This window comes from Gossypium arboreum, chromosome 5 (genome assembly GCF_025698485.1).
Source record: "Gossypium arboreum isolate Shixiya-1 chromosome 5, ASM2569848v2, whole genome shotgun sequence".
Taxonomy (NCBI): Eukaryota; Viridiplantae; Streptophyta; class Magnoliopsida; order Malvales; family Malvaceae; genus Gossypium; species Gossypium arboreum.
In genome coordinates, this window is record NC_069074.1 from 26,314,128 (window position 1) to 26,386,216 (window position 72,089).

The 72,089-nt window shown below is 33.3% G+C and overlaps 4 protein-coding genes across 5 annotated transcripts; 2 read left to right on the forward strand and 2 right to left on the reverse strand.

Moving 5' to 3' along the window:
* Positions 1–14,261: 14,261 nt before the first annotated feature.
* Positions 14,262–16,228, forward strand: LOC108470799 (serine/threonine-protein kinase-like protein At1g28390). Its single transcript, XM_053028691.1, has 2 exons — positions 14,262–16,056; positions 16,136–16,228. Exon 1 carries the CDS (start codon positions 14,538–14,540, stop codon positions 15,993–15,995), a length of 1,458 nt encoding a protein of 485 aa, XP_052884651.1. The 5' UTR covers positions 14,262–14,537; the 3' UTR covers positions 15,996–16,056; positions 16,136–16,228.
* Positions 16,229–17,254: 1,026 nt separating this feature from the next.
* LOC108450545 (pyridoxine/pyridoxamine 5'-phosphate oxidase 1, chloroplastic-like) lies at positions 17,255–29,262 on the reverse strand. Of its 2 annotated transcripts, none has more exons than XM_017748232.2 (14): positions 29,075–29,262; positions 28,801–28,986; positions 28,647–28,685; positions 28,027–28,194; positions 27,822–27,927; positions 27,168–27,334; positions 26,817–27,059; positions 26,601–26,689; positions 25,394–25,444; positions 25,224–25,314; positions 18,922–19,026; positions 18,712–18,782; positions 18,326–18,421; positions 17,255–17,676 (listed from the first exon to the last, which is right to left on the reverse strand). In XM_017748232.2, the coding sequence occupies exons 1-14, from the start codon at positions 29,204–29,206 to the stop codon at positions 17,610–17,612; spliced, it is 1,611 nt and encodes a 536-aa protein (XP_017603721.1). In that variant the 5' UTR covers positions 29,207–29,262; the 3' UTR covers positions 17,255–17,609. The 2 variants fall into 2 exon arrangements, with proteins under 2 accessions (XP_017603721.1, XP_052884628.1); XM_053028668.1 differs by having other exon boundaries at positions 29,065–29,192.
* Positions 29,263–31,045: 1,783 nt separating this feature from the next.
* LOC108471689 (uncharacterized) lies at positions 31,046–33,562 on the reverse strand. The gene is made up of 6 exons (XM_017773271.2): positions 33,109–33,562; positions 32,879–32,977; positions 32,723–32,764; positions 32,496–32,625; positions 31,505–31,606; positions 31,046–31,284 (listed from the first exon to the last, which is right to left on the reverse strand). Exons 1-6 carry the CDS (start codon positions 33,331–33,333, stop codon positions 31,169–31,171), a joined length of 714 nt encoding a protein of 237 aa, XP_017628760.1. The 5' UTR covers positions 33,334–33,562; the 3' UTR covers positions 31,046–31,168.
* A 26,016-nt stretch (positions 33,563–59,578) lies between these two features.
* On the forward strand, positions 59,579–60,940 carry LOC108485878 (blue copper protein-like). Its single transcript, XM_017789727.2, has 2 exons — positions 59,579–59,826; positions 60,310–60,940. The coding sequence occupies exons 1-2, from the start codon at positions 59,661–59,663 to the stop codon at positions 60,660–60,662; spliced, it is 519 nt and encodes a 172-aa protein (XP_017645216.1). The 5' UTR covers positions 59,579–59,660; the 3' UTR covers positions 60,663–60,940.
* Positions 60,941–72,089: the final 11,149 nt, after the last annotated feature.

Genomic DNA, 72,089 nt, shown 5'->3' on the forward strand with positions numbered 1-72,089 from the left:
AATAGGACCAAAATGTGATATGTTTGGATTTTTGGCAAAAAGTATTGATACTATAAGTTGAAGTATTGGTACTTTACCAAATGGATAGTATTTTAAAATGACAGAATGTTAATTTAGTATTAATACCAATATACATTATCGATACTTATCTTCAAAGATCGATACTTTATACAGGTATCGATACGATTGACTTATGTCCAAAATTTTGAAAATGGCAAAATGCCAAAATGGTATCAATACATCCTATCAGAAGCATCAATACCTTATTCCAAATATCGATACTTATAATTTTTTTAACCTGATTTTGGAAACATTGAAATTATGGATGGTATCGGTACCTGACTTGGGTATTGATACCTATGCTCACAGTTTGAAAAGTTTGCAGTTTGGTCCTCATTCATGCTCGGGTCAACTTTAGAGCTTTTGTAAGCTCGATTGAGTTTGGTTTTGCTTGTATACTATGATGTGCATGCAATTATGATAAGAATTGATGATTGAATGAATTATTGTTGAGATTTGAATATGAATTGGTCAGGTAACAGTACTAGCATCCCGTAGCTTAGGCCCGACGATTGGGCCGGGTGAGGGGTGTTACATATTGCACGTGTTATTATTAATTAGTTTCAAATCACACGTTTGATTATTTATTGTACATTATTTTTAAGCACGCTCTTATATTCTAAATATGTAGTTTTCACACATGTATGCGTATGATAGAATTTTAGTAATTATATTATGGGTGTAACATTGTAGGTCAAAGTTAAAGGTAGGCAGAGAGAGACAAAAGTCAAAATTGAAGAAAGCTCCTAGGGGTGTAATCAAGTTGAGTCGAGCACGAATACTACTATGCTTGACTAGAAATTTGGAGTTCAATACTCAACTCGAGCTTAACACAAGATATAATTGAGCTACAGTGCTTGAGCTCAACTTAATAATTAAGTTTAGGGTTAATATATATTAAAGGCAATAATATAATTTAGTAATATAAAAATATGAAAAGCTCGATAAGGTTCGTAAGCCGTTCGAGTTAAGATTACTAAACTCAAATTTTAACTCAATAATTACTGAATCAAATTTAAAAATTCAAATAATTTACAAACACCAATATTTTACTTACATCCTTAAAATCTCTCACATCACACACACAGTCTGTCATGTTGATTACGAAAGTGAAGCAACACCCACAACCATCTGAAGTATGGTTAAAGCGAACTTAGATACTGACTGGTCAGGCCGGCCTGTCGTGCTCACCGGCCCATCTTATATTCTCTATTTGTCTTTGCTTTTGTGTAGGCGGTGGCCTATCACTTCAAATTAAAACCCACCTTAATCCTCTGAATTCTTTATAGTTCACACCATACCATTGCATTACATAAATTTTATACCAAATAATAATTAAAACATAATAAATTTGATGTAAATATGTAAATATTTAAATTTTTTATAAATATAATTATGTTAAATATGGTTTCAAATTTGTCAATGCATTAATAAAATAAGGGAAGGTTTTCTAAAATTTTATATAAATATAAGTATCTTAAATACGATAATCTTGTGACAAAATAAAATTCAAATGTCAAATTAATTAATGTATAAATAAAATAAGGGAAATTTTTCTAAAATTTATATAAATATAAGTATCTTAAATACGATGATCTTGTTACAAAATAAAACTTAAATGTAAAATTTATCGATATATAAATAAAATAAAGGAATTTTTTAAAATTTTATATAAATATAAATATTTTAAATACAATAATCTTGTTACAAAATGTCTGTGATGCATAAATAAAATAAGGAAAGGTTTTCTAAAATTTTAGGCCATTTCTTTTATCTCTTGAACCAATCCTATAGCTTACTTCGTGCAAGAAAAGGACACACACCAAATCATTCATATATTTTCATCCTTTTTATTGCTCTAATTAAGTTCAATGTCTATTTATTTATATGAATTTTGGGAGATTTTTTAATTTTCAAATTTTATAAAAAAAATTTGATTCGTTAAATTTTAAAATATATTTTATTATTTTGCCATGTGTTTTAAAATTTTTTTTATAAAAGATGGTTAATTTTTTTAAAAAAATTTATCACGTGTCAAACTGCTTAATGGTCAAAGAGTGCGACATCAACATTCTATAATGAAGGTGTAAAGTGCTGGACCGCATAAAACCATAATTATCCAATTGAGAAAAAAAATATAAGTACCAAATTGTAGAATTAAGTATACTTCAGGGCTGAAGTCATATATTAACCCAATAAGCTTTCATGGAGATACCGTCACTTAAAATAATTTTTTTTAACTTTGATAAAATAATAGTAATAAATTACATTTATTATTAATATTTTGATATATATAATATAATTTTAAATATTTTAAAGCTATTAATATTAATTAATTGTAAATTTTAATTTAAAATATATAAAACATATTTTAAATATTAAAATAAAATCATTTGTAGATTTTAATATATAATGTTATACTTTTGAAATAAATTTTAATAAAGAAATAATTATATACTTAATATAAATATTACATAAAATATATTGAAATATAAATAGGAGTTTAAAAGATTATTTGACTCAAAATTACTTCTTCAAATACAAGAGTTAAATATTATAGCTTTAAAAGTTGTTTTTAAAAACATTTTAACTTAGAAAACTGTGTTTAGCATTATTTATGACTCAAAAATATAAAATCGTAATATTTTGGATAAATATAAATTGTAATTTTGAATACAATACAAATATTATATGTTAAAATAATTAAAATAGAATGCATGTAAAGTGATATTAACACAATTTGATGTATAACATTATACTAAAAATTATAAAAATATGAATTGTTGATTAAAAAAACACATGAATAATTAACCTGCCAAGTGCCAACATACAAGTGCATGATATTATAAATTATTTAATTATAAAATTCAGATAGATTATAAACCATTTTTATTTGCAATAGGTGAGTTGTATGTTTTAATTAAAATACTTTTAGTTTCTTTAAAAATACAACATTGAAAAATTAAAATATATGTTTAATCTTAAAATTTTGATATGGATATTAGAATGATTTTCATTTTATGAGAATTTAAAATTTTAAATAAATAACAAAAAGCAGATGACAATACAAAATGATACATCACATATTCAAAACCTAAAAATATAAAATAGTCAATAAAACTGATACATAAATTATAATAATGTAAAGAAAAACACCTAATATTATTGATTTCAGATTTGAAAAATAATGAAATATGATTGATTTTAACATTAAACCACAAAATTAAATTAATTTCAAATTTAGATTAAATATTATTTATTGCGTTTAATAGTAAATCTTATTATTATTATTTTTATTTCTAATAGTAAAATCCAGTCTAAGATTGTTTCCTACCATCATTGCATTTTGACTTTAGATTTGCACTAAAATAATTTAGATTGTAGAAGGAAAATTCAAGATCTGGGATTTGAAATTCTTGATCAAGTTTACCTAAACCATGGAAATCTTTTTGCCAATTAATCCTTAATCAATGGAAGATTTTAATCCTTTTACCGAATTTCAGTTAATTATAGAAAATTATATCTTTTTACTTACCATCGGTCATGTATATTAATTTTTTTTTTGGTAATAAAAAAAGATACAAAGTAAAAGCTTAGATCCCCAAAGGAGGATCTACAAACAATCTTAAGCCTAATCTCCTAGTATGAACAAACTTAGCCAAAGTATCAGCAATTAAATTTTTTTTCTGGGAATGTATTGAATTTTCCACTGCTCCATCTCCCTCAAGATGAGATGAATTTTTCAAACTAAGGCAGAATTTGAGCTCCCGGAAGAGTTGTCCAAAATTAAATTAATAGCTTCAATGCTATCCGTTTGGATAAGGATTCGCTGAAGGCGTCTATCTAAGATAAGATTCAGCCCATCAAGAATTCCCCAAAGCTCTACCTTCAAAATAGTGCAATTTCTCAAATATTTAGCGAACTCGATGATCCACTCGCCATTATGATCTCTCAAACATCCACCACTTGCAGCGAAGCCTTCATCAAATCTAACTGAACTATCAGTGTTTAAACTCACCCAACTGTTAGGTAAAGGCCAACTGTGAAGGTGACCTCGTGCTCTATGGAAAGAGAACTTTAAAGTGGATGACTATTGTTTTGCCCAGCTGTTGGAGATTTTAATAATTTCATCAACACTCCATGTAATACCTTGGAAGATGAATAGGTTTCGATTTTTCCAAATACGACACATAGTGATCCTGAAGAGACAGGACCAATCTATTCCATCTAGAGGAGTAAAATGGCTCCGAAGATTACTCGTCATCCAATCAGAAAGAGATCTAGAGTAGAAAGCAGAAAGGTTTTGTTGTGGAATGAGTTTGTCCCAAATGCGTTTGGCAGCATCACAATCTCTGAGTATGTGCACAACATCTTCATAATCATGACCGCAAAGGCTGCAAGCACTACTACTCCCAAAGCTACACCTTACCCTCTCAGAATTTGTTAAAAGACGGTGCTTTAGAGCCAACCAAATGAAAAAGTGAATCTGATAGGGACCTTGAAACTTTCAAGGTAATTCCTAGATCTAGTCTTTTGCATTGAAAGTGTCTTCACAAACTTTCACGTAGGCGCTTTTGAGAGAGAATGAACCAGCCGAGGAAGCTCTCCAAATAATTCGGTCAGAGCCTGATGAAGGGTGCGGAGGTGGGATACTTGTAATTTTGTTGATAATCTCCTCCGGAACCCAAGGTCTAAAAAGATCTAACTGCCATGAGCCATCACCCGCAACCATACTATTAAGGGAACAATCTAAAAAAGGGTTAGCAGAACAAGGGATGAACTTAAATAAGAGGCCACAATTAGGAATCCAAGGGTCTTGCCAGCATTTGATGCTACTTTCGCCTCTGACTGACCATATTAGGTTTTCACGAATGAGGGGCCATACCTTAGAGATGGATCTCCATAAGAAGGAACACCCACTCTTAGACAAGTCATCAGGTAAACCACTAGAAACTCTGTATTTAGAACGAAGAACGAAGCACCTGAATCCAGAGGGCATTAGTATTAGAAATAATATTAAAACCAACCTTCATCATAAATGAGGTATTATGGTCTTTTACCTGTCTAAGGCCAAGACCTCCATTAGACTTGGGCTGGCACACTGAATCTCAACTAACCAAGGCCGTCTTTAAGCTACCATTATGAGTTCCCCAGACTAATTTTCGAACAATGCGTTCAATTTCATCACAGATACCTTTTCGAACCATCATTGTCTGCATGAAGTAGCTAGGAATCGAGAGAATAACAGATTGAGCCAAAGTAACCCTTCCAGCTAAAGAGAGCTGTCTGGCATCCCAACTAGATAATTTATTACGAACCCTTTCCACTACAAAATTTAGAGTGCTATTAGTGACTTTGTCGTGTAGGAGTGGAACTCCAAGGTAGTGACCCAAATTAGTAACTTTTTAGAAACCAAAGAAACCACTTAACGATCCCCAAGTTATCATTAACACATTTTGAGAAGAAAATATTAGTCTTTCGTGAATTAATCCGATGTCCCGAATAACCGCAAAATTCATCTAAAATATTTTTGATGACTCGAGCTTGGTTTTCTTCCGCATGACCGAAGAGAATCAAGTTATCTGTAAAGAAAAGGTGAGATAACGGTGGGCCACCGTGGGATAGCCTAATAGGAGACCAATTACCAACATCAATGGCCTTGCGGATACTAAGACCTAACCAGTCCATACAAAGAATAAACAAATAAGGAGATAAAGGACATCCCTGACGCACTCCTCTAGCTGGTCAAAATTTCTGGGTCGAAACGCCATTCCACAAGACCTGCATAGTAGAGCTAGAAATTGCAGGCATAATAACATTACGTAAAAAAATAGGAATACCTACAGCTTGGAGTGACGCCTCAATGAAATCCCAACATACTCTGTCAAAGGCCTTCTCCAGGTCAATTTTGATAGCTATCCACTTCTTGTTTTTCTGCGTACCCCTCATCGAGTGAATGACTTCTTGGGCAATGATGATGTTATCAGTGATGTTCCTTCCTACGACAAAACCAGTTTACTCTGGAGCGATAAGCCTCGGAAAGACCACTTTGAATCTGTTGGCAATAATCTTCATGACTAGCTTATAAAGGACCGAACATAAGCTAATTGGTCAGAACTGAGAGCACTCCACAGGATTTTGAATTTTGGGAATAAGCACAATAAGAGAATTATTCAAATCTGAATCAATGTTTTTCCCTTTGAAGACCTCCTTAACCCATGTGCAAACCGAAATGCCAACATGATCTCACTGACTCTGATAGAACAAGGCATGGAAACCGTCACTCCTTGGAGCCTTTAAGGGTGCCATATCAAAAAGAGCTGCTTTAATTTCCTCATCCAAAACTGGTCTGTTAAGAAAATTAAAATCTTCATCTTTAAGGCACGGAAAGGTAACAGGTGGAAAAACTCTCTTAGGCCCAGGATGCTCGCCGTATAATTTGGAGAAGAAGTTAACTGCTTCAAGCTTCAATTGATCATCTTCCATGACCCATTCTCCCTTGCTATTCTTCAAAGCAGTAATTCTATTTTGTTTGCGTCTCCTCAGTGTACGTGAGTGGAAGAATTTTGTGTTGCAGTCACCCAAAACTAACCAGTCACAATGCGCTTTTTGCCTCCAAAGAATTTCTTCATGATGAAGCACATTTTCTAATTCCTCTCTCACATCCATCTCTCTTTGCTTAAGAGACTTTGAGTTAGATCTATCCCGTTCAGACTAAATAAGTTCTAGTTTACGAATCAAGAGCTTTTTACAAGTGAAGATGTGACCATAAACCTCTTTGTTCCAAATCTTAACCTGATCAGTGAATTTGGAATGAATGGATGACATGCTCGCAGGCGTCTTCCAATTCTCTTTGCCAAAATTCGAAAATGATGAATGTTCAATCCAACTAGCTAAAAATATGAATAGACGTCCTTTCAAAGAATGAACTTCAGGTAAAAGAGATCATTTAAGAGGCCTGTGATCAGATTTAAGTCGATGTAAGTGTGTCACCATTGAGTTCAAAAATTTCGCATTCCAAGCAGTATTACAAATAGCTCTGTCGAATCTCTCAACAATCCCTCCTTTTTGCCAAGTGAACTGGGACCCCCGAAAACCCAAATCATTGATTTGGACAGAATCCATGAAATTACCAAAGAAAGGACACCTTTTGCCTATAACACGTCCACCCTTTTTTCTCACTAGGGGAAAGGATGGTATTAAAGTCACCTATCGCCACCCACGGTGACCCATTCATAGGAATAAAATTTTGCAAAATCTCCAATAAATGCCTCTTCTTCTGTAACACCCCCTAACCCCAAACCGTTACCGGAACGAGGTTATGAGGCATTACCGGACTTATCAGACAACTTACGAATAATTTACAATTAATATAACTTTCATAGTATAATATAATAATTAAGTCCCTATCTTGAACTCTCGAAGTTCAAACACGTATTAAAAGTAGAACGGGACTTGTTCGAGTATTCCAAATTTTTTATAAAATTTTAGTGACATTTCGCTTATTTTTACCTAAACCTCCCGCAAATTCAAACCAAAACAACCAACACCAATATTTCACATTCATATACTAATATTTATATTATTAACAAAATTTTAATTTAATAACTATTATAGCATCATTCAAAATTGATTAAAACTTCATTCATTTAACAACTTGATGTTCATGTATCAAAATATCATGTACTTTCCTTACCATTTCATTTAACCATCTAAATTTTATAATTCATCCTTCACTACCCAAAGTAATATACATATTCAAGTGACTAAATAACACCTATGTACATGCCACCTTTACCCAAAAGAAAAATATACATCACCAAGCTTGTGTTGGAGTCGGGATTGTTCGGATCTTTGAGGGACACTTGACTTCTACTAACCTACGCATACGAAACAACTGCATGCGAGTATGGATATACTCAGTGGTATTACTATAATCCAAGACTATTTAACATTAATAAATTACAAACATCAATTATTTACCCTATTAACAAATAATCTCATTTTCAAAATTTCATTTCAATTATTTACCCTATTAACAAAGCTCGGACTATGACAGATACGCGGATTTCCACCCAAACACACCAGAATATCCAACCCAAACACACCCGGAATATTGTAAATCCTCCATAACACACCGGTATAATATATCCTCCCAAACACACCAATAAAGCATTAAATGCCTATTCGGATAAACCAAGTATATAATAACGAAACATCTTCTCGGTAGAACTACAATCTCTTCATCACATCACAAATCCAATGGCATGCCATTTGTATCGAATCTAGTCCGACGAGTTAATAGGGTATTATTTTACTTTTTCTAATTTCAATTTCACATACTTACCTCAAGTCTTATTTACCATACATAACAATTAAAATTTCAGCAATCAATAATAATTAAAATTCGAATTATAGTAATACACACCGTAATTCTCCTGTTTTAGTCCTCGATGACTTTCTCCTTTCCTTTCGATGCTGATGCTTCAGGTTCTTTCTTAGCTACGAAAATAATAATTTATAATCATCAATACAACATGATTCAATTTAATTCATGAGCCTAAACATGCAAATTTAACCATTTTTAATGTATATATATATAATTTCACCATTAAGCTGTCTACTTGAGTCATTGTTACTAAATTATTTATATCTTGAGCTACGAAACTCCAAATTAATATTCGTAAATTTTTCTTAAAACTAGACTCATATATCTTCTAACCATAAAATTTCCAGAATTTTTGGTCTAGCCATTTAGTACAGTTTATTCGTTAAATACTCCCCTGTTATTTCATTTGACAGTTCTGACCTCTCTCTACTAAAAATAAATTATCTCATTGTACAGAACTCGAATAAGGTTCTTGTTTATTTATTTTGAAACTAGATTCATTAAGGAGTTCACATATATAAATTACACTCCATAATAATTTTTGTACAATTTTAATGATTTTCAAAGTTAAAACAGGACATCTCGAAATCACCCCGAACCAGTATTACAAAATTTCAAATATCTCTTGATTCATCAATTAATTGCTTACACTGTTTCTACTATAAGAAACTAGACTCAATAAGCTTTAATTCCATATTTTGTTCATCCTCTAGTTCAATTTATAAAATTTTAGTGAATTTTCAAAGTCAGACCATTGCTACTTCCCAAAACTGTTTTGATGTAAAATGTTAATAACCAAATTTATAACACCAATTCACACCTTATTCCTATTCAAATTTCATTTAAACTCAAATTTAACTATTAAATTTTCAACATATTTTATTAATTCCGAATTTTCCTCAATTTAGTCCCTAAAACACAAAACTTATAACTTACTTTGCAATTCAATCCTTATATCTATTCTAACTTGAATTTCATTCAATTAAACCCCTATTTCATCATTTTATTCAACATGAACTTTGTTTAAAAACCTAAGAACTTCCAAACTAACAACTTAATTTCATCAAAAACTTGTTTTAAGACTTCTAAAATATCAAAATTATGAGAAAAGGACTTGATTGAGCTTACCAATTAACTCCAAACTTCATAAACCCTATTTCCCCTTTTCTTTCTTCTTTCTCCCCTGTTTCTTCTCTGTTTTCGTTTTCATTTCCTTTTCTTTTAACTTATTTGTTTCTTTTAATATATATAATATAATATAATATACTTAATTATTAAATAAATATATATATTTTTTAATCAATAAAATCTTTGATATTTTCCACGTTAAACCGCCTCAGCTATAGGAAATGGTTTAATTTCCTCTTAAGTCCTTCTAATTTTTCTTTAATTATAATTAAACTTTTACCCTTATTCAATTTAATCCTTTTTACTAATTACTCTAAATAAGCTAAATTTACTTAATTAAAACCTAATTAAACACACTACTAGACTCATAAATATTTTTAATAATTATTTTCGAACTTATTTCACTAAGACAGAGGCCCGATAACATACTTTTCTAGTGCCCACGGATTTTGGGTCGTTATATCTTCTGACTATTAGGACTGCCAAACATGAAGAAGGTAAGAAAAGGCTGCTGAAGGGAGCTATCAGAAACTTTGGCTAAAACAAATTGGGGTTGGCTTTGGAGCACCTCCACATTTACCAAATCCTTCCAACCAATCCAAATGCCTCCAGAAAAACCGACCGCTTCCACACGGTGAGAATTATTAATGCCAAGCTTAGCAATAACCAAATTCGCTTTCTCACCGCTAACCCGAGTTTCCAGAAGACTTATCAAATCTAGTTTATGCTGTCGATTATATTCCCAGAAGACTCTAATAAATTTAGAACTCGCACAACCCTAATAATTCCAAGAAAAAAATAGAAAAATTCATAAAAAATAAAAAAGGAGAAAGAGCTAACCTTTTAAGAGCAACCAGTAGCTTAGAGATTGTCAGATTTAACTTCTGGATTATCTGAAGAAATTCCAGCTTGCACACTAATAAGCTCTGCCATAGAACCCATAGCTTCAGGGAGAGAGACTCGTGGATTACTGGTAGGTTTAAATTTCCCTCCAAGTCCACGAATGGATTTAATAAGAGATTTCCCACTATGACTATTTCCTTTCCTACTTCACCAACATGTCCTTTAGGAATAATTGGAAGATTCACATGCGCCTTTGGTTTAGATATAATATTTAATTTCTTTTGAAAAATGACAGCAGTGTGCTTTTTAGAATCAAGTGCATTAGAAATAGGCCCCAATTTTGCCTCAAGATGATTATCGAAAGTGGGATTTACGTGAAGAGAGGTGCCTAAGTCCTTAGAAAAGGAAATAGAAGCCATTAGGTCTTTAAGCACAAAACCCGCTGCACCTTCCAAGCCCAAATTATTAGAAATTAAAGTCTGGCCCGAAGTCAGCTGCTGTCCAAAGCACTCCAACGAAAGCCCAGATTCTCTATGTGAATGGCCCAGAGCCAGATTAGGCTCAAAGCTGCTAGGCGCCCGACTGCTATCCTTATGTGTATGGCCTAATGCCGAACCAGGCCCAACGCTACCAAACGCCTAGTCTACAGCCCGCGGTGAAGCGTAAGCCCCCACTCCTAACTTCTGACCCGTGCTACTATATTTAATAAGCATGGATGTTAGACGTGGCCCAAAATTACCCATATGGCCCCACAGGCCTTCACTCAAATTATCCGCAGCCACCTGTCCAGACCCAAGCTCCGTTTCTTTTCCTTTTAATTTTTTAAGGAAGTCCCCTTTTGAAAACCTAACTGTTCCTAGTTCCTTAGATGGCTCCCTTAAATTAGGAAAAATGGACTCAGAATCCATGGAAGATAAAGCTTCAAATCTGGTACTTTCCAAATTTCCTTCCGTGATTTTTGATTTTTGCCCACGAATCTTGTCTTGTTTGCGCTTTAACTTGCGTTCAACCACCATCCATGGGCCAAAGGGATCACCCACCGTCGGTAGAGCATCACCAGTCTTTGCCGGAGCAGATTTGTTATTCAGAGAGTCCTTGTGATTTCCTTCTCCGTCATGACTGTTAGTACCTGTCAAAGAAGAAGGGCATAAATTTGTAGGGTGTCCATATTTACCACACGAGAAGCATACCTCAGGTAAAGCTTCGAATTCCACACGTTACAGTCGTCCATTAATAAAAACTTGGGAAGTGAGGGGTTTTCCTAAATCAACAAAGACAGCCTTTCTGGCAAATTGTCCTCTTTCGCGGTTGTTGGTTTTGATGTCAAGTTTCACAACTCTTCCGACCAAGCTACCAATCTCCTCTAAGATCTTCTTTTGATACAGGAATCTCGGTAAGCCTGAGAATCAGATCCAAGCAAGCACACTGCAGGGAAAGGGTCTTGATAGGTCAAAATCCACTGTCCATGATTGAACAGTGAGATAGTGTCCAAACACTATCCAAGGGCCTTGGGTTAGTGCCACACCATAATCACCCTTACACTGAAATCGAACGAGGTAGTATCCGTTTGCAACATCCATTAGACAAAAGGGTTGTGCAGGCTTCCAGAAGCTAGTTATACGATTAAGCAGAGCCCCATAACCTATGTTGCGCCCAAGCAACTTGACCACTACAGTAAGTTCTATTGCTTTGATCAAAATTTTGTTGATGCGTTCCGAGAAGTCAATGGCAGGTATACTGTTGAGATTAGATCTACGAATATCACCATTGACATACTCTAAATCCAAATTAGCGTCCCCATCAAAAGTGTTTGAGGTCGCCCCAAGTAAGAGTTTGTCCTTCCATGAAACTCCGTTCGTTGGAGACAAGTCAACCATCATATTAGTCACAGAGTCATCACTTCCATCTTTGAAACGGACCTTTTTGGTAGTACAATCAGCGAAAGAGTCATCCCCTACGCTAGTCCGGACATTAGACAGAGATTCAACGTCATTCATCCTATTTTTTTTAAATTATATAATTTTTGTGACTATATAAAACTCTGTATATTTATTTTTCAATAATAACAATGAATATTGGTAAGATTCTATACTTGACACAAATGTATATTTGATCATAAAAAAATTATATTTAGATTTGATTTTAAAATTATTTTAAATTTTAATGGATAAATCTCAAAATTACACATGAAATTTAGTTTAATATGTAACGTTATAGTGAACTTTTGATTTTCTGTATTTTTATACATGAAATTTTGATTTAATTCAATTTTCACAAATAATTAAATTTGTCCAATATCAATGCAATTGTTTCTTTAAATGTGTAAAACTGAATTAAAATTAAACTTTCACGTATACATTTGAACCATGATTAAAATTTCATGTGTATAATTGTACTAAATCAAAATCAAGTATCAAATTGCACATTTAATTAAAGTTTATGTGTACCTTTGATATTCATCCCGATTTAATTAGATCAAAGTGTCTGGTTAAAATTCAATACATTAGTTTTATTTCGGGTAGACTACACTTGGGGTTGCTAAACTATTAGTAAGTTTGCGCTTTTATCACTCAACTTAAAAAAGTTACAAAATGGTCATTGAACTATTCAAAAGTTTTCATTTAAGTCACTAAATTATTCAAAGCTTTTATTTAAGTTAATGGGTTATTAATTTTTTTTTAAAGTCTAGCTAGTGAGCTTTAAGCGACAATTTGACAACTGATACAATGAATCAATACCCCTCGACGAGTAGAACAAACTTTAGATTCAAGTCAATTTGATTGTCAGTGTCAAAAATCAAAGAAGAAAGTTGTTTGGATTTTTATTTGTATATTCATGACGTTCAAAGTTGTTTCATAAAAAAAAAAAGAATTGTAGAAGAGAAAGGCTTTCTATTCTATGGTGTGAACAGAGAAGGTCATATAGCTAAGGGTGTAGCTAGGCGGGCCCCTTAAAATGGAAAAATTTTCTTTTAAACCCTTTAAAATTTATAAAATTTTAAATTAGTAATAGTAATATTACATTTTAGCCCTAAAAATGATAAAAAATTGATTTAATCTTTTAAAATTTAAAGATATAAGTTATTAAAACAGTAAAATTACATTTTTACTATTATAAAAATATATAACTTAATTCTACTTACCCCAAAATTTTTTTTAACTTCACCATGCATACAATAAGTTTAACAATCTAGTGACTTAAATAAAATTTCTAAATAATTAAATAATTATTTTGTAATCTTTTGAAGTTGATTGACTAAAACGTAAACTTTTAATAGTTTAATGATCTTGGATAAAATTTATCCTTCTATTTTTTATTGCTAATTTATGTAACAATAATTTATTAATTATAAAAGAACATACCTATAAGAAAACAAACATGAACCTATCTTTAAATTTCAAAACTAAAACAAAATGTTTATAAAAACAAGCACAAAACGAAATCGTATCAATCGCCAAATGTTGGAGAGAGAATCGATTTTAGTATGATAGCAGACACTAAAACAACCTCTAAATTGGCTGCCTTCAAAGGTTTCAAATCTCAACTTTATTGTTTTGTGTTAATTTCACAAAATATCCTTAAATTATTATTTTATTTTAAATTAATCTTTAAATTTTAAAATATTCTAATTACATGAATCATTGATATTATATTAATAAAAAATTTTATTACTAAAATTATTAATTTAATCATTAAACGAAACATTAAATTTTATTTAATATAATTTAAAATAAAAATAAATCCAGTGTTAGTAATATTTTTATTTTTCTTAAAAACTTTTAAATCGATTTTGAAATTCTTATTTTGAATAATTTAAGTAAATGTGCTTCGGCTTGGAACCCACTTTACCCCACCTCTGTAAACCTTCCCCCGAGAAATTCCTCTCAAAGTCTCTTACTTTTTTTACTTTTTGCATGGCAAGATCAATAATCAATTCAAATAAATATTACTAATTTTTTCTAAAGTTTCAAACTTTGATCGCTTTTGCTTCTCAAAAAGCTGCAAATGAGTACACACTTTAAACCCACACTCTTCTTTCTTCCCAACTAATGGCCTTTTCGATCTCCGTTCTATTTCCCTCTCACCATACAACGCTGTTTCCCACTTCTCTATCGGAATGGGTTACTTCTCTTCTTGCAATGCTGAGTCCGCCATTGCTGTCTGCGATCCTTACAACTGTGGTTTTCATCACAGAAAGAAACCCCACAAAACCAAAAACAATGGCGAAATCAGGGAGTTTGCTTACGCTGATCTCGTTTCCGCTACCAGTGGTTTCTCTTCCGGCAACTTCCTCGGTAAAGGCAGTCACGGATCTGTCTACAGAGCTGCTCTCGATAGTGGCAAGTTAATCGCCGCCGTTAAAAAAACGAAGATGAACTGTAACATTCCGGCGGACAACGAGATTGAGATTCTCTCCCGAGTTTATCATCCTCGTCTCGTCAATCTCATTGGCTACAGCTCCGATACTCTTTGTGAGGATCAATTAATCGTCGTGGAATATATGCCGAACGGTTCTTTATACGATCTTTTACATTCTGCTTCTTATAAATCGCCAGGTTGGCACATGCGCGTTCGGTTCGCTTTACAGGTTGCGGAAGCGGTTCGGGCTTTACATTCGAGTAACCCGCCGGTGATCCACAGGGATATCAAATCCTCCAATGTTTTGATCGATCAAAACTGGAACGCCAGGTTGGGTGATTTCGGGCTTGCTTTGAGAGGACACGTGGAGGATGTACGGTTCAAGTGCACGCCACCGGCGGGGACGTTAGGGTACCTCGATCCGGCTTATTTGGAGCCGGCTGACGTCAGCAGTAAAAGTGACGTATTCAGCTACGGCATTTTGTTACTAGAGATTATTAGCGGAAGACGTGCCATTGACATGAATCATAGTCCGTCGTCCGTCGTTGACTGGGCGGTTCCGCTGATCGAGGCCGGAGATTTCGCCGCGATTTGTGACGTCCGCGTCGCTTCTCTGACGGATAAGGAGGTGGTGAGGAGTTTGACGGCGTTGGCTGCTAGGTGCGTGAGGTCCGATGCGGGGGAACGCCCCGGGATAGTCGAGGTGGTAGAGTGTTTGACGGCGGTGAGGAAGAGAGTTCATGCGAGACCTGTTTGGAGTAATCGATGGCGGTGCATGAAAGGCGTGGATAAGTCATTGGTGAGGAACAGCCGGAAAGTATCGAGTGTGACGAGTGTAGTCGATCACGACATTGAAGCTACCAGTGATCGGATGGCGAGAACCAAATTGATCACGGAGGCATCAGCGGCGTCGGTGGTGGTAGACACGGGCCCCGATGAGATCGGGTTGGACGATGATCACATGGCGTTGGTAAGAGGAAACCGTGGAGTAGAGACGAAAACGCCATTAATGAAGCTGAGAAAGTCGAGGTCCATGGGATTTCTGCAAAGTCCGAGACCAATGAACCAAAACAGCAAAAATTACGTATCTGGAATCGTGAAACGAAGGAATTTGAGTGAATTCGATATGTCAAAATTGGGTATTGGATTTGATGATGAGAAATCCGAAGGAAAAACATCGGAAAAGGCATTAGTTTTGGCTCAGATTAACGTTTGAAAAACAGAAATATGGATGTGCTGCTGTTTGATTTCATAGAAAATAAGGAAACTACAAAAAGGTATGTTTTAGGTTATTGCTCCTTTTGATTATTTTTATTATAAGAACTACATTTGTTCATTCATATGGAGGTTTTGCAGGCGCTGCTATGGCTATTTTTTCATGCTTCACGGCTTGAAACTGAAATTGCAAACTTTGAATAATATAATCTTAATTATGGTTAACGAGATAAAGTTTTTGCAATCAATTTTGATAAGGATTAATATGCAGTTTATACCTCAACTTCAAGTAGTACCTAAAAACTAACCCCATTAATTTATGCTATGCTTACATGAAATGTAATAGCTTCTCAAATTTTAAAAATTTAAAAACTTTAAAAATAAATTAATTAATAAAAAACATAAAATTTTATCTCAATTCGTTCTTTATGTGGCAAAAGTATACATTTTGTTTACGTTTCTTTCTAAATTTTAAAATTTAAGCTAAAATCTCGTAATCCAATGATAAAAACATTATTTTGTAGGCATAAGAGCTTGAATTCGATTCTAAGTAACTCTATTTCTCTTTTCTGATTATCAAAAATAAATTAAAATTTATATACCACATGACATATTGAGAGACTACCACATATCATTATTAAATTGACTATAAATACCACATCAATATAAGCTATCAGTCTTAATACAAAAGTATCAACCTAAGCCACGAAATAAAAATTAAAAGCAATAAGCAATTACGTATTTTTGGACTAAAATATTGACCGAAAAATTTGATAGCAAAATAACGACCATCACATCACTTAAAAAAATTCTGAAAAAAATGATAAGTTTGTTGTCATAACTTCTACTAATTGATGTAACTCTGCCAAGTATTCCAAAAAACATGACAATGCAGTGACTGACCTTCTGTCTCCTTGAATCTGTTTGATGGTGTGTGGCTACTATCAATAAAAACGATCCCTCCCTCATAGACTGTTATTAATGTTTTGTGGACGTAGTGTTCTGTTTTTTACTTGCTTTTGGTTCTCTTGTATGACAATGTTTTTTTCTTAAGATATAGGCTCGGGTGGCCCATGGCCACACCGTATCTATTGCATGATATAATGTTTTCATATGACGACAACATCCTTAAAGGCCCCCTTAAATGCATTAAAAAACAGAAACGCATAATATGATGTTTGATATGACGTCATCATCATGAAAACCTTATAGAAAAACATAATACAAGTAACATAGACGGAGACCAACAAGAAGTTAAAATTTGTAGATAAAAACTGTAGCTAGGCTTTAAATTATAAGTAAAATAATAGGTAAGAACACAAATAAATTTGAAGTAAATTTACTACTCTTGTGTTTTCAGGATCCTTTTTTCCCTCATTCATGATTCAATCTCTATGTAAGAGATCCTGAACCATGCCATTCACTCGCATCTTTCAAACCCGAGCTAAACTTTGATCCTTTTCGGTATTTAAGAGTCAAGGATGTAAAATTTTTATAGTAAAATGTCATGCACACCCCCCCGCCCCTCAATGCCACAGAAAATACATACTTGCAAGTTAGAAGGTTTGTGAAAACCACAGGCTAACTTGACAGTGAAGAAGCTGAAAATATGAACTCAGGGGGCCAACCGAACAATTTTCCAAACCCGTTTTCCGTCAGTCTCTTGAGGGGAATATTCCAACCTGCCAAATAGCACACACATTATTATCAACTGGACCAACTTTCATCTGAAAGTTAACCATACAATAGTTTGAAATGAGAGGTAGATCATAATAGGCTTCTGTTTTTCCTAGTGGCATTTTTTGAGAGACGTGAGTTTTGTACGCTACATTACTTAAACTCTGGTGCAAGGATTGGATATGCGTCCATAGGTATATTCAATTTTTTATAAGTTTTTCTAGTATTTCGAGGGACCTTTTGAGGATCATATTCCCAACATACCCATGTCTGGATATGGATTGAATAGGGGTGTTGGAAAAGGAAAATGAAGTGTCGGAACAACATAAGTTGTGATTGGGTTGGGTCGGGGGTTGAATTGCAGGGAGCAGATGGTGAGAGAGACGACACAGAAGGGTAAGAAGAGCTTTGAGTGACTTGGACTTGCTTGATTCACTGTTTAATGCAAATTAAACATAGAAAGCATTGTCAGCCGACCTAATCATCAGCTCAGAACAGAAATAACATTTATCTGAACAAGGATCCAAATCCAATGGTTCGATTATTAATCAGATTCTATTTCAATCCAATATAGAAAGGTTTTGAACTTAGGATAGAATTTGGATAAAATCCTCTTTATATTCATTATAGCAAAAGACAATGGAAGTAAAAAACCTGTCATGTAAACGGGATGGCTGTCCTTGCCAAAACTCGAAACGTTCTGGTTTAAGTCTATATCCTCCCCAGTATTTAGGCTTTGGAATTAAACTCCTGCATAAAGAAAAACGTAAGGATTAATTTTTCTTGATTTTTAACCATCTGAATCTCAAGATTTTTCATATTGCTGATCATTTGAGATGATGAACACCTTTGATCGAGATTCTATATCATGATTGAACATAGACGTAAATGGAACAAGATTGTTATCGAAGATAGAAGTAAATAGAAGAAGCACTTATCAAATCAAGCCAATAAATCCATGCCAAGCACAAATGCTTATAGAAGAATATTGGCACAAAATCAAATTATTATGATCAAACATTAAAAACCTGAAAACTTACTCCTTGGAGTATTTTTCTTCTAGTTCTTTGTATTGCTGGTGCAGTACATGGCGTCCAGGAACTACCGTACTCTGAAGCAAGAAAATAAATACATTAATTTTTTATCAAACTGATCATTTTTACTTCCAATGGAAATAAATTTTTGAAAAAATGCCATGGACATATATTCCATGTTTCCACCACATTCTAACTGAATCTTAAATAACAGACCTGCTTGCTTACGATTGCTCCGAGTTGACTGCCTCGAGGACGACTGTGAAAGTATTGCTCTGATTCCTCATCAGAAACTTTCTCAACAGATCCTTCCACTCTTACCTGGAAATTACAGTTCATTATAGCCCATGGATCTTCATCATGGAAACATATCAACATGCTATAAATTTGCAACATTTAATCAGATTTTGTTTCACGCTGCAGTAAACTTTCAATTAATATAGGGAATTCAAAGTTCAAAAAATCAAGTTATAAGTCTACAGATCCAAAACAACTTTCCACATAAAACTGGAACATTTCAATTCATTGAACCCTCTGGAGCATACATAACTACAAGTAGCAACCACCATATATCAGCAGGATTTCAGATAGTTCAACACTGTTCACTCTGTTAGTTATGTCTTTTGGTTAACATGCATAACTACAAGTAGCAACCACCATGGATCAGCAGGATTTCAGATAGTTCAACAACTTTTCGCTTTCGCACCCTTGGGAAGGCATCCATGCATGACTGGAAAACTGGCATTATCTAACTCACCATCATTGGACTTCTCTCTTTCTCTCTCTCAATTTCTCACTCATACATACACACAGAGACACAGAGGGAAGTCTCATTCATAAGCATTGAACTGTTTTATCTAAAGCCACCATCTACCATATTTATGCTGAAGCATGGCGGTTGCTGCTTGTAGTTATGCATGTTAACTGAAAAGCATCCATGCATGAGTGAAAAAATGGCATCATCTAACTCACCATCACTGGACTTCTCTCCTTCTCTCTCTCACTCATATATACAGAGACACAGAGGAAAGCCTCATTCAAAAGTATCGAACCATTTTATCTAAAGTGTAGAAATCAGAGTATTTTTTATACTAAATAGAACATAAATCAGAGTTTTTATATACAACCTATGACACTACTTTAGGAAACTCTAAGTTAGGAAAGATACTAAATAGGAGATATGATCCCTTAAAATAAGGGATTTTAATAAAAAATATCTACAAAATATTCCTAAAATATTTACGAATATTCCTACATCCCCTCAAGTGGAGAATATACATTGTATAATCCCAGCTTGAATAGGAATTTATTGAACACGTGTTTTGGCAAAGCCTTGGTAAGAATGTCGCAATCTGTCCTTCGAAGGAATGTAAGAAAGAGTGGCTGTCTTTTGTTGACTTGATCAGCAATAAAATGCCTATCAATTTCAACATGCTTTGTTCGGTCATGTTGAATGGGTTCTTGGCAATCTGAATGGCGATTGATTATCACACAAAACTTCAAAATGATCCTCCGATTTGTGCCAAGTTCTTTTAGTAATTTAAGTAGCCAAATTCCTTCGCATATCCCCAAAGCTAGTGCTCTAAATTCAGCTTCAGCACTACTTCTTGAAACAACAGATTGTTTCTTACTTCTCCAAGTTGTAAGGTTACCCCAAACAAAAGTGCAGACCCACTAGTGGATCTTCTTTCGGTGAGATCTCCACCCAACTAGAGTCTGTAAAAATCTTAACATTCTGTCTTGTGTCTTCTTAAACATTAAGCCGTGTCCCGGAGTTTTCTTCAAGTACTTGAGAATTCTATTTGTCGCTGCCATATGCTCTTCAAGAGGATTAGTCATGTGTTGACTTATCACATTTACGGAAAAGCTATATCTGGCCTTGTCTAGGATAAGTAGATTAGTTTCCCAACTAACCTTTGAAATTTCTCTCTGTCTACTAAGGACTCATCTTCTTTATTGAATCTCAAGTTTGCCTCCATTGGTGTATCACCGCTTACGACCAAGAAAACCAGCTTCTTTGAGTAAATCAAGTACATACTTTCTCCGGTTGATCACAAGTCCTTCTTTTGATCTTGCCACCTCCATTCCTAGGAAATACCTTAGCTTTCCCAAGTCCTTGGTTTCGAATTCCCTGTTTAACAACTTCTTCAAATTGCTAATCTCTTCCTCATCATCTCTAGTAAGAATGATGTCATCCACATACACAATTAGGATAGCTTTCTTATTTGTAGAAGTTACCTTGATGAAAAGCGTATGATCGGCAAGGGACTGCTTGTAGCCATTTTGAAGAATGACTTTAGCGAACCTCTCGAACCAAGCTCTGGGTGATTGTTTTAACCCGTATAGAGACTTGTTGAGCTTGCAAACCTTGTTGCTACCTTCAATAGACTTTGAGCCAGGTGGCAATTGCATATAGACTTCTTCCTCAAGCTTGCCATTAAGAAATGCGTTTTTTACATCAAGTTGGTGTAATTTCCAATCGCAATTTACAGCCAAACTTAGGAGTACTCGAATAGTGTTAAGCTTTGCCACAGGTGCAAAAGTTTCTGTGAAGTCCATCCCATATGTTTGCGTGAAACCTCTGGCCACTAGTCTAGCTTTGTATCGTTGGATACCGCCATTGGAGTTATACTTTACAGCAAAGATCCATTTACAACCGACACCTTTTTTCCTTGAGGAAGGTCCGTAATGGTCCAAGTAGCATTTTCTCTAGTGCACAAATTTCCTCTTCAACACCCTTCTCCATTTTGGATCCTTTAGAGCTTCAAATATGCTTGTGGGAACCTCGTTCTTTATCCAAAGTTGTTGTAAATGCTTGAAAAGACAGCATCAATGAATTATAACCAAGAAATTTTTCAATAGGATGCTTGGTGCAATTGTCTAACCCCTTTTCTAATAGCAATAGGAAAGTCATCTAGAGTAGTGGACTTCTGATTTCTTCTTCCATTTCGCAATGGACCCAAATCCAATTCTCGGCAAGAATCAGATTGCAAAACAGTCTCGTGGATATGTCTTCTTTTTCTTGTGTAGACACGAAGTTGTTTGGGTGGTGGTGTTTTTGAAGACCGTCAATTGGAGTAGGTGTATTTTCGGAAGAGTGTTTAAAGTGGGTGTAGGTGAATTAGTCATAGGTACTACAGGAGAATCAATGGGAGCATTCACAGTGATGATCTGCAGTAATGGCGAACAAGATGGCAATTCAAGGTTGAGAATGAAGATTAGGAGGAGATACTGTTGTGGCTGAAAATCACTCCATGTTTCCCAATTTCAGCTTTGAGTGAAATAGGAATCCTGCTCATTAAATGTTATATCCATAGTGGTGAAAAATCGTTTAGAAGGAGGATGATAGCATTTATAACCCTTCTTAAGTGAAGAATACCCAACCAATACACATTTTAAAGACTTAGGATCTAACTTGGACTTATTAGGAGCAATATTTTGGATAAAAACAAGGCAGCCAAAAATTTTAAGTGGCGAATGGAGGAGATAGGCTTAAAATGAGGAAAGTCTTGCAAAAATATAGATTGAGGCGTTTGAAATTTTAAAACCTTACTAGGCATCCGGTTGATTAAATATGTGGCGCTTAATAAGGCTTCCCCCACAAATATTTAGGAACATTAGTGGTAAATAGAAGAGAACGAGTAACTTCAAGAAGGTGCCTATTTTTCTTTTCGGCAATGCCGCTTTGTCAGGGGTTCCAACACAAGAACTAATCGAACTATGCCTTTTTCCTTAAAAAATCACCTAAAGACCTAGCAAAAATTCACGCCATTATCGATTTAAAGAGCTGGATTTTAGACCCAAATTGAGTGAGAACCATGTTATAAAATTGCACAAAAACACTAGCAGTTTCAGATTTATCTTTCAGCAAATAAGTCCAAGTTATCCTCATGATCATCAATAAAAGTGATAAACCACTTACAATTATCAGCATTCTTCACCCGAGAAGGGCCCCAAATATCACTATGGATCAAAGCAAAAGGGTAAGAAGGCTTGTATGTAGAAGGAAAATAAGATGATTTAGTATGTTTGGCAAGAGAGCAAACTTTGCAAGAAAAAGAATTAGGCCTTTTATTAATGAATAGAGCAGAAACAATTTTGCAAGGTATTGGAAACTAGGATGGCCTAAACGAAAGTGCCATAACATAACAGTATCAACTTTTCCTAAAGCGGTAAATGACTTGGAGATCTCGATTTTAGGAGAGGTAGGGAGGATGTAGAGACCATTATGCAAGCTGGCCTTACCAATCATCTTCTTGAGTTCGATTCGCAAAGTACAATCACGATCATTAAAAATTACAGAGCGATGCAAGTCTGTGGACAATTTACTAACAGAGATGAGATTGCACGCCAGATTTGGTACAAAGAGAACATTTTAAGTGCAATCTGTTCATTGAGAATAACAATTACCATGTCCTCTATTTTGCACAAGGTACCATCACCGCTTTTGATGACTTTACCAAAGGTATGGAAAAATTGTGAAACAATGCCTTGTTACCGATCATATGATCCGTAGCACCGAATCGAGGATCCAATTAGGAGTCAACGGGAGGAGAAAATGCGAGAAGAAAGGTTACCTTCGGATCTTTTATGACCAGATTACCTCACAAGACCCTTGAAACTTTCCAAATAGTTTTGAAGTTCAGCAATCTGTTCTTTAGTGAAACTAGTGACGAGAGGTGGCAACAAGGCTTGATTTATTATCTTGAAAGTGCTTGGACTTCCATCCCGAGGCTTACCATGAAGCTTCCAACACTTCTCCTTAGAGTGGCCGGGCTTTTGCAATGATCACACCAAGGTCTCCCGTTTGGAAGAGGGAGATGATTGATGGGTCGAGAAGGCGATCTTTCGAAGTGGAAGATGGTTCATCGACAAGATCACACACCTTCACTTTCTTCCTTCTTGACCATAGAGAAAGCCTCTCGAAGGGAGGGAAGAGGAGAAATAGCCAGACCTCGCCATGAACCTCGTCCGTGTTCTTATTTAAGCCTTGGAGAAATTGAAAAGTCTTCGTTGAGTAACAATTTGTTGATAAAGAGCAGCATCTCTTGGATCTACCCAATCATAATGTGCATACAAATCTAATTGTTGCCAAAGAGCGATAAGGGTATTGGAGTAGAGAGTAATGTGCATGGTTCCTTGTTTAAGAGTGGCTGCTTGATCTTCAACATGATATAATTCAGCAATGTTATCCGTGCTAGAGTAGGTTTCATGGACTGCACTCCAAATTTCAGCGGTACGTGGTGTAAAGAAGAAAGTTTCGCTTATACTGGGGTCATGGAATGAAGGAGCCAAGTCATAACTGACCATTGTCACGCATCCACTTAGCAAAACCAGCATCGATCACAGCAGGCTTCTTGATTTCACCATAACGTAGTCCAATCTTTCTCGCCCAAGAGAAAAATCTTAACCGATTGGGACCATTCAAGAAAATTGTTGCCATTCAATCGATGGCAAGTGATAGTCGAACCAGATGAATCGATGGAGCATCGAACTAGAAAAATTTTCTGGATTTGAAGTAATCTCCAAGTAGGAGAAGGAGTTTGGACATGGTCTAGGTTGAAAAGAAATCGTAACCTAAGCTGATACCATGTAGAAATCAGAGTATTTTTTATACTAAATAGAACATAAATCAGAGTTTTTATATACAACCTATGACACTACTTTAGGAAACTCTAAGTTAGGAAAGATACTAAATAGGAGATATGATCCCTTAAAATAAGGGATTTTAATAAAAAAAATATCTACAAAATATTCCTAAAATATTTACAGAATATTCCTACATAAAGTCACCATCTACCATATTATTTTGATGATTATGTCTGCTCCAGATCACTTCCAACAGCCTAAAGAATCAACAGCTGGAATTCAAGGTTGGTCACTTAGCTAGCTCAAGCCAGAAAAGCAGTTATTCCAACCCTTCAATCCAACTTTACACTTGTCAATTGTTCCTATTTTACTACAACAGGGATGTGAATGTCAGACATGGATGTGTACTTGGAGGGTCTTTGATGGTCATACCTTTACATACCTATGTCCGCCCATGCATCAGACATGGATGTTGGATACTTCAAAAGAAAATGAAGAATCAAAGTAACATAGAATTGTTCTACTTCTTGAAAATTGCAGCTGGTAGCAAACAGGGATAAAACACCCAATATTTATAACAGAAAAAGTTCCAGTATTCAAAATAAAGCAAAACATATATAAAGGAGTTCAACAGTTGGCATGAACCACACTGAATCCTAATGTCCGTTACCTTAGAAGGAACCTTAAACATTTGGGATGTTTCCCATCAAACAAAACAAGCTTAGAAAGGGAAATGATAAAGAATTGGGACTAGAATCGGTAATCTTAAATCAATAATTTGAGTCTTTAACATGCAGATGTTAGTCATATGTTCGAATATGAACCATGCTTTTGAGAAGAATCATCCTATAATTTTCACGTCAACTATAGTTGATTTACTTTGACATTTTTCAGAATGGACAAGCAAAAGCCAGAATCCAATGTACTACCTGTCGATTAAGCCCATCCCAGTAGAAAAGAAGTGCCGCATGAGGATTTTCTGATAATTGACGTGCCTTCTGACTTTCATAATTGGTGAACCTGCATAAAGTAAAAAACGTAAAAAATATAACGAATAATATGTAACAAGATTTCATGACAGTAACAAAGGAACACTAACCAGACGAAACCATCCTTGTCAACCCCTTTTAGCAATACCATTCTCGATGAGCTGCAGCAGATGGTAAGATAGTAAAGAAAGATGCAGAAAAGGTCAATCAATAAGCATTAAAATGTAAGCACTGAAATAACGCAATTAAAGTCTAAACTAAGCTGCTAACAGTCATCATCACCGTATCTATTTCATTAAGAACTTATAGAAGTGAAGATATATGAATTACTTTCAAGATGAAACTTGACAAGGCAGTCATTGGTTTAAACCAAATGTATCATGGCAGAGGTCGATGAAGAGTACTAACAGTCTAGCACCTATAAATTTGCATGAACTAACTTTGGGCACAAAAAATTTCAAACAAAATGTAGATGGAAGAAGCAACAACCATTCAAAACCTAAAGGCTACTCATTCACAGTTTTATCAGAAATAAAAATATATTAAAAGAATTTTACTAAAATTATGAAAACATCAGGTATAAGATCAACCAAGTGCATATTTTATATAAACAAACTCCTCCACACTTGCTTTCAACATAATTTTATAATGTTAAATGCATAAAATTTTCATTATTAAAACATGACAAACATTTTCTTACTGCGTAGTGTCATGACTATTCATTCTAAACAGTTCACTTAGTTAGGGTGGCGAATCTTCATTACTGAAGTAATTTTTTGTAATTTTAAAAACTTTAGTCAATTTATCCATAAGTGCAAAATTTACTTTCTTAGTTCAGTTTTTCCACAATTTGGGCAGTTTAAAATGTGTGATTCTTCCAGAAGAGATGCTGCATGGAATTCACATTAGCATTTAAAATACACGTATGGCTAATAACAATCAAATTTCTACCGAGTATTTTATAATTACCTCAAATAACAAGCATGAATATCATATTTAGTAGAAGGAAAAGCAAAGTTCTTCAAAAAGTTTAGCCACAATTTAAATAGTTCCCAAATTTTGTTAAGGATCGCATTGGGAGCAGGTGCCCGCAATGCTCTTTTTTCGGATCCATGCCTGAAGCGGAAATGAGAGTGCTTCCATTAGATAAGAGAGAGAATCTTATGAACATGTGCTTATTTCTTCATAATATTTACCCTTAGGATAGCAGGATGAATCCAAATTGACACGTTTTATGGATTAAAAAAATCAAGGTTCAAAAAAAGAGAAAAGAAGTATGAATGAAGCAGAAAGATTGAGCAAACCAATGAAGCATACGGTTTTCCATCTTTTCCAGTGGTTGACAATGCCATAGCATTTGGTTCCTTTAAGTTGGCAGCCATCGCATCATCAAACCATTTGCGGAACTGCAAGACAGTTTACATTTAGAAAGAAATAAATACCATAAATTATTGTGAGAAAGTACAAATGAAAACAAAAGGTTTTTCAAATAAAGTCAAATGAAGGAGCAGCACGTTTGTCTTGCATCCGTACCTGATCCAAAGGATCAGCCTCCACCTGCTCCTCAAGGAACTCTGGAGATATATAATTCTCTCTAAGGGCTGATATGTCAATTTGTGGAGGCTTTCCAATTCGAACACACATAGACATGCCTGGATACTGGGGAAGTTGAAGCTTATACTTTTCAGCTATAGCTGGCGGGACAAATCTACCACCTAGAAAGTGGTGAGGCCCGGAAAATTTCTTTGCACACAGTTTTGGAGCAGTCAAAGAAACCTTTCAAATTAGAAAATTTTAGTAGTTAGATATTTAATCTAAAGGGGTGCATAAGTGTTAAACAGAAAAAATGTTTCTAAAGAATCTAAGGCAGCAAAAAAGGCAAACCAGCATGTCAGGTTTAATTCCATCACCACCAACATCACCCTCTTCAACATGCCATCCAGATGGAATATCTACAGACACAATAACAGGGGACTTTCGTTGCGCTTGTTCATAATAATGTAAGTTAATAAGTTTCTTAATCAGATCATCAAAAGGTGGCCTTGGTGCACCTGTAAGGTTAGAAATGAATTTAGAGGCAGAATTCCGTAGTTCACAAAATTATCAAAAATAGAACTAGGATCATGAAAGATACATTAACCAAAAATGAGTGAACAAAAAGTAATCAAGAGGCAATATATGATTTAATGACATAATCTGATGGAACCGGTGAAAATAAGCGACAAAACCAGAGCAGAGATTGTATAGCTTTGCTTATTTATTAAATAAAATTGAGATATGTACATATCGATTTTGCATTAAAAAAAGTATGAAATTTCTGGTAGCAATGATACAAAATAAGATCTTAATGAAATTTCTGGTAGCAGTGATACAAAATAAGATCTTAAACTATAAGACATATTAATGGGGATGAATAAGATAATCATATCAGCATGACATCAAAATATTTTTGTTGCATCACAAAGAACATACATAAACGTGAAGTTGAAAGAAATATATTAGTAAAAATAGTACGGGTATTAACTATTAAGTATTTACCATGAAATGAAAAGCCGAACATAGCATCCACTAGAATGTCAAAGTCCTTTGACAAGTCCATAGGTAACTCATCAACTGAAAGGAAAGGGATTGACAGAGATTCCAGCTATGGTACCAACAGATTGAATAACAACTCAGATAAACCATATTGTTTATTGTTCAATGTTCAATAACATTACAATTACAGCTCTAGCTAGTATAATACCTGAGTGACAAGACCAGAATAAAGGGGTTTCTGAGTTCGCTTAGGATAACACACAAATGGCTTATACCCAAAGTGATACAAATGACGAGCAGCAACCAGACCATCACCTCCATTGTTTCCCGGACCACAAATAGCAAGAATACGGTTATACTCACTCGGTTTATAAACCTGTAACAAGAAAAGCTCCTTTTGCAGTTGCAAACTGAAAAAAAGAAGGTATAATCTTATATAACCTCAGAGCATAATTGTCAACTGAACTATAAATACTTGTCTAGTACATCCTAGGAGAAGCCAATTCAATATGTCGTGTAGGAAACTTGTTATAGCAAACTTAGATAAACTTAAAAACATATGAAATTCGTAACAAGAAAAACTCCTTTTGTTGTTCCGCCCTGAAATAAGGTATAATCTTACAAAACCTGGAGCATAATTGTCAACTGAACAATATATTTGAGTATTTGACATTCTAGGAGAAACCAATTCAATGTTGTGCCGGAAACATGCTCAGAAAACTCAGATAAACTTAAAAACATGGGAATTTTGCATGAATTCAATTAGTAGATAGAAACCAGCAAAATTCAGCAAAACGAAATGAAAACTGGTAATAGTCATATTATTACCTCAGCAATCGATGTGGCAACGCTTAAACCAGCCAATTCCTGATAATTCACATAAACTCAAACCACTGAAGCTTTAAAACAAAACCCCAAAAGAAAGAAATAGAAAAATAAAAGAATGTAAATTTAAGAATTTAAAAAACGGAACTTAACTAACCATGAGCTGATCAACACTAAAACCAAGAGGGCCCATGAGAGTTTCATCAACCTCAGCAGCCTCTCGTTGGGTTAGGTAGGAAATAGAACCCTGATTTTGAACAGAAGAAGCCATTAATCCTCCCACCTCACCGGGCTTCGAACAAAACACTCGGATAGCAGGGCTGGGAATTGGAGCCAGAAAACCCTGTAAAATCAAAACAAAACTTGGGTTTTAAACTGGAGGAAGAAGGAGACGTAAAGAGAGAAAGTTAGAGAAAATGACGAGGTTTAACCCAAGAGAAGCGATTCGATGGTTTGGGTTTGTAAATGGAAGGAGAGCTTCTATAATAATAAGCGGGAGAGACCGGTGCTTGGCTGAGAAGCGAGCATATCATTTTTCTGCTTTTGCCCAACACTCCCCTCATTCTTGTTTATTTTTCCAATTTTTTTTAATATTGTCTGCTTTTTATTTACGAGTTTGATCAATAATAACAATAATAAACCAAATATAAGTTTATAATTTGAGATTTTTTTTTAATATATTATGCAAAATCGAGTTGTTTGGATAAATTACTCTCTGAATTTGGGTTGATTTAAATCAGTTAAATTCCTATCATATTTGTTCTTATTTATTTTTGATATAATGTCTATAATTAGTTATCGTAACTCTAAACTTTTAAATATGAGAATAATATTTTGCAATACAGTGACAACAATGTCGATATCAATTGAGTCTTAACTCGATTGATAATTTAATTAATTATTAATTTTTCTTAACAATATTACTTAGTATTATTGAAGCAATGTAGATGGACAACGCTTTTAGCTTGCCTACCTATAGGGATAAAGTTTTAAGTTCTAATTATATTTATTATTTTACACAATACTTAAAATTATTCATAACTTATTCACATCCTATAAATAAGAGATAATCATACATATATATTATCTATGATAGCATATTTTGTTTTTACAAAAGCACAAAATGGTACATACTATCACTTGAAATACTTATAGATTAAATATATAATATTTTTAAATATTTTACTTTGGTATTTTTATTAAAATTTAGACACATGTATGTTTATAATTCTATATTATCTTTATAAATAATTAAAGGTAGTTTTTTTTACTTTATGTTATAATTTAATTGTTTGGTATTAAGTTAACTAACATAAAATTATTTATACTATTAATATGTATTTCGTTTTAATAATATTTATTTTAACAATTTTTTACGATAAATTTGTTTATAAAATAGTTTAAAGATAATATTTAAACAGACATATATTATAAAAATTTTAAGATAACGTTGAAAAATGTTTAAAAATTTTAAAATAAATCAATTGTAAAACATATTTTGAAATATAAATTTTATTTAGGAATAACAGATTGAAAACCGAATGTTTAAAATTTTGAATTATATATATTCTCATCACTTTGGTGTATATTTTAAATAGTTAAAAGCTTATTTTAAAATTTTTTATCTTAATTTATATTGATCATAAATATAAACTTTTATGTATGATATTTCAAGAAAGTATAGAACATTGACAATTTGTTACTTTTTTAATTATATATATAGTATTCGAGTTTTTATACACACTATCGAAACATTAAAAATTTTGTACCAAAATTTTATTAAATAAATACACATAATTAACCATGCACCATATATAAGAAAACTAGCAAAATATATATTTTATGTATTACGAATATAAATGTTTATTAATATTCAATTATTTTTAATAATAAAATGAATTACTATATTTGAGTATAATTTTTTTAACTTTTTTTCCATTTTGATAGGGGAAGAGGATTGGATTTCAATAAAATCGCAACAAATCAACTACATGATTTAATACCAGATAATAATAATCACACACATATATATATATATATATATATATATATTATTAATTTGATAATTTTTCCTTTTATATTTTTCTTGATTTTGGGGCACTTAGATGATTTTTATAAATTAAAAAGTTTAAATACGGATTTTACCAATTAAGTTTGAAATATAATTAGATTATTTGATAATTTTAAATTTTAAAATTTTAAAATTAAAATATTTAAAAGATAATATTAAAAAATTGAAAAAAATCAACATTAAATAATAATTATCTAGTTCCTTATTTACTTATCATTTTCTTAATTTCCCATTAATTTTTATTATGAAATTATAAAATATATTTGAAAAATTAAATCATTAGAAATATTAATGGGACAAGCCTTTTAAGTCTAACAAAATTGGAAAGTGATTATTTAAAATATTGAAATTAATTTAAAAGTATTATTCTTTTATAATGATGATATATAGTAGTACATATATATTTTTTGGCCCAGTTGGCATACGAAAATAAACAATAAATATATCCATTTCTTTAAGCTTCTACGGCATTCTCTTCCTCTTTATAGCATAAATCCTTTTCTTGTTCAGAGAAAATATCCTTTTCAACCCTCTTCAGGAAGCTCAGCATCATCTCTAATCCACTTTCATCTGAAAATTTAAAAGAAAAGGAATGAGATTCCATCAATCAAATCAGTATAAGCAATAACCAATGCAACTGTCCCTAAAGCAACAATTTTGCATATATATAGCAATGTAAAAGACAGATGAGCAAATTAAATTCAAAGTTATTATTTCGTGAGGTTAACTTATACATATTATTCTGATTCAAGTGAGAAGATTGAAGAAAAAAAGGGATGAAAGTAGGTACCAAATCGGGGAATAGTGTGGCCCTTTGGGTGATGAATGACAACAGGATCTACACACGATTCCAACAGCTCCAATCCATATGGTTTCAGGAAATCATTCTCTCCTGCATACATTTATAAACCAGTTTTCCTCCATCACAAACAAAATATATATATACTTAATATAGAGTACCATTTATTTTATTAGGTCAAAATTAATATCTTATTTTGGGTTATATTTTTCCGGACTAGCTATCAAAAAAAAGTCAGGTCAAGTTAAAAGATGTTCATGGGTTGGGAAATGAAAGTAGCTCGACTAAAAAAAAACTTAGATAATCCATATTAATTTTTAAAATTTTATTTTTATATTATTTTAAAAATATATAATACGTCAAATGTATTAAAATAAATATTTCTCAAAAATTAAAATTTTTTAAAAAAATTATATTTAAATAAAATTATCAACAAAAATAATAGCAACATAATAATAAAATAGTAGCAAAACTGTGGCAAAAAATGAAAAAAAACAGCGGCAAAATAGCATAAAATTTTATTGCAAATTTGGGTCGGATTGATCTGGGCTCAAACCAAAAAACTTTACCCGAAGCTTGGCCTACTTTTTTAAATAAAAACTTATTTTTTGGACTTATATTTTCACCCAAACCCTAATATTTTTCAGGCACACCTTTCTAAGTCAAGTCTACAAAATGTTATTAATTATAGTAGATTAGACTATTGGTAAGATTAATCAAATTAAAAACACAGCCACCACAAAAAACAAACCTAACTTACAAAGATTCAATCCAACGTTTAAAACAAGACAGATCACGTGCTGCACATGAAAACTACGCTAGTCCCACAATATGTTATTTTATAAACTTAACAGGGTCCGTTGTTTTTTATTGAATTACTTAATTACAATTTAATATATTAATTTTAATGAAATAAAAAAACGATTATATGTGTATTCCAAACTTTTAGGAAATAAGAAAGAAATTAAAAAGGGAATTATACCTAAAAAGTGAAGAGATGGGCAGTGGATGGGAGAAGAATAAGCGTTTTCTGCCACTGTTTCGTTCTTGAATTTAGCCCCTCCAATTATTATCAAATTCTTTATTTGGGGAACTTTTGTAAGCGCCATACCCTACAATAATGGCCAAATACCCTTATTTACGGCCCTAAAAAAAGGTTTAAATATAATAAAATGAAACCGAAAACATGAAGCGCAATTTTATACGCACCTTCGCCTGCAATCCGGGCAACCCACCCGATAAGATAGCTCCCTGTATGATTACTCAATAGTTTAAAATGAGTTTGTTGTTTGGATGAATAGAAAATAAACTGAAAATCGTAAAAAGTTTCCTTCAAATTCTCGCCAAACAAATAGGAAAACAAACCTGTGAAAAACCTAGGAGGCCATCGAAAGGTCCTTGTTTAATTATAATATCTTCGATATAAGCAAGACATTCATCAAAATTTGTGTAAGTCGTAAATTCCTACAAAATAAAATAGGTAAAAAAGAAGAAGAAGTAAATCCATGTTTGTCTCGATTTGGAAAAACTGACGGAAATAACAAAAACATAAGGAAAGAAAAACGTGGAATTGTTATTTGATTTATTTTTTTTACCTTATTGAATTGAAACCACTCGTAATAAGGAGAGTCGAAGATCCCTTCGACATCGGATTTCCCCTGAGCTGGAAACGGCGCATCTGGGTAAACGATATCGATCTTTTCCAATACCGATTTAGGCCATTTGGTCTCTATCTGTGTCTTGAGAATCGCTCCACTTGTTCTAAATCCATGTAGGCCAAGAAATCTGGGTTTCCTCACAATCCCAGCTTCACTTCCCATTTTCCCTTTACGAAATTTTTCAAAAAGAAAGAAAAATCTGAAGTGTAGCCTAAGTTGCTTTTCTTTTGACGAGGATTTTCAAATTTGGGTTGCTGGAATTTATAGGGCGAAGGTCGAGGAGGTAAGAATCTCACACGCGTCAAGCCGAGTGGAGACGATGGCTAAAACGACTAATCTTGTGTTTCACACCATAATTTGGAAGTCAGAGAGAAAGTGGGGTTGTGGAATATAAAGTTGGTATATATATATATATATATGTATGTGTGTGCGGAAGCTTCGTTTTTATAAATTGGTTTATTGAGTTAATTGAGGTCAGAGTTAAAAGATTACTCAGTGCAGTTGGACTAGTATAATCGGAATAATTTCTTTTGCAATTGGATTATAGTTCATAATTTATGGCTGATTGTAGTAGTTAATTTGACTAATCGATTCTATTAATTATTTATTTAAAAGTATTAAATATTTACTATTAAATATTTATTTATTTATAATACTATATTACTAAAGATTTAAAACATTTATTATGAAAATTAAAAATTTAAATAAACATATTTCTTTAGTTCCTTATTTACAAATATTAACCTTATAGAAATTGATAAGTATTAATAGTGTATCGTAAACCATATTCTTAGTGATAATTATGTCATGTTCTTAGTATGTAAATTTGTCAAGTAGCATATTTTAATTAATATAAGTTACATAAGAAATTATTTTATACAAGTAAATTGAACATAAATTAAGAGTACATAAATATTAAACGATGAATGAGCTTGATTGAAAATTTATTACCGCAATGTTGATTTTTGTAGATTCACAGTAGAGGTTTTTTTTTTTTTGAGTTTTACTTTGGACTTTGGAGAAAAAAGTGAAAATGAGAGAATGCAGGGTAATGATATATTGGCACCCCTATTAGGTTCAAGAGCATGTGGCAAAAGCAGGGGCGAAGCCAGAAAATTTTTTTAGGGGGGGCTGGATGAAATTTTAATTTTTTATAGTTTATATTTCTATAATTTGTAAAGGATTAAATTGAATTTTTATAATTTTAGGGGGGCCAAAGTGTAATTTTACCTTTACTAATTTAAAATTTTTTAAAAATATCAAGAGCCTAAAATAAAATTTTCCATTTTAGGGGGGCTGGGGCCCATGCCAGCCCCCCTGGCTACGCCCTTGGGCAAAAGGGAGTAATTTTTTAGCCAACTTAGTCGGATATATCATTTCACATATCTCATTCCTAATTAGTTGTTGAAAAAAGTTACTCATCACAGTGTTTTTTGTTTTGGAGGTTTTAGCTCAATAAGCTATTGCAAACTTCCATCCACCAAATACTATAATTAGAGGGTTTGACTACCCAATCCTCCATTTGTGTCAAAATCAGTTAAAAATGCTCAAAACTATGTTTACCAAACACCACCAATAAAAAAAAAAACCATCTTATATTAGAATAAATTTTGACTGAAATAAATTTTGGATCTTATATCTAATGAGATTTAAAGTCACAAATGCTGTCCAAAACTCAAACTTCATGATCCCTCAACTTTGTATTAATAATTAGAGGTGTTCATGAGCTGAGTTTAAGTATGATATTACATGCTTTACACTTGTCCAGATTTGGATCGAGTCAACCTGAAATATGAGTCTAAAATTTTCTAATAACGATAGGGACTCAAGTTGAGACTTTTGCCATTGTTTCAAACTTAAGATTTCTCCTGTTTAACTTTAACAACTCAATTTTTTTCTCTCTCGTTTTGTTTCGGAAATGATAAACAACAATAAATTTGTTTTATTTGGGCTAGAAAGTGGGTTCAAAATGCAAATTTGGTGCCGCCACATTATCGGCCAACACCTTCCCCCTGATGTGACTCCTCAATCATGGCACCCTAACATTTTCATTTTTTTTCTTTTTGAGTTTGAATCAATGCTGTTAATGTGTCAAGTAACATCACATTAAAAAAATATTTAGCATTCTTACCGTATTTGTTTAGAATTTAAAGGAAACCCATATTTTTTTGGTGTTACCTGACAATGTGATAGCAACACTTAAAAAAATAGTTTTTTTTCACCTGTAACGATTGAGTGATGATGGGTTTCATTGGGGGTTGGTTTCGCTTGTCACATTGGTGACACTTAAATTTATTGTATAAAACATACCATTTACATAAATAATCTACAACATGCCTCATTTTCTTAATTATTCTTTTGAATTATTCATGTAAAAACCTCGTTTCCTCATATTTTCCTCATTTCCATATGAGGAAAAGGCACATGGGAATCTATAGAACATCATCACTTAAAAATCGTTGTTCGGCTTCGTAATTTTTAATAAAAGAAAATTACTTCTCTCTCCCTTGGTTTTTTCTTTTTTAAATCACCATAGAATCATGTTATTCACGTCACGCAACATAAGTTGGGATTATTTTACTAACATGCTACTACCAATTTGATAATTGGTAAAAGTATCATGGAAACTTTTATATTAAGAGTCAGATTGTATTTTGCCCCTTCTACTTAAAAATGCACAAATTAGTCGTTGTATGTTATATCAAAGAGCAAATTACTCATTTTGTTAAATGTCCATCCATTTTTACTATTAAAAATTGGTCATGTATTCCGGCATGAGATACATGTAATGCATCACGTGTAACTGTTGTAACAGCCCGATTTAGACCCTAATCGGAATGGTGGTTTCGGGATCACAAATCTGAGTTAGAAAAATATTTAAAAATTATTTTCTGTGTTTATTTTGTGTGAATTGATATCTGTGAAATTTTCATGATTTAATTTTGTCGTTTAGGTGCTGGATTAAATAAAATGACTTAATCGCGTAAAAAGAAACTTTGATAGTTTAATCTGTGAGGACCGAATTGTTAATGTCTTTTTAGTATGAAGTTTTTATGTTGTAATTGGGCCATTATTGAATTGGGTGGACGGACATATTAAACATGAAAGTATAATTTTATAATAAAGGTTAAAATAGTAAATTGAAAAAAAAACATGTTATAATATATATCATATTATAACATAATTAAATTATTCTATTTCATTTGTTCTTCATTGCCGAATATAAACAAAGAAAAAGAAAAGAAAACCAAGCTAGGGTCGGCCAATTTGGAGCTCAATTAAGGTAAAAGTTTAGCTCGATTTTTGATAATTTTCACGTTTTTTAGATTATTGCTTAGTAATCTTCAAGACCCATGCTTTAATTTTTGATTTGATGAATATTTTGAGTTGTGCCATTGTTGATAGCTTGTGATTTTTGTTGTTTGATGATGAAAAATGAAAGATATGTTTTAAATTAAGATATTTTGTATTGGAGTTTTTGATGATTTTGAGTAATTAGGACTTAATTGTAAAAATAAAAATTTGAGGGACTAAAATGTGAAATTGATAAAATATATGGACTTGTAGGCATGGGTACCATTCGGCCTAACATGGGTGTTTTGAAATTTTGTGTATTTTGTGTTTTGTGCAATAGGGAGTAAATTGTAAAAATTATAAATGTTAGGGGTAAAATGGTAATTTATCCATTTATGTGTTTTTGGACTAAATTGAATGAAAATATGTTTGAATGAGCTTAATTTGAATATGTTTAGATCAAGAACCAAAGAAATCGAATTTGGATTGGGGAAAAACGAAAGTTGTCGACTAGCTGCCCAATTCCGTTTTGTATCGTCCGAGGTAATAAGTAAATAGAAGTGTTTATTTGAAATTTTATGTTATATTTATACGCTGTTATGAAATATTAGAATTTAAATATGCTATTGCCGAACATGATTAAATGTGGTTACTACACTGCCGAATTCGATTAGACCAAGATACGACATCCAAAAGTCCTGTATGAACCTTAGGAATAGCTAGGATACATATGCCATGACATAGGATTCCGATTTATGTGTACGAGTAAGTCCATGGCATCGATTTGTGATTTTCGATATCTGTTTACGAGTAAGACCCTGTCTGGTACGTTGGCATCGATATGTGGCTACATGTAAGACCACATCTGGGATGTTGGCATTGTACGATTTATGTGATTATCCGAGTGTCCTATCCAATTCCGAATGGTTCATCGGGCAAAGGTATAATGAGTTCGAAAGTGTAAAACGAGCTATATGACAGGTATGAATTTACTTGTTGCCTACTTGAGAAAAGGGTAAGTCAAAACCTTGGCTTTTGTTATAAATCTTGAAAAATGCGAATTAAGAAAATATGTCTATATGATATGTGTATTTGGTTTGTGAATGAATAGTCAGCATGTTATGGACAATTCTTGTGTATATGTGTATAAATGATGAGTTATATATATTCGATTATATGATTAACATATGTATATGAAATTATATTAAGATATATGAGTTTTGCATATGTGTATGTGAACTAAATACATAATGAATATCCGCCTTGATGATTAAATGATAATATGTTAGTCTTGGCTTTACATACATTCGGTCAAAGTGATAATATAAAAGAAAATAATTATATTTGTTTAAAAATACTTCATATGAACGTGTATATATATAATATTGGATTTAAATGTGGAATGATAAAATATTCGGTTTAGTTTAGTTAATTTTGTTAACATCATTGGGTTATTTATTTTCTTATGACTTACTAAGCTATGAAAGCTTACTCTGTGTGTTATGTTATTCTGTTTTGATAGATTTTGGAGTCAAACTACAAGCTCGGGGACTGTCAGCCAAGCTCATCACACTACCTACTATTTTGGTACCTCTATAAGTTAAATTCGAATTATGGCATGTATAGGCTAAAGTGTGTTTTGAAAAAAAAATTTTGGTTGTGTATAAAGCCATGCGAAAATGGCTTAAATCTTTATGTTTTAAGTTGATTATATTGCTTGTGGTTTATGTACGTTTTAGGTAAAATGTTGTGTGCCTAGAATGCATGATATTGTGGTAGGCATTATATACTTGACAGGTAAGGAATTAAGGTATTCATGAACATGCTTTAGATATGGTCATGTTTGAGCAAAAAATTCATGTGAATTATGGATTAGTTAAATGGGTGAATATTATTTATGAAATATGCCTTGTTGTGCATTAAAGTGGATTAATGACTTGGTTATGGTATCAATAAATTGACTGTAATATAAACACAGGTATTTTAGGTTTTGAAAATGGTAAATAATTTTGGGTATGTATAAGGTTGTTTCGGCTATGGTAAGCATAAAGTAAATTATATATGAGTGTGCGATTGTATTAGGAAATTACGTTATATATATGACTTAGTGTAACAAGTTGTTGGCTAAATTCGAATATGATATGAGTTTATTTTGATAAGGTTATTACATGACATATAAGGTGTATGTTTTGATTATATGTCTACTTGCGTATAATGCCTTACCTTAGTGAATACGATTTGTATTATAAGTTGGTTTGAAGACTATTATTATAATGTATATGAGACTTCGGTTATAAAATGAAATTATAGAAGATAGTTATAATCAGTTTGTAATTTGATATTTGCTTGTCTAAATGTTATTGAATATGACGAATTGACCTAATATATTTGATAGATAGTAAGAAATGTTACGTTCTGTATAAGTCAATATGTAGGTAATGTTTCGAAATTATACAGATAATCTTCTCTAGTTAATAATTATTTTCGGTTAATTAGTTAAGTTATACATGCATGTCTTTGGATGAAATTAAGCTGTTGAATTCGATTATAGTAGCTAATTAATGTTTGATCCAATAGTGGCAAGTTGGGTATGTTATATGGAAACATTAATTTATTTATAATGTATTTCAGTAAATGTGCTTAACATAGATGGTTATAATATGTTATACCTAATTGTAGCATGTTAAATGTTGGAATATTTTATTATATAACATGTATATGGAATCAAAGGATGACTAGGTGAACAAAGACATGTGCAACAATAAATATTAATAATTAAATGTGTTTATGTGATGAAATAGTGTTTAACGCAGTGTAAGACTAAGGTGTAATAAAGTCTGTATATCCGCATGTATTTATGAGTTTGAATTAAAAATATATTCTGCCTTCTGTATTAGTAATTATATTGGCTATTGATATTATCTTATATATATAAAAAAAAAGTTAATGCAAATGTGTGTAAGTGAATGTTTGAAATTGTGTTTTTGATTGATAACATCTCGTAACCCTAATTCGATGACGGATACGGGTTAGGGGTGTTACATTTTATTGGTATCAGAGCTACGGTTTAATTGGTTCTAGGACTAGCGTAGCGTGTATGAGTTTAGCTATACATGCCATAATTATATACTATGATAATGTGATGACTTCTGACATTTGAAATGTGTTTTTATATAGTAAATGGATCCCGACAGAGCTGTAGCTAATGATGTCGAGAGTGTAGCACCTGCTCCCGCGCAAGGGACAGCGCAGGCTAATTCTCGACTGACTTCGAGTAATCAAGAAAGTGAGGCTAAACAAGCCTTCTATCAAATGATGAATGACTGGTTCACTCAATATATCCGGACTAACCCGGCTGCAGAACAACCTCCACCCCCGATTAATCCATCTTCTATGCCTGTTGTACCTCAAGTAAGCGATCCGTTGCGATTGAATAGACCACTTGTTGATAAAATCAGAAAACATTGAGCTAAAGAGTTTAAAGCCACTAATGATGATGACGCTGAGCAGGCTGAGTTCTAGCTTGATAATACCATCCGTGTGTTTGATGAGTTGTCCTGTACTCCTGATGAATGTTTAAAATGTGCTATATCCTTGCTTCGAGACACAGCATACCACTGGTGGAATACTTTAGTATTAGTAGTTCCGAGAGAGCAGGTGACCTGAGAATTCTTTAAAAAAGAGTTCCGTAAGAAATATATCAGTCATAGATTTATCGATCAGAAGCGTAAAGAATTTCTAGAGCTGAAACAGGGTTGGATGACAGTGACAGAGTATGAGCGAAAATTCGTGAGACTCAGCCGGTATACCCGAGAGTGTGTTTCTATTGAAGCTATAATGTGTAAAAGATTTGAAGATGGGCTGAATAAAGTTATCAAACTGTTAGTTGGCATACTTGAGATAAAAGAGTTTGTGGTACTTGTTGAGCGAGCTTGCAAAGTTGAAAAGCTCGAGAAAGAAAAAGAAAATCTGACTTTGAAGCTAGAGATGCACGCAAAAGAACATCCGGTAAGTCATTCCAGTCAGCATCAAAGAAGTTTCGAGATGATTTTAGCTGTTCTAAAGCCACTTCAGGTTGCTCCAGACGGGATCAGAATAGACCATCACTAAGCTCGAGAGCTACCTCAGTAGCGGTGTGGGTAATGTCAGATCAAATCAACCCGAGTGTAAGCACTGTGGTAAATGACATCCTGGCAGTTGCAAGTTGCATGATCGGGCCTATTTTAAATATGGATCGACAGATCATTATATTTTAGATTGCCCAATGTTAATTGAGGAAAATCTAGTACAGAACTACAGCTCGCGGTAGACCACTTAGAAATGATGGTAATACGAGTGGCAGTCAGAGAGGAACTAAATATATGGCAGTCAGATCTGAGGCTCGTGCACCTGCCAGAGCCTATGTCATTCGTGCGTGAGAAGAGACTTCATCCTCAGATGTTATTACTGGTATATTCACTCTTTATGATACTAACATAATTGCATTGATTGATCCTGGTTCTACTCATTCCTATGTGTGTGAGACATTAGTATTCAGCAAGACTCTACCTATTGAGTCTATTGAGTTTGTGATTAGAGTGTTAAACCCCTTGGGCCGGTGTGTTATGGTTGATAAAGTGTGTAAGAATTGTCCCTTGATGGTTCGAGATCTGATTTTTCTGGCTGATTTGATGTTGCTGCCATTTGATGAGTTCGACATAATTCTGGGTATGAATTGATTGACATTACATGATACTATTGTGAACTGCAAAAGAAAAACCATTGATCTACAGAGTCAGAATGATTAGATTGTTAGGATTGAATCTAGTGATTTGTATGGTTTACCAGCAGTGATTTCTTCAATACTAGCTCAAAAATATGTGAGAAAAGGGTGTGAAACTTATTTTACCTATATGCTCGACAGTAAAACGACTGAGAGAAACATTGAATCAGTACCTATTGTATGTGAGTATCCGAATGTGTTTCCAGAAGAATTACCGGGTTTGCCACCTATTCGGGAAGTAGAGTTTGGTATTAAGTTAATGCTTGGGACGACTCCGATATCCATAGCTTCATAGAGAATAACACCTACAGAATTAAAAGAATTGAAAGCTCAGTTGCAAGAATTGATAGATAGAGGTTTTGCACGATCGAGTTTCTCTCCGTGGGTGCACCTATGTTGTTTGTGAAAAAGAAAGACAGAACTATGAGAATGTGCATGGATTACAGACAGCTCAATAAGGTGACTATAAAGAATAAGTATCTATTGCCACGGATTGACGATCTATTTGACCAATTGAAAGGAGCTACAGTATTTTTGAAGATAGATTTGAAATCAGGCTACTATCAGTTTTGAGTTAAAGACTCTGATGTGCCAAAAACTGCTTTCAAAATGAGGTACGGACACTATGAATTTTAGGTTATGCCATTCGGACTCACTAATGCACCTGCTGTTTTCATGGATTTGATGAATTGGATCTTCAGACCGTTACTGGATCAATTTGTGGTTGTGTTTATAGATGACATTTTGATCTACTATCTTGATGAAGCTGAACATACTGAACATTTGAAAATTGTGTTGCAGACTTTGCAAGATAAGCAGTTGTATGTAAAATTCAGTTAATGTGAGTTCTGGTTAAGTGAAGTCAGTTTTCTAGGTCATGTGGTATCAGCATCAGGTATTCGGGTTGATTAGAGCAAAATTTCAGCCATACTTGATTGGAAACCTCCGAAGAATGTTTCTGAAGTCCGAAGCTTTCTAGGACTTATCGGTTATTATAGACGGTTCATGAAAGGTTTCTCTATGATTGCAGCCTCGATGACAAAGCTATTGCAGAAAGATGTTAAGTTCGAGTGGTCAAAGAAGTGCCAGAAAAGCTTTAATCAGTTGAAAGCCCTTTTGACTGAAGCTCTAGTGCTAGTTCAGCTAGAATTGGGTAAAGAATTTGTTATTTATAGTGATGCATCATTAAATGGTTCGGTAAAGTTATAGCTTATACCTTGAGACAATTGAAGCCACATGAAAAGAATTATCCGAAACACGACCTGGAACTGGCAGCCATTATGTTTGCATTGAAAATTTGGCGTCACTATTTGTTTGGTGAGAAATGTCATGTTTATTCTGATCATAAAAGCTTGAAATACTTGATGACTCAAAAAGATCTGAACTTGAGACAACGCCGATGGTTAGAATTGCTAAAAGACTACGAGCTTGTTGTGACAGCCCTAAAGTGACCCTAGTCGGAAAGCGGTTTCGGGACCGCTAAACCGAGTCACCAAATTATTTGAATATGATATTTATTGTCTAAAATATGTGAATATGAATGTGTGAAAGTTTTAAGCTTCGATTTAGTCGATTGCATGTGAATTCAGCTAATAGGACTTATGTATGACACTTTTGAAATGTGATAGGTTAATCTATAAGGATCTATTAGTGCATGTAATAAAAGAGTGGACTTGCATGTCAATTTCCCCCTTAATTTAGTAGTGGCCGGCCATGACAAGGGAGGAGGACAAAATGTTATGGGCAAAACATGTCATAAACATGTTATGTTAGTGATTTATGTTAGGAAAAATAAAATAAGGAGTATGGGTAATAAAATAATAATGCAAAGGGAGGAGTGAACAAAAAAAAAAGTGTTCATTCTTGAACATCTTTGGCCGAATAGAGGAAAGAAAGGAAAGGAAAGAGCTTGGAGAAAATCAGCTATGGTGGTTTGCTAGACTAAGGTATGTTTAATGTTGCTTTGAAAGTTCATACATCCCTTGGATGATTAGTCTAAATTCTAACTATCTCATGGATGGATTTGGGGTTATTAGAGAGTTAGTATTCAACTAAGAGGCTTCAAAAGTTTTGGTTGAAGCCTTGATACTATTAGCATGTTAGCTATATGGATGTGTTATGATGCTTGAGGTGTTAGATAAATTTGAACTCATCACCAAGTTTTTTAAGCAACCCAAGTTAAAAGTTTTGGTATTGAGATATCTTGAGCATTCGGCCATGATAGGAAGTAGAAGAAAAATATGGTTGTTGTTAGATGAAGTAGAGTCTAACAAATGAGCACATATGTGCATTAGTTGCTAGATGGAGAAGAATCGGCTAGCAAGTTGTGTGCTAAGGCCGAATATAATTTTGAACATTATTGAGTAATGTATGTGTTTTGGAATTGATGGAATAGAGAGTATGCTTAAATTGTGTTATGAACAATTATATGTTAAATCAAGGTTTGCTAAGCTAGCTATTAAGGTGAAGTGCAAATGTTAGTATTTGATTTCTAGTGTATATATGTGTATTAGCCAAGTTTTGAACTTGAAACAAGATGATGTATAATCAATACAAGTAACCATACTTGTAGGAAGTATTAAGCATATAATCGACCTCAACATAGACATACATATTCGGCCATAGGAAGAAGATTGGTGTTGCATGTATTCGGTTAGAGGCAAGCATATTGATGCTTTTATCTTGGCTTAGACAATCGGCTAAAAGGGAGTGTGGGTTAATATGTTGAGTTGATTCATGATTTCATATATATGTGACTCTAATGTCTAATGTATATATGGGTTAAGTACCTTGAGTTCTCTTTTTGATGTTCAAATGATTAAATCAATTTATTTGTTAAATTAGACTCAAGAGCATGGAGGGGCAATTTTGGATAAAGAGAAAGTAAACGAATAGCCGTGGATATCTAGTCGTCGACCACTTCCGAGGTAAGTTTTAAGTGATTAAACGTTGAGTAAATTCAATCATAATAGGACATAATGAGTTGATTTAATAAGATATGATGTGGCCATGATATGTCTTAAACTCAAATGGTAAGTTCATAAGTGTTTGGACTTGAAAATTTAAGAGCAAATTGTAATAATTTGCTTTGGACAGCAGCAGTAATGTGATTTTAGAAAATCACTATAAATTGTTGGTGTGGAATTATAGGCTGAATAAAATATGTAATCAAAGCTTAGTTAGTCTAGTTTCTTATAAAAGAGACCGTGGAAGCAAAGAAATTTCCTATAAAGAGATATTTAAAGTTGTATGGGACAGTGTTAAAATGACTCCGAAATCCCCTGTTCTGTTTTTGAAAAATCATTATAATTTGTACAAAAATGGTTATAAGATAAGATTTATATGCTTAGACTCCTTAATGAGTCTAGTTTCAAATGAAATCAAATAGAACGCATTATGAATTCTGTACAATGAAAAATTTGATTCGTAGTGAAGAGTGGTCAGATTAGTCAAACAGTGAAACAGGGGAAACTTTAAGAAAAATCTGGTATTGATTGGCCAAACCTAAAATTTTGGAAATTTTATGGATGGAAGATATACGAGTCTATATTCAGGAAAAATTAACGGCAAGTGATTTGGAGTTTTGTAGCTCCAGTTATAAATAATTTAGTGACTATTGCTCAGGAAAACAGCTCGTAGTGAATATGTGATTTTGTTGTAAACATGGATAAAACTTGTTTTAGTTGCTCATAAGCTATTGATTAAATCCATACGTGAATTCTAAATCGTGATATTGTAAAACGATATATGAGTGTTAGACGGATCTTTGATATTAAAATTTGTGAAATTGTAAGTTTATGAGTATTCAAATATGAAATTGAATTATTCATTGGAAAATGACTGATGTAGATTCGGCCAAGACAAAGTGTATACATGATAGTATATGTGGTATGTGAAGTATATTTGGATAATTGTGATGTGAATACATGAAAATTTATATTTTGATTTAGGATTTTATGTGATGAATGTGAATGTGTATATATGAGATAAGGCCGAATGGCCAATGTGATGAATGTGAACATGCATATATGTGATAAGGCCGAATGGCCAATGTGATGAATGTGAGCATGCATATGTGTGATAAGGCCGAATGGCCAATGTGGTGAATATGAACATGCATATATGTGGTAAAGCCGAATGGCTAATGTGAAATATGTATGAGATATGCATATGTGGTAAAGCCGAATGGTCAATGTGAAATATATATATATATATATATATATATGAGATATGTATATGTGGTAAAGCCGAATGGCTAGTGTGAAATATGTAGGCGGTGTGCGTGTATTGTGGCCGAACGACCAATGTGAAAGGTGTGTATTATTAGATATTTGATGAGGCAAATGAATTACAAATATGACAGTCGATGTGAATGTTGTAACATGTGATTAAATGTACATGAAACTTGAAATATATTCGGGTAAGACCCGATGACTACGTGTGGAGATTATGTCCGGTAAGACCCGATGACTACGTGTGGAGATTTTGTCCGGTAAGACCCGATAACCCGTGTGGAGATTTAAATGCGAGCTAAAGGTCTCACCGATAATCCGAGTAGAGGTTAAAGCTATAAGACTTCGTAATAAGAATTGCTTATAAATATATTCAATGAGAAAGGTTAAGCAGTATGTACTCCAAGTTTATATGTGAGCTTGATTTGAACTAAATCATAAGGTAGTTATGTGATGCATACGAGAGCAATCTATGAGACTATTCCTATGATTATGTGACATCGGATCGTGTGAGAGGTTATGTGAAATCATACAATATATTTATGTCACATGAGCTCACTTTTATGTGAAAGTTTATCTGTCTATTGTATATGATGAGATGTGCATATTCGGTAAAGGGATGGTATGCCCGAAGGAAGAGTGAAATAAAATATACGAACAACTATGTTATAATTTGATTGTTATCTGTTGACACTGCTTAAAACTTACTAAGCATTGTAATGCTTACTCCGTTTACTCTGTTTCCACTGTTTTATAGATCTCATTCTTGGCTACTGTGCTCGGGATCGTCAACAACTAGTCACACTATCACTATCCACCGCTTATTCTTGTTATGTTTAGAATTATTTTATGGAATGTATAGAATAGACTAGTGGCGGAAGAATATTTTTGGTTAATGTATATAAGCCATGCGAAAATGGCATCTTTTGAATGTTTACTTAGTGAAGTTTAAATTTCACCTCTGGTTGTGCTTAGTACTTATTTAAATGAACGATCTTTATTTCAAGAAAAAGTTCAAAATTTTACTGTTCTGACATGAGTTACAAGTCCGGTAATGCCCCTTACCTATTCTGGCGATGGTTACGGGATAGGGGTGTTACACTTGTAATTGATTACCACCCGGAAAAGGCTAACATTGTTACTGATGCTTTAAGCCGAAAATCGTTGTTTGCTTTACGTGCATTGAATATGCATATGGCCATGTCTAATGATGGTTTAATAGTAGCTGAGTTGAAAGCTAGAACGTTATTTGTTCAACAAATATGTGATGCTCAGAAGGTTGGTAATAAATTGATTGCAAAACGAGCTCAGTGTGATACAGATGCTGATTCAGAGTTCAAAGTTGATCCTGATGACTGTTTGAGATTCAGAGACCGAATATGCATCCTAAGGAATTCAGAGTTGATTCAGATAATTTTGAATGAAGCTCATAATAGTCGGTTATCTGTTTACCCAGGTAGTATAAAGATGTATAATGATCTGAAACAGCTTTACTGGTGGCATGGTATGAAACAAGACATTTCAGACTTTGTTGCAAGATGTTTAGTCTGTCAACAAGTAAAAACTGAACATCAGGTGCCTTTAGGATTACTTCAGCCTATCATGATTCCTGAGTGGAAATGGGATAGAATTACGATGGATTTTGTATCTGGTTTATCGTTGACACTGAGCAAGAAAGATGCAATCTGGGTTGTTGTTGATAGATTGACTAAATCAGCTCATTTTGTTCCGATACGTACAAACTCCTCACTGGATAAGCTGGCTGAATTGTATGTTTCTTAGATTGTGAAATTACATGGTGTGCCTATATCTATTGTTTCCAATAGAGATCTGAGGTTTACATCGCTGTTTTAGAAGAGATTGCAATGTACTAGGTACGAAATTACATTTCAGTACTGCTTTCCATCCGCAAACAGATGGCCAGTCTGAGCGAATCATTCAGATACTTGAGGATATGTTAAGATGTTTCATTCTCGAGTTTGAAGTACGTGGGAACGGTACCTACCTCTATTGAATTTGCGTATAATAACAGTTACCAATAGAGTATCAAAATGGCACCTTATGAGGTTTTATACGGTCGTAAATGTCGTACCCTATTGTACTGGACTAAGCTCAGCGAAAATAAGATACATGGCATTGACTTGATCAGAAAAACTGAACAAAAAGTGAAAGTGATCCGTGAAAGTTTGAAAGCAGCGTCAGATCGTCAGAAATCTTACGCGGACTTGAAACGTAAAGGTATAGAGTTTCAGATCGGAGACAAAGTCTTCTTGAAAGTCTCACCGTAGAAGAAAATACTCAGATTTTGTCGTAAAGGCAAAGTGAGTCTGAGATTCATTGGACCGTATGAAGTAATAGAGTGTATTGGGCCAGTTGCTTACAGATTTTCGTTGCCACCTGAGTTAGAAAAGATCCACAATGTATTCCATGTTTCAATGCTTCAGAGGTATCGATCTGATCCTTCACATGTGATTAGTCCGTCTGAGATTGAAATTCAGCCTGATATGAACTATAAAGAAGAACCGATTCGCATTTTGACTCGTGAGATTAAAGAGTTGCGGAATAAGAAGATTCTGTTAGTTAAAGTATTGTGGCATAAGCATGGAGTTGAGGAAGCAACATGGGAGCAAGAGGATACAATGAGAGAACATTATCCGAACCTATTCACCAGTAAGATTTTCAAGGACAAAAATCCCTAAGAGGGAGAGTTGTAACAGCCCGATTTAGACCCTAATTGAAATTGTGGTTTTAGGACCACGAATCTGAGTCAGAAAAATATTTAAAAATCATTTTATGTGTTTATTTTGTGTGAATTGATATCTGTGAAGTTTTTGTGATTTAATTTTGTCGTTTAGGTGCCCGATTAAATAAAAGGACTTAATCGCGTAAGAAGAAAATTTGATAGTTTAATGTGTGAGGACCAAATTTTTAATGCCTTTTTAATATGAAGTTTTTATGTTGTAATTGGGCCATTATTTATTTGGGTGGACGGACATATTAAACATGAAAGTATAATTTTATAATAAAGGTTAAAATAGTAAATTGAAAAAAAAACATAATTAAATTATTCTATTTCATTTGTTCTTCATTGCCGAATATAAACAAAGAAAAAGAAAAGAAAACCAAGCTAGGTTCGGCCAATTTGGAGCTCAATTAAGGTAAAAGTTTAGCTCAGTTTTTGATAATTTTTACGTTTTTGAGATTATTGCTTAGTAATCTTCAAGACCCATGCTTTAATTTTTGATTTGATGAATATTTTGAGTTGTGCCATTGTTGATAGCTTGTGATTTTTGTTTTTTGATGGTGAAAAATGAAAGATATGTTTTAGATTAACATATTTTGTATTGAAGTTTTTGATGATTTTGAGTAATTAGGATTTAATTGCAAAAATAATAATTTGAGGGACTAAAATGTGAAATTGATAAAATATATGGACTTGTATAGGCATGGGTACCATTCGGCCTAACATAGGTGTTTTGAAATTTTGTGTTTTTAGTGTTTTGTGCAATAGGGACTAAATTGTAAAAATTGTAAATGTCAGAGGTAAAATGGTAATTTGTCCATTTATGTGTTTTTGGACTAAATTGAATGAAAATGTGTTTGAATAAGCTTAATTTGAATATGTTTAGATCAAGAACCAAAGAAATCGGATTTGGATCGGGGAAAAACGAAAGTTGTCGACTAGTTGCCCGATTTCGTTTTGTATCGTCCGAGGTAAGTTTATAAGTAAATAGACGTGTTTATTAGAAATTTTATGTTATATTTATATGCTATTATGAAATGTTAGAATCTAAATATGCAATGGCCGAACATGATTAAATGTGGTTACTACATTTCTAAGTTCGATTCGACCAAGATACGACATCCGAAAGCCCCGTATGAACCTTAGGAATAGCTAGGATACATATGTCATGACATAGGATTCTGATTTATGTGTACGAGTAAGTGCATGACATCGATTTGTGATTTTCGATATGTGTTTACGAGTAAGACCCTGTCTGGGACAGTGGTATTGATATGCGACTACATGTAAGACCACGTCTGGGACGTTGGCATTGTACGATTTATGTGATTATCCGAATGTCCTATCCAATTGCGAATGGTTCATCGGGCAAAGGTATAATGAGTTCGAAAGTGTAAAACGAGTTATATGACAGGCATGAATTTACTTGTTGCCTACTTAAGAAAAGGGTAAGTAAAAACCTTGGTTTTTGTTATGAATCTCGAAAAATGAGAATTAAGAAAATATGCCTATATGATATGTGTATTTGGTTTGTGAATGAATAGTAAGCATGTTATGGACAATTCTTGTGTATATGTGTATAAATGATGAGTTATATTTATTCGATTATATGATTAACATATGTATATGAAATTATATTAAGACATATGAGTTTTGCATATGTGTATGTGAACTAAGTACATAATGAATATTCGGCCTTGATGATTAAATGATAATATGTTAGTCTTGGCTTTACATACATTCGGTCATAGCGATAATATAAGAAAATAATTATATTTGTTTAAAAATACTTCATATGAACGTATATATATATAATATTGGATTTAAATGTGGAATGATAAAATATTTTGGTTTAGTTTAGTTAATTTTGTTAACATCATTGGGTTATTTATTTGCTTATGGCTTACTAAGCTGTGAAATATGTTTTGATAGATTTTGGAGTCAAGCTACAAGCTCGGGGACTGTCAGCCAAGCTCATCACACTACCTACTATTTTGGTACCTCTATAAGTTAAATTCGAATTATGGCATGTATAGGCTGAAGTATGTTTTGAAAAATAAATTTTGGTTGTGTATAAAGCCATGCGAAAATGGCTTAAATCTTTATGTTTTAAGTTGATTATATTGCTTGTGGTTTATGTACGTTTTAGTTAAAATGTTGTGTGCCTAGAATGCATGATATTGTGGTAGGCATTATATACTTGACAGGTAAGGAATTTGGGTATTCATGAACATGCTTTGGATATGGTCATGTTTGAGCGAAAAATTCATATGAATTATGGATTAGTTAAATGGGTAAATATTATTTATGAAATATGCCTTGTTGTGCATTAAAGTGGATTAATGACTTGGTTATGGTATCAATAAATTGACCGTAATATAAACACAGGTATTTTAGGTTTTGAAAATGGTAAATAATTTTGGGTATGTATAAGGTTGTTTCGGCTATGGTAAGCATAAAATAAATTATATGTGAGTGTGTGATTGTATTAGGAAATTACATTATATATATGACTTGGTGTAATAGGTTGTTGGCTAAATTCGAATATGATATGAGTTTATTTTGATAAGGTTATTACATGACATATAAGATGTATGTTTTGATTATATGTCTAGTTGTGTATAATGCCTTACCTTAGTGAATACGATTTGTATTATAAGTTGGTTTGAAGACTATTACTATAATGTATATGAGACTTTGGTTATAAAATGAAATTATAGAAGATAGTTATAATCAGTTTGTAATTTGATATTTGCTTGTCTAAATGTTATTGAATATGATAAATTGACCTAATATATTTGACACATAGTAAGAAATGTTACGTTCTGTATAAGTCAATATGTAGGTAATGTTTCGAAAATATACAGATAATCTTCTCTAGTTAATAATTATTTTCGGTTAATTAGTTAAGTTATGCATGCATGTCTTTGGATGATTTAAGCTGTTAAATTCGATTATAGTAGCTAATTAACGTTTGATCCAATAGTGACAAGTTGGGTATGTTATATGGAAACATTAATTTATTTATAATGTATTTCAGTAAATGTGCTTAACATAGATGGTTATAATATGTTATACCTAATTGTAGCCGGTTAAATGTTGGAATATTTTATTATATAACATGTATATGGAATCAAAGGATGACTAGGTGAATAAAGACATGTGCAACAATAAATATTAATAATTAAATGTGTTTATGTGATGAAATAGTGTTTAACGCAATATAAGACTAAGGTGTAATAAAATCTGTATATCCGCATGTATTTATGAGTTTGAATTAAAAATATATTTCGCCCTCTGTATTAGTAATTATATTGGCTATTGATATTATCTTATATATATATAAAAAAGTTAATGCAAATGTGTGTAAGTGGATGTTTGAAATTGTGTTTTTGATTGATAACATCTCGTAACCCTAATCCGACGACGGATACGGGTTAGGGGTGTTACAACTGTCTGGTTATTATGTCAACTACACTAGTTTTTTAGTAGTAGAAATGGATGCAAATTTTAATAAAAAGGACTAATTTGCTTTTTAATCTGACGTATAGGGATTAGTTTGCTCACTTTTGAGTAAATAAAGCGAAATGCAATCTGACTCCTATTACAAGGGCTTTCATAATACTTTTACCTTATTTATTTAAAAGAATGGTTAAAATTTGCTTTTAGTTCCTGTACTTTACAAAAGTTATTTAATCTTTATACTTTAATTTGATCAATTTTAGTCATTATATAGTTGTACTTTTTGAATTGCTCAATTTTATTCCTTGTACTTTTCAAATTTGGAAAATTTTATCTATTTAGTTAAATTCAATTACTAGTCTTGTATTACGTGTATAGTTGTATATTTAGCCCATATTTTCCAGTTAGATCCTTTTAAGTCTCTATACTTTTTGAATTTTAAAATTTCAGTCTTGGCAAATGAAAGTTGCTAATGATTGGATTTTTAGTGATAATGTGTGGAAATAGCAAGTTGACATGACATTACACATATGATAAAATATTTGTCACATTAGATTTCAGAAACAATATAATGAATTTAACAATTATCGTTTGGTAAAAACTAAAATTTTAAAATTGGAAAAGTAGATGGAGAAAAAAATGACCAAATTAAAGTATAAGAACTAAATCAACAACTTACGTAAAATACATAAACTAATAGCCAAATTTAACCTAAAATAATTATTATTTGATACAGGTTCTTTAACTTTACAAACGAGGTTAATAAACCACCATATGTCTCATTTATATAGTTTTACTTTTTATATCAATTAAGTACATTATTAGCCTCTTAACCTCGTCTGTAAAATTAAAAAAACTTTACAACTTTTGTATCAAATAATTACCAAATTTAAAATGAGTAATTATTTATTATACAAATGATGAAAATTTTTACGAAAAACGTTTTTGAGTCAAATTAATTCAAATTTTATCAATATTTTTTTAGACAATAGCATTAACTAAATATTTCACTGCAAATTTGTTCATATTTAATTTTATTGTGATTGAACAAAAAAGAAAATGAAAAGTATTTGAATTTTAAAGCAGTCAATGTATAATAAATGCGTTCTTTATTTTTGAAAATGGTGACCATTTTTTTCCTTCTAAATACCAAAGACTCCCTACCCCTTGTATCTGCCATTGTAAATTTTCAGTTTTTCCTACAAAATCATCTTAAAATTTTGATTAATTATAAAAATACTTATTTTTTAATTATACACGTAAATAATTTAAAATATACAATAAAAATTAGTGGAATTAAATAGTTTAATGCCACCAACATGCTACATCAACAAACAAAAAAATTATTTTTTAATAGAACAATGAAAAATAACGTTACCTATAAAACACCAGAGAAATATTACTATTTTTAAAATTAAAGATTTAAAAATAACATTTTTAAAGGAGCCATAAAGTTTAGCATTACCACTTTTAGCATGTGTCAGTGTTTTTTTTTAAAATGGTTCCACCAATAAGAAAATATTTTTATAGTTTTAAAATTTAAAAAAATCATTGACACATACCAAAAATGGTGATGCCAAAGTCTTTAGTTCCAACAAAAAATTAATTTTTAAATCCTCTTAATTTTAGAAATAAATATTTTTCTCGTATTTATATAATTAACGTTATTTTATATTATTCTAAAAAGTAAATTTTTTAGATTTACTGATGTGACATGTATGATGTCAAATTCTTTAATTTCACTAATTTTTACTATAAATTTTAAATCATTTACTTATGTGTATAATAAAAAATAGATTATTTTCATAATTAATCAAAAGTTAAGAATCAATTTTATTAAAAGAACCCGACGTTTTCTTTTCTACTACCATGACTTTCTACAGAAAACATGAAAATTCTACGGACTTTTTACGTCATTTAGGATGTCACCAAAAGAAAAGTATGAAGTTGCGCAATTTTTATGTTTTGTTTTGACCGTCGTTATGCAAATTCTCCTTTTTTTAGTCACTTGGATGGAGTTAAAATAATAATAAAATATGTATTTGGATTCAAAACGAAAAATAATTATTAAAGATATTAAATTAAATTTTATATATATAATAAGTTTAAAATTAAATTATTTTTATGAAATTATTAAAAATATGTTAAATTATAATATTATTAATAAAAAATGTATAATAATTTTTATGATAATTGATGTAATAAAAACCTTCCATACGTGGTTTTTGTTTTATGGATAGTGACGGAAGGCATGGAAAAGAGCAAGACTTTTGATAAATGTTTGAATGATGAAAATCCAAAATCCACTTGCAAAGAAAAACTGTTTACTCTTTGACTTTGAATGTTACCAAATAGCATGCAAGCACAATCTCAATCAGCCAACTGGAGCTCAAAGCTTCAGTGCAAAATGATACTTTCAGTTGCCAAAACGCACCACTGAGGTGTGCCAAAGGGAACTTCAGTTGATGAAATTGTGCATTTTCAACTAATCTAAAAATGTAATTACTTCATTATATCTTTAAACATTTTATATAATTATATTTCAGTTTAATTTTATCACGAATGTATCCGACGGCATGACAAACATTATTTTTATATTGAATTATTTTTGTAATTAATAAAAAAATTGTATTACTTAGAAAAAAGAAGCCCAGCACGTGTGGATAGAAAACAAAAGTATTTTTTTTAAAGAATGGTAGAAAAGAAAAGTTGGTTTGAGATTACGAGTAGAGAAAGATTTGTTTTTTGGTTAATTACCTTAAATGTTTCCTAATTATTAGTTCGGTTTTAGATTAATTTTTAGACTCCTAATTATTAGTTCGGTTTTAGATTAATTTTAGACTAAGATTTTAAATTCAGTCATCAAGTTCTTTTATTATATTTGAATATGACATTTTCTTTTAAAGCAATATGAAGCATATACGTTTTTAGGTTAATTGTATCTACGAAATTTAAATTAATTCTTAAACTTTAAGATATTTTAATTGAGTCATCAAATCGTTTTATTGGTTTAGTCATCAAATTTACACATTAAATGTCTATTTGAGCTTAACGTGGAACATGTTTAAAACACGCTGATAAAATTGTAAATATATGTGTACCTGTCATATGAACAACTTAATGTCACGGGCCAGAGTTCAAAGCCCGTGACCATTGAACCAAATGCATCCGATAGAGGTCTATTACTTAGATGGGGATCATTTGGCCCACGTGAGCTGGCCCGATTCAAGGAACTATTGGAGAAGCTTGTCGAATTAAAGTCTAGTTGGCCCGATCGGACTGGCCCGTTGCTCGAAGAGATTGAAGGTCCATCTACAAATATGGAAACATGATATGATATTATAATCTTAGAGATCTTAGATATGATATGGAATCTTATAAGATATTATTTTATAAGATTACATATCTTATCTAAGATATGTAATCTTAGAAGATATGATATTATATTTGGTAGTAGGTAACCTTTAATCTCGTCCGTCGATGTAATTGTATCTTGACCGTCGATTTTGGGGGAGCTCAAGTATAAATAGAGAGCCTCCCCCTCATTTGTACTCACTCCATTCATTGTTTCATTATTCTTTGTGAATAAGAGAATAGAGAGCATTTACTCAAACACTTTGTGTGCGTCCTTTCATTGTTCTTATAAGCTTCTTTTTGGCGTAAGTAAGTCTTCCATTGTCTGAGTCGGTGCCTTGGAGGAGTTCTTAAGGAATCCTCATTCGAGCAAAGGCTGACTTGGGCGAGTTTGGACGAGCGAATCGCCTAAGGCCGCACGGATTGCGAGACGAAAGGTCTAGCCCCGTGACAGAATATGTAAAACAAATGATATCAATAAAATTTAGGAGGTTATTTTTTTTTTAAGCGCACACATACATCAAATCTAAATTATCCATGCATTAGTTATTTAAATGTTTATAATTTAACCCGTATACTTTAAATATACTCATGTTTAAGCTAACATTTAACACCTAGATTAATAGATAGGTCGACAGAATGATTTTATCAATATTTTATTAATATTTTATTAACTCAATTAAAATATTTTAAAATTAAAATTGGGGTTATATTATTTTTGGTGAAAAGAAAAATTACAAAACAAATGAACTAAACCCTTAAAGGAGGATCCTCAATCAATCTTAAATCTAGTCGTTTACAATGAATTGACTTAGCCAGACTATCAACAATTGAGTTATCTTCCCAATGTATCTTTTACTGCTTTACCATATTCAAAATTTTAAGAATTTTTCTCATTATACCAGAAATAGAGTTTCTTAAAGAACCATCTTAAATCATTTCAAAACGTCTGTCCAAAATAAGATTTAAACCATTCAAAACCCCTCAAAGCTCAACCTCCAAAACCGCACAGTTATCCAAGTATCTATAGAACCCGATGATCCATCCATCGTTATTTATATTTTATATCTATTATTGCATTATTTGATTACATCACCCTACTTAAACCAATACAATTCCTCCTTATCAATCTCCATATTCAATTCTAACTTTGTATTAATTAAATCATTCAAGGCATCATAGGTGGGGTTCATCTCCTTCAACCTTTCAATTCTCCTGTTTAATTGGGAACAACTACGTTAACAGTCTGTCAATCCTTAAGGAAATGACGAACAATAGTAGCTTATAAAAGTTGAAGCGAAAATATATTCATTCATTTTCGTACCTATTTCTTTTTGGCGCAATTTGCAGAGGCGACTCTCCTTGGCCCCCAAAATATCAGTTCAGTCCTTTTAAAAATAATAAAGTTACAAATTAATCCATGGTAAAAAAAATTTTGACCCCCTAAATTTGAAAAAAAAATCTACTTAATCTTTTAAAAAATAATGGAATTATAAATTAATACATAACAAAATTACATTTAGATCGTTCAAAGATTTTATAATTCAATTCTGGCATCCCTAAAAAACTTTTTAATTTCGTTTCTACTAATTTGGTACCTAAAATATGTATTTGTTATGTTTTTTAATCCAGAATACTTCAAGGGCTATGTAGGTGAATCCCATTTTTGTTGAACCACATCGATAGCTTTCAAAGCTCTTCAAGTGCTTCAGCTATTGTTGGATTATGTGGCTACTTGGTTTTGGTTACTTCCCTTGGCAAAGCCCTTCAAGGTTGTATCTAAGCTGAATTGTATGCAGAATGCATGGTATAATTAAATGATAAAAAATTAATAACATTATTACTCGTCCCTTTCAACATAAGAAGGTGGCATCAAGAGTATTACGAGCTACTCATTCATTTGTACCACGCCAATACTAATTATATATTTCATTCTTTGGTTCTCTACCTCTTCTTCCTTCTTGTAATGAGTTTACTGTTCGTTGTTGTAATTATTGCTAATATTATGTGAGTATTATGTAAAAATATTAATAAATTGATATGACATTACACTTTTAATAATATGTTTATAACATAAAATTTTAAAAATACAAAGATCTAACTTAATGAACTTAATGATTATTATTTGATTAATATTAAAATTTAAAAATTTAAAAATCTAAAAATAAAAAGACTAAATTTGTAATTTATGCATAGTAAAAACTAATAAAATTTTACCTTTATTTGGAGGGAAAAAGAACCTATCCAAGATAGATTGCCCAATTGTGGCCCTTAAAAGATAATTTAAAAATAATAATAATTAATTTTAAGATAAAAGTTTTTTAATAATTAACTATGTAACTAATATTTAAGTAAATTCTGTTATCACTAAACTTATGTAGGTAAATTTCCTCAAATCTATTGATATGAATTAAAATCAAAACCCTAAACTCAAGCTATTTTGCCCCTTGAATTTGGGTGCATACTGTAAATGAGTGCTTGTTAGCTAATGTAGAATTAAGTATATTTCTGAATATGGATTTGAAATATCACCCTCCAAAAACTAAACATATCATTATCTGATCCTTGTACTCAAGTCTGGGTAAACATAGATGCACTTTGCATATGAGTGTTTGTTTTAAGAAGTAAAAAATAATTGCAGTTCCTGCATGTCTTCTGTTGATTGTCAGAAGTTCATTGATGCTTTTATTCGCTTGATTCTCTTTCAGACAAACAAGCAAAAATCAAGCTCGAAGACAAGCAGTCCGATTAAGAAGATTGAGTTTACTGATATAGATTCAGCAACGAAGCCTCTGTCACCCTTGCGATATAATAATACCCCTGACTCCAGGATTGCTAACATTCTAACTTCTTTTTCAGCGATTATTCTTAGCATCAATGATGGTGTTAGAACTGGATTTACAGATAGCTTTTCTGAAGCAATAGTGCCCGTAGTTAGTGTACTGACTTGTGAGTAGCAATATCCTAGTTTCAAACAGCGAGTTGGATCCTATAATCAATTGGGCTAAACCATATGAACCACATAGGCTCAATCAACCGAACCCCATTAACCCAACCAGCGCCTAATCATACCAAATTTATTTGAGCTTTGGGTGATTTCGGCTGTTTTGTTGTTTTGGTAAATGATGAAATGACTCTTGTTTTGAGTTAAATCATGGCCATAGCCAAGTTAACTATAAATCATGCCCATGAAGACCATTAGTCTCAGGTTAGGTGGAATGTTTAGATCACTACATCTTTCTCTTAAGCCTTTTTTTTTTTTAATCTTTTATCTCGTTTTTTCAAGAGTTATATGTATTTGATGAATCTTTGAAAAAATTATATATATTGAATTCAAATATAAAATATACATATAAATATAAAATGAACAAATAAGAGCAAAGTCCCATATCTTATTTTTAGACGAATGCAATAAAGATGGGGTTGTTGGATGATAGACTTAAATTTTCTGAAAGAAGGTTAGTCTCTTTTAAAATGGATGGCTAGGTTTTGTTTTGAGTAGGTTTCAAGTAAGACTTTATATAATGTTTCTCCATTTTTTTTTTTTTTTGCATTCCCTTGTTGCTTTCATGGTGATTGAAACCTTCCTTCATCTGTTTGACAATAACATCTTACAGAACACCCACAATATGATCACAACAACTGATGTCTTCACAAAAAGAATTAAAACAAAACATTCAAGCTTTTCTTCATTCACAATCTACCCTTTCAATTGGTCAAAACCTCACTTAAAATATACTAAAACATATATAAATAAATTGAGTTACTTTATATTGAATGAATAATTGATGACTTTTTGGACTACCTTTATTCTACAACTATCCAATTGGACACTATCTTTTGTAATCAGGACTAATTCAAAATATGAATTACTATTTGATAATAAAAATATAAAGGAAATGCAAAAAGAATTTGAGCGAAGGTTCGTCAGCATCTGGAGTTCATAAATTTCTAACGCATTTAAACGCGTGTTATCTTTTATTTACGATTTTGGAGATTAAGGATAATAGTAGAAATTGTATAAAAAATTAGTAGTTATAATTGTATTTTAATATCATATTTATTCTATTGTAGGGGCTTGATAACGGTATTTCTTTTGAAGTTTTACAAGTACATATATATCTGAGTTATCAAACTATTACAGCACAAATAGATTAAGATCTCGCACAATCTAAATTAAAACCAACGAACTAGGTTAAAACTCATACATAACAATTACACATGATAGGGGTTCGGAGACCCACGCATATAATTATATATGATAGGCTTCAAAGTTAAATACTCAAGACCCAAAACCTTCGTATTAGCCAAGTAGTAGCAAGAAAAAGAATTGAATCCATAAAATAATGATTATAATCACTGCTATTTAAAATAAAAATTGCAGGAAAAAGAAAATCATAGTCACCATGAGGATTATGATTAGAGACCCACAATCCTTTGCATTAGGTATATGAACTGCCCTAAAGTCATATCCTTTGGGAATGAATTGCTTTTCCCAAATATTGGTCTTTATAGAAATTATTAAGTGGACCCAAGTTTACACCTTCCATTGGCATTATATAAAGGAACTCCATTTCAAAAAATTATTATCACAAAAAAAGCTTGTTTATTTTTTTTATTTCTCTGTAATTTTTATAGTGAAATGGCAAGCTTAAGTGTGGGAGTGGCTTGTGTTTTGCTAGTTTTGTGCATGGTTGTGCCTAGTTTGGCCGCTGTTTACACTGTTGGTGACACCTCTGGGTGGACTACTGGTATTGATTATAGCACATGGACTCAAGGCAAGACCTTCAAAGTTAGTGATACCCTTGGTGAGGTTCTTAAATCCCCATCTCATGAATCTATTTTATCCATATAGATCTTTCTTCTTTTTTATTTATAAATGAGTTTGTAGTTCGAAAATAAGAAAGAAGTTGTAGATATCGAGATTTGATTATTAAAAATGTCAAATATCATATCTTAAAAGCTGATTGCATGAACCAACTGAACTAAATTCCGGTTCTATTTAAGTATTTTATATTCATGTTTGATTCATAAAACTTCAAATTTTCGGTTTTCAAAATCTAGTAGTTTCATAAATTCTAATTTTATTAAGCTTATTTTATATATCTTTCTTTTTTTATATACAAAAAGATTGCAGATGTTAAAGTTCGAATCACAAATATGACAATTAAAATATTTTATGAATAACTACATGTAGGAATCTAATTAAACTCCGATTTCTATTAAAACCTTTCATGATATTTAAATTTTGATTCCATCAATTAACAAATTGGAAATTTTGGGTTGTGTAGTTTTCAAGTACCCAACATTTCATACAGTGGACGAAGTAAGTTCTAGTGATTACAGTACATGCACTGTGGGCAACGCAATAAGATCAGATAACAGTGGATCCACCACTGTCACTCTCAAAGCTGCTGGAACTCATTACTTCATTTGTGGTGTTGTCGGCCATTGTGGCAACGGCATGAAGCTCGCTGTCAAAGTCGTGTCCAGCAGCTCAACAACAGCAACAACAACAACGACAACAAATCCAGATTTTTCATATTCTTCATCGAATCGTTCCTCATTTGCTGCTTATTTCATAACTTGGGTTGCATTGATTGTGATTTTGGTCATAAATGTAAGCTTATGGCAAAAGTTCTAGCCATCGTTCAGGATAGAGGCAGTGCTGATTTTATTGAGGATCATATATATATATATATATATATACACACTTTGTTTTTATCGAGGATCATCATAATAGTTATCTTTATTATGAATGAGATGTTGCTTTTCTCATGGCTTTAAGTGCATTAAGTAAGTTACTTTGTTCGTTTTATCATGTTCAATGTGGACATCCATTGAAATTTTAATTACATGTATTAAGCAAGTTTGAAGCATCCGCAATCATACAAAAATAAATAGGTTCCTCAAAAAAAACAATTAAGTCCATTTCTTTTTTTTTTCATTCAATTAGATACTTAAACTTTTAAAATGCATCAAAAAGGCCCTTAGACTTTTTCAAATAAAGCAATTAAGCCCTTTTTTTTTGCACCAAATTGGGTACTTGAACAAAGACCCTCCAACTTTTTCAAACAAAGTAATTAAATTGTTGCCTTTTTTTTGTACTCAATTGGGTACTTGAATTGACAAAATGCATTATGTAGCGACGTAAAATTTTTGCTTTGGTCGCTAGTTGAGGCGATTTATTGGAAATTTGAAAACTGACTTTCAATTTTGTTAAAAAAGGGAGTCGCCACCGATCCTTTTTCTTAGGTGTGATCGGACACCTAATAAATTCTCTTTTTTAAAAGAAAATTTATTTTAAACAAAAAGAAGGCCGAATTTAGGTCTACGTCAAAAGCCAGAGAAAAAATAGGGTTCGGGAGTCGGTTATGCACGAGGAAGGTATTAGCACCCTCACAACGCCCAAAATTGGTATCTCATTAAACATGTGTTGTCTTAATTTTCAAAAATGCGAGTTCAATTTAAATTTTAATCGTGATCGGATCAAAACACGAGAATTTTTAAAATTTCGGTTTCTTTTGAGAAGGGCGTTCCGTTTTTAACACGAGCCGATGATATTCACCCAACATAGCGATGAAATCGATAACTTAATGTTAAGTCAGTACGTTACCTTATTTATTGAAATTAAAAACATGAATGAAAATATTTTAAAATAAGAATAAAAAGAAAAAGAAAACTAATATCGATGTTGAAATAATATGTGATCTAATATGCTAAATTCGGCACAGGCAAATAATAATGAAAAGTTAAGAATATCTGAAGCAAATAATATATAAAACATTAACAATGTATATGTGATAATAATAGTCATAAAACAATAGTAGTGCATATGGTATTAAACATGATAATAATAGTAATAATGCAAATATGAAATAGTAGTGAACATATATATATATATAAAACATATAATACTAGATTAAAAATATATACAATATATATTGAAAAAAGTAATAATATAAAAAATAACTAATAATAACGATATATAAATATATACATATATGTATTAAAATATATACGTAACAATAGGAATAAAAAGTATATAAATAGTATTAAAAATATGTACATAATATAGTGTTCAAAATACATACATAATATAGTTATTAAAAAATATATACATGAGATAACATAAAAAGTATATGAATAGTATGATATTAAAATATATACATAATATATATAAAAAGCAGATACATTATATATATATATATTAGAAATGATAATAATATGAAGAAAAGAAAAAATATTAATACACTACATAAATACGTACATGTATATACATATATAAATATTAAGTGAAAATCAATACTAGTACTAATAATAATAATAATAATAATAATAATAATAATAATAATAATAATAATAATAATAATAATATATGCATATGATAATAGTTAGTGAAGTGACGGAAACATGATATTAAAAACACTAATAATGTTACCTATATACATACATATATATACTAAAATATAAATATAATAATAGTATTAAAAAGTATATACATAGTATTAAAATGTATACATATTATATACATATTAGAAATAATAATAATATTAAAACAACTATTAATAATACTACATAAATATACACATATATATATATTAAAATATATACATAATAATGATATTAAAAGCATGTACGTAATATAGTGTTAAAATACATACATAATATAGTTATTAAAAAATATATACATAAGATAATAAGATATATGAATAATATGATATAAAAATATATATAATATATAAAAAATATTAAAAAATAATATACGTAATATAATATTAATATATATATATGTAATATGGAGTATAATATATATATTAAAAGAATACATATATGACATATGAATATATTAACAAAAACAATAATATTAAAACTATTAATAATACTATATAATATATATATATATATATATATATATATATAAAAGTATTAAGTAAAAATAATAATGAAATGCTAATAAATAAAAATATAATAATAATAATAGTAATAAAATATAATAGTATAAATAATATTAAAATTAAAATAAAATAATGAGAAAAAGTGAAAAAAAGGTCGAAATTGAATTAAAATAAAATTTTTGAGGCGAATTCGAAATAAAAACAAAAAAAGGGCTTATTTGAACGCGCGCAAAATAGCAGAGGACCAAAAGCGCAATATTCCCTCATCCTAAAACGCAGCGCATGGCTGAGGACCAGATCACAAAGCGCAACAAATTTCGGGGTCAAATTAAAAAATATTAAAAACTCAATTGCGAAGACATAAAAAGGCAAAAGGGCCATTTGCGCAATTAGACCCTTAAGTAAAAACACACGGATCCTTGGAGCGGGTCAGGTCAATACGCGGGTTAGCTCAAAACGACGTCGTGTTGGGAGGCTATAAAAAGGCCTTTTTTCAAAAAAAAAAAAAACACTTGTGCTGCTGGAGAGAAAAAAAAAAAGAGAGAGGGGAGGGGTGAGGCGATTTCCGACCACAGGGTCGGTCACCGTCCGGTCGTCGGTGTAGCACCCCAAACCCGGCCCAGACGTTAAGGCCGAATCCGACATGCCACTTTGAAGTCAAAAACCCGTGTTCCCTTTTTAGTGTTTTAAAAAAAAAAAGCCGAATTTTGTCAAACTAACCAAGTGAATGGAAGCTGGGCACCAGGTAGGTATCCATAACAGAGGAGGTGAGCCATGAAGGCTGCTTAAGTACCAAGCTCTCCGATTGGATCCAATCCTAGACATGTCCACATCCATTACCACACTTGGTTATAACAAGTTGAAGTTTCTTTGAGTGGTTATCTTTGGTAAATTGAATATTCGTGTCATCGTGTTATTTAAAAATATCATTTTGAAATCGTGCCTAAGTCTAGCCCATTTGAATTATTATTATCCATCAATTTAAAGTTGTTTAAAATAATATAATCTCGAAAAATCAAAGGATAAAAAAGTTAAAATGGCCTTATTACAACCCAAAACTTAAATAGTAATTAAAAATAACTTAAGAAAACCAGGTCTCTTTTTCAAACCCAAAAGTGTTCACAATGGCCACTCTGAATCCCTCCGGCTCCAAGTCACCCACATCAAGACTCACCGCAAGGTTAAAGAAGGGGTGAGTTTGGGAAACTCAGTGTGTAAGGAAAACCCATTCAAAGCCCAAGTCAGCTCAAGCCCATTGGTCCTAAGCCCATTCAAGTAACAGTGGTATTGGGCGAGCCCTTTCAGATTATAATAAACGGGCCTTAGCCCTTATTCAGATAATGATATGGCCCATAGGCCCATTTCAAAATACATGCAACATCAGTAAACATATGCAAGCCCATTTGGGGAGACTACTCAACCCACCAACCACTACACTCCACCCGTACCAGGCATACACTCCATGTGGGGAATAGCTCAACCCACCCAGGCCAACACTCCACAGTTGCAGCCTTGCTGCTCAGTTAACAGTAAATTGAGGCAAAGCCTCCAGTACGTGGACAAGCCACTTTCAGTACTTCCTCTGTCAATATCCCAGTCCCATGCATCAGATAATAACAACATGGCATGCAGTAAATAACAACAGTCAAACATGCATTTAGGTCAATTTAACCTAGGGGTATTTGGTAATTTATCTCCTAGGGGTAAAGCGTAAAATTTCCACTTTTAAAGGTATTTCAGTAATTTATCCATTTTAGGGTTTTCATGCATATTCCTACTTTTCACGTACTAACATAATCACTACCGAGGGTTCTTACCGAATTGGGCCCGTTGGCCCATCATTCCAATTTTGGCCCATTAAGCCCAAAAATATTGAGGCACGTAAATCATGCACTTTACAATCCAAACATTGCAGCTTACCAAAACATTAATCGATTTACCTCACGAGCATTCGCACACTCGCAAATCTACAAAATACCGGTTTTCGGCATTTCGGCTTTTCGACTTTTGCCGATCTAGACTAAGAAAGAGGGTGTTAGTTACACACCTGTTTGCGACGATATGTTGACGAGATCCACACACGAACCGCCTACAATTGGATTACTAACACGTTAATCTAACTATTCAAATACAAACTACATATTAACCCCTTACAATATTCGGCCAACCACACCTACAGATCATAGTGAGCTTATAAGAAATCAATAAGCAACTCATTAACAAATTTTTGTCAATGTTTACCACATAATCATAATTTCACTGCAAGCTGTCTTCCTGAGCAACAGTCACTAAATTATTTATAACTGGAGCTACGAAACTCCAAATCAAGTGCCGTTAATTTTCCCTGAAAATAGACTCATATATCTTTTATCCATAAAATTTTCAGAATTTTTGGTATGGCCAATCAATACCAGATTTTTCTCAAAGTTTCCCATGTTTCACTGTTTGACTAATCTGACCACTCTTCATTACGAATCAAATTTATCATTGTACAGAATTCAAAATATGTTCTTGTTTATTTCATTAGAAACTAGACTCAATAAGCTTTAATTACATAATTTATTCAGCTTCTAATTCATCTCCCATAATTTATGGTGATTTTCCAAAGTCATGTTACTGCTACTGTCCCAAGCAGATTTATTACCAAATCACTCTTTCACACATACCTTGCATGCATGTTATTTAAACATGTATATCACCAATCAATCATCACATATCTATGATTTTACTTAAGTATAATCTCCATTTCATCATTTTAAAGCACAACATGTTAGCTGATTTTTCCTTTAACATCTAAGGCACATGCATGCTCATTTGTTTGGCTCAACTTCACCTATCTTCCATTTTTCATCAAAAGAACATGAAACAACAACCATTTCCTTCATTTTAATTCATGACTAAATGCTCACAACACAACTAAAAATCAAAATATACTTCAAGAGTTAAGGTAGAATCAAGAAGAACTCATGAACCTCAAAATAGAAGCAAGGTACCAAGAACTTACCTTCAATTTTCCTCCTCCTAATGACCAAATACTCAAGAGTTTTCTCCTCTCCTTTCTCTTCTCTAACTTTCAGCTATGATGAACAAAGATAGACAAAACTTTGTTCTTTTCACCCCTTTTTCTTTTAATAAAACTTCATATTTCATCCATTTAATTCTTTAATACAAAAGACATGTAATTCTTATCATGAAACATTTACCTAACCCATTATCATGAAACATTTACCTAACTCATTATCATGGAATATTTACCTAATCCATTGTCATAGAACATTTACCTAACCCATTATCAATTTGTATCAATTTGTACCATAAATTATGGATATCAAGTGTACATTTTGTCTACAACAACATGATGGTTGGCCACTTCATGTAAAATGGGAGGTTTATCATGCAAATCCTCCTATTTTGCACTCCTATTTATTTGGCCACTTCAATTTAGCCTATCGCATTTTCAAATATTTTCACATAGGTCTTATTTCATAATTTCACTCACAAATGACAAAATTAAAGCATGAAATTTTGTCAACATTCACAGAATTCCCGAAAATTGGGGCGTTACAACTCTACCCTCCTTAAAGAAATTTCGTCCTCGAAATTTACCTAATCCAAACAGATGAGGGTATTGCTGTTGCATCGTCTCTTCCAAGTAGCTTCTTCCCTCCCATGATTACGCCACAGTACTTTTACCAACGGAACCGACTTCCTTCTTAGAACTTTAACCTCTCGATCTAAAATTTGTATGGGTTCTTCCTCAAAGGTCAAATCAGCCGTTACTTCAATCTCCTCCACTGGCACAACATGTGAGGGATCCGATCGATATCGTCTTAACATAGACACATGAAAAACGTTATGGATTCTGTCTAACTCTGGTGGTAACTCTAACTGATACGCTACTGGCCCTACCCGCTTAAGAACTCGATAAGGCCCTATAAACCGCGGACTCAATTTGCCTTTCTTGCCGAATTTCAAGATCTTCTTCCAAGGTGAAACCTTTAAGAAAACCATATCCCCAACCGTGAACTCTATCTCTTTGCGCTTTAGGTCCGCATATGACTTCATCTCATCGATGCCTCCTTTAATCGATCTCTTATCAACTTAACCTTACTTTCGATTCCGCCACCATCTCGGTCCAAGCACTTGTCGTTCACCTAACTCGTCCAACACGTAGGCGCACGATATCTCCGCCCATAAAGTGCCTCATATGGAGCCATCTGAATACTTGCTTGGTAGCTGTTATTGTATGCAAACTCCGCCAATGGCAAGTAGTCCTCCCAACTCCCACGAAAATCGATGATACAACCCCTTAACATATCCTCCAAAATCTGAATAACCCTCTCCGACTGTCCATCTGTCTGTGGGTGAAAGGCAGTACTGAAATCCAAACATGTACCCAATGCCTCCTGCAACTTCTTCCAGAACCGAGATGTAAACCTAGTGTCTCGGTCGGAAATAATCGACACTGGCACTCCATGTAGTCGTACTATCTCTGCCACATACAACCTAGCTAACTTTTGCAGGGAGTAATCAGTACGAACTGGTATGAAATGGGCAGATTTTGTTAACCTATCCACCACTACCCACACAGAATCTTTCTTGGTGGGTGTCAAAAGTAGCCCACTCACAAAGTCCATAGTGACTCTCTCCCACTTCCACACTGGAATTTTCACCGGTTGCAGTAATCCAGAAGGAAATTGATGTTCAGCTTTCACTTGCTGGCATGTCATACATTTCCCCACGAACTCCGTTACTTCTCGTTTAAGCCCAGGCCACCAGTACAGTTCTCGCAAGTCGTGATACAACTTATTCCCTCCAGGATGCATGGCACAAAGTCCTCCATGAGCTTCCTTCAATATTGATTGTCTCAAGTCAGAATCCTTCGGAATACAAATTCTTCCTCGGAAGCATAAAACTCCTTCAGTATTCAGTCCAAAATCCTCATTCTCACCCTTCTCAACTTGCTGAAACCGAAGGACCAACGAGTTATCGTTCAACTATTTTTCTTTAATTTGCTCAGTCCAAATAGGCCTCACTTGCAATTCTGCTAACAGACTTCCATCATCAAATAGACTCAAACGTGCAAACAAGGCTCTCAAATCAGAAACAACCCTTTGACTCAACGCATCAGCCACCACGTTAGCCTTACCTGGGTGGTACTCAATCGAACAGTCGTAATCCTTAAGCAACTCTACCCATCTTCGTTGCCTAAGGTTTAACTCCTTCTGAGTTAACAGATACTTTAGGCTCTTATGGTCCGTGTATATGATACACTTTTCTCCATATAAGTAATGTCTCCAGATTTTCAACGCGAAGATCACTGCTGCTAGCTCTAAGTCGTGCGTAGGGTAGTTCGCTTCATGAGACTTAAGCTGTCGCGAAGCATAAGCGACCACCTTACCCTCTTGCATCAGTACACATCCTAACCCCACATGTGACGCATCGCTGTACACAGTGAAGTCCTTCCCAGACTCCGGTTGAATCAACACTGGTGCTTCAGTCAATACCTTTTTCAAATGGTCAAAAGCTTTTTGCTGACTCTCAGTCCAGACAAATGCTACCCTTTCCTTAATGATTTAAATCAATGGTGCGAAAGAATCAAAGAAAATCCTTCTACGAACCTTCGATAATAGCCTGCCAAACCCAGAAAACTCTGAATTTCCGATACTGATTTTGGTGGCTTCCATCCCAGAACTGCCTCATTTTTCGAGGCTCCATTCTAATTCCTTCAGCAGAAACCACATGACCTAGCAAAGCCACTTCTCGCAACCAAAATTCACACTTACTAAACTTTGCATACAGTTCCTTCTCTTTCAGCACTTGCAGCACAATACGTAGATGTTCCTCATGTTTCTCCTCGGTTTTCGAGTATACCAGAATATCATCGATGAAAACTACCACGAATCGGTCCAAGTAAGGTTGGAACACTCGATTCATTAGATCCATGAAAGTGGCAGGTGCGTTCGTCAACCCAAACGGCATAACCAGGAACTCGTAATGACCATATCGAGTCCTGAATCTTTGTCTTATGAATATCCACTTCTTTTCCCTTAATCGATGGTATCCAGATCGAAGGTCAATCTTGGAAAATACCGAAGCTCCTCTAAGTTGGTCAAATAAATCATCAATCCTTGGCAGAGGGTATTTGTTCTTTATCGTCAGTTTGTTCAACTGGAGGTAATCGATGCACATACGCATTGTCCCGTCCTTTTTCTTCACAAATAGCACCAGTGCTCCCCATGGAGACACGCTTGGCCTAATGAAGCCCTTATCCAACAACTCTTAAATTTGAGCCTTTAACTCCACTAACTCCTTCGGTGCCATCCTATACGGTGCGATGGACACAGGCGCCGTTTCAGGCAACAAATCTATTCCAAACTCAACTTCTCGGTTCGGAGGTAATCCTGGAAGCTCCTCCGGAAAAATATCTTGGAACTCCTTTACGGTCCTAACCTTATCCACTGTCAGTCCCTCCTCTTCTGACTGACTTACAAATGCCAAATAGACCTCACAACCTTTCCGAATCCACTTTTCGGCTCTTAATGCCGACACCACATTGGACAAATAATCCCTTCGCTCACCTATCACCATAACCTCCTCATCCTTTGTGGTCCTTAACACCATTCGTTTAGCGGCACAATCTAGAGTAACGTTATGCTTAACAAGCCAGTCTATTCCCAAAATGAGATCAAACTCTCAGAATGGTAACTCCATCAGATCTCCAGGGAAAATCTTACCTTGAGTTTCTAAGGGTACATCCCTATACAGTTTGTCTACCCTAACCGAGTGACCCAAAGGACTTAGTACAGATACCCCACTCACAATCTCCTCAGAGTGCACACCCAACGACCCAGATATGGCACATGCAACATAGGAATGAGTAGATCCAACATGCACCAAGGCAGTATACGGCATGCTAGAAATAAAAAACGTACCAGTTATGACGTCAGGTGCGTCACCCTCCTCGCGGCGACGAGCAGCATATACCAAAGCTGACTGACGAGCCTCAGTGTTAGTAGTACCCTTGCCAGGTGCCCCACGTCCATGGCCATTGCTACCGCGACCTCGGCCATGACCTCTCGACGGCGATGGTTCACCTCATATTTGTTTGCCGCAGGTTGCATGCCCTTTGTTCAACCACTTGAGCTGAGTGGCCTCTTAGGACAATCCCTGATCTTATGTTCCTTTGATCCACAATGAAGACAAGCCCCAGAACGTTTCCAACATTCCCCCAGATGCATTCTACCACAATCTCCGCAAGCTTGTGGTCTAACAGTATTCACCGGAACCGCTCGAACTGGTTCTTCCATCCTAGCTCTCTTAACATTCCGGTTTGCAGCACCAGTTGGTCCAGCATCTCTCCTGAACCGATTTCGATCCCTGTCATAGTTCCTTCGTTCAGCTTGCTTTACCTCTTCGGCTATCTTAGCCTTTTCTACCAGTGCAGCAAAATCGCGCTCTCTTTGCGGAGCTATGAGCAACCTTAGCTCATCCCTGAGGCCATCCTCAAAGCGAACACTGCGCTCGTATTCGGTAGAGACAATACCATTAGCATACCGGCTTAATTGCAGAAACTCTGCCTCATATTCAGCAACGGTCTTACCACCCTGGGTCAGGTTCAGGAATTCCTTCCTTCGCACATCCACATAGCTAGCTCCGACATACTTCGCCTTGAAGGATCGCTTAAACAACTCCTGTGTTACCCTCTCACTGGGTACCCTCTCTCACGATGATCCACCACCGATCGCCTCATCCGTAGTAAGGATCTCGCTCCTTTTAACTTTTGCTCTCTTGAGCGGTCCAAGTCATCCATAATCCGCTCCGTGGCTTCCACCAAGATCACCACATTTGGGGCTACTCCAGATACATCCTAAAACTTCCGCTCCGTTGGCGGAGTCGCTCGAAAATGGACCCCTATTCATGGGCCGATATTAGCTCCACCACCCTTTCCAAAACTCTTAACATGGCTCGGGACGAGGCGTCATCCCCGCGCCCGATCATACGGCCCATTCTCATCCACCGGTGGTGGTCGTGCTACTCCAGCGGGTATGTGTTCAGAAGACGAAGATTCGGCTTGAGTACTACCTCGGTCTCGACCACGGGCTCGACCACGGCCTCGACCACGGCCTCTTCCCCGAGTAGTTCTCGTACTCATATCGATTTATCTGATTACGAATTTTATGCAATTAGTTTATGTTTCCACTTTATTATTACGAAATATCTTATGAGCAGATAAGGTTTGAGGTTGTTCTCGCGTAACCATAATTTAGCTCTTGCCTCGGTTTCCTAGGGCTTAGTTTACCCTACGGTCTCGGTTTCGTAGCCTTTACACTATATTATCTATAGTACTATCTCTAAGGTTTAGTACTAACTACTGATGCAGATTCGATATATAAAATGAATAGTACTTACAACCTTGGTGCCGGGGATTCAGTGTGCCACCTCATCAGTTTTCAAATAAACTCAAAAGATTTAGACTTTTGAAATCCATTTTCCAAACATTTGTTTTAAAAAACAAGTTTGGAGATTATCTCCTTTAAATAGGAAATTTTCAAAAGTCGATTTTTCCAAAATACCCTTTTTTGGCATAAAGTTTTGAAAACCCTTTTTGGACCCGATCCACAGCCGAGTTGTTGTAACCTAGGCTCTGATACCACTAAATGTAGCACCCCAAACCCGGCCCAGACGTTAAGGCCGAATCCGACATGCCACTTTGAAGTCAAAAACCCGTGTTCCCTTTTTAGTGTTTTAAAAAAAAAAAACTGAATTTTGTCAAACTAACCAAGTGAATGGAAGCTGGGCACCAGGTAGGTATCCATAACAGAGGAGGTGAGCCATGAAGGCTGCTTAAGTACCAAGCTCTCCGATTGGATCCAATCCTAGACATGTCCACATCCATTGCCACACTTGGTTATAACAAGTTGAAGTTTCTTTGAGTGGTTATCTTTGGTAAATTGAATATTCGTGTCATCGTGTTATTTAAAAAATATCATTTTGAAATCGTGCCCTAAGTCTAGCCCATTTGAATTATTATTATCCATCAATTTAAAGTTGTTTAAAATAATATAATCTCAGAAAATCAAAGGATAAAAAAAGTTAAAATGGCCTTATTACAACCCAAAACTTAAATAGTAATTAAAATAACTTAAGAAAACCACTCTTTTCAAACCCAA

What these genes read in the sequence shown, in the direction of transcription:
- LOC108470799 (XM_053028691.1), top strand. Translation starts at nt 14,538, where the DNA reads ATGGGTTACTTCTCTTCTTGCAATGCTGAGTCCGCCATTGCTGTCTGC.
- LOC108450545 (XM_017748232.2), bottom strand. Translation starts at nt 29,206, where the DNA reads ATGAGGGGAGTGTTGGGCAAAAGCAGAAAAATGATATGCTCGCTTCTC. An exon ending in ACTGGAAAAGATGGAAAACC is followed by an intron (nt 25,445 to 26,600) that starts GTATGCTTCATT and finishes CATCTGCTGCAG; the next exon opens with CTCATCGAGAATGGTATTGC. An exon ending in GAGCAATCGTAAGCAAGCAG is followed by an intron (nt 18,783 to 18,921) that starts GTCTGTTATTTA and finishes TTCTTGCTTCAG; the next exon opens with AGTACGGTAGTTCCTGGACG.
- LOC108471689 (XM_017773271.2), bottom strand. Translation starts at nt 33,333, where the DNA reads ATGGGAAGTGAAGCTGGGATTGTGAGGAAACCCAGATTTCTTGGCCTA. An exon ending in GCCTCCTAGGTTTTTCACAG is followed by an intron (nt 32,765 to 32,878) that starts GTTTGTTTTCCT and finishes GTAATCATACAG; the next exon opens with GGAGCTATCTTATCGGGTGG. An exon ending in CCCATCTCTTCACTTTTTAG is followed by an intron (nt 31,607 to 32,495) that starts GTATAATTCCCT and finishes AAATGTATGCAG; the next exon opens with GAGAGAATGATTTCCTGAAA.
- LOC108485878 (XM_017789727.2), top strand. Translation starts at nt 59,661, where the DNA reads ATGGCAAGCTTAAGTGTGGGAGTGGCTTGTGTTTTGCTAGTTTTGTGC. An exon ending in CAAAGTTAGTGATACCCTTG is followed by an intron (nt 59,827 to 60,309) that starts GTGAGGTTCTTA and finishes TGGGTTGTGTAG; the next exon opens with TTTTCAAGTACCCAACATTT.